Source organism: Aquarana catesbeiana, linkage group LG04, assembly GCF_042186555.1.
Source record: "Aquarana catesbeiana isolate 2022-GZ linkage group LG04, ASM4218655v1, whole genome shotgun sequence".
NCBI lineage: Eukaryota > Metazoa > Chordata > Amphibia > Anura > Ranidae > Aquarana > Aquarana catesbeiana.
The window spans coordinates 471,831,292-471,903,380 of record NC_133327.1 but is presented as its reverse complement, the minus strand read 5'-3'; positions in this window follow the sequence as shown (position 1 = coordinate 471,903,380).

The following is a 72,089-nucleotide window of genomic DNA, read 5'->3' as shown; positions in this document are numbered from 1 at the left end:
ATAGGATCAGGAAAACACCACCAACCTTCCACAGATAGCTTTAGCTGAACACTGTGCAGAGGTCGCACTACACTAACGTGTAAAAACACTTTAGCTGCCTGCGGTAGTGATAGGATCAGGAAAACACCGCCAACCTTCTACAGTTAGCTTTAGCTGAACACTGCAGAGGTTGCACTACGCTAACTTGTAGCTTTAGCTGAACACTGTTCAGAGGACGCACTACACTAACTTGTAGCTTTAGCTGAACAGTGTGCAGAGATGGCACTAAGCTAACTTGTAGCTTTAGCTTAACACTGTACAGAGGTTGCACTACACTAACTTGTAGTTTTAGCTGAACACTGTGAGGAGGATGCACTACAATAACTTGTAGCTTTAGCTGAACACTATGCAGAGGTCACAATAAACTAACCTGTAGCTTTAGCTGAACACTGCGAGGAGGACGCACTACACTACCTTGTAGCTTTAGCTGAACACTGTGAGGAGGAAGCACTACACTAACTGGTAGCTTTAGCTGAACACTGTTCAGAGCACGCACTACACTAACATGTAGCTTTAGCTGAACACTGTGCAGAGGTCGCACTAAACTAACTTGTAGCTTTAGCTGAACACTGTGCAGAGATCGCACTACACTAACTTGTAGTTTTAGCTGAACACTGTGAGGAGGACGCACTACACTAACTAGTAGCTTTAGCTGAACACTGTGCAGAGGTCACACTAAACTAACCTGCAGCTTTAGCTGAACACTTTGCAGAGGTCGCACTACACTAACATGTAAACAATTTAGCTGCCTGCGGTAGTGATAGCATCAGGAAAACACCACCAACCTTCTACAGGTAGCTTTAGCCGAACAGTGCAGAGGTCGCACTACACTAACGTGTAAATAATTTAGCTGCCTGCGGTAGTCATAGGATCAGGAAAACACCACCAACCTTCTACAGGTAGCTTTAGCTGAACACTGTGCAGAGGTCGCACTACACTAACGTGTAAATACTTTATCTGCCTGCGGTAGTGATAGGATCAGGAAAACACCACCAACCTTCTACAGGTAGCTTTAGCTGAACACTGTGCAGAGGTCACACTACACTAACTTGTAGCTTTAGCTGATCACTGTTCAGAGGACGCACTAAACTAACTTGTAGCTTTAGCTGAACACTGTGCAGAGGTCGCACTACACTAACTTGCAGCTTTAGCTGAAGACTGTGAGGAGGACGCACTACACTAACTTGTAGCTTTAGCTGAACACTGTGCAGACGTCACACTAAACTAACCTGTAGCTTTAGCTGAACACTGTGCAGAGGTCGCATTACACTAACTTGTAGTTTTAGCTGAACACTGTGGGGAGGGCGCACTACACTAACTTTTAGCTTTAGCTGAACAGTGTTCAGAGCACGCACTACACTAAATTGTAGCTTTAGCTGAACACTGTGCAGAGGTCGCACTAAACTAATTTGTAGCTTTAGCTGAACACTGTGCAGAGGTCACACTAAACTAATTTGTAACTTTTGCTGAACACTGTGCAGAGGTCACACTAAACTAACCTGTAGCTTTAGCTGAACACTGTGCAGAGGTCGCACTACACTAACTTGTAGCTTTAGCTGAACACTGTGCAGAGGTCGCACTACACTAACGTGTAAATAATTTAGCTTCCTGCGGTAGTGATAGGATCAGGAAAACACCACCAACCTTCTACAGGTAGCTTTAGCTGAACACTGTGTAGAGGTTGCACTACACTAACGTGTAGCTTTAGCTGAACACTGTTCAAAGGACGCACTACATTAACTTGTAGCTTTCGCTGAACATTGTGCAGAAGTCACACTAAAGGACGCACTACATTAACTTGTAGTTTTAGCTGAACACTGTGAGGAGGACGCAGTACACTAACTTGTAGCTTTAGCTGGACATTGTGCAGAGATCGCACTAAGCTAACTTGTAGCTTTAGCTGAACACTGTGCAGAGGTCGCACTACACTAACTTGTAGTTTTAGCTGAACACTGTGAGGAGGAAGCACTACACTAACTTGAAGCTTTAGCTAAACACTGTTCAGAGCACGCACTACACTAACTTGTAGCTTTAGCTTAACACTGTGTAGAGGTCGCACTAAACTAACTTGTAGCTTTAGCTGAATACTGTGCAGAGGTCCCACTACACTAACTTGTAGTTTTAGCTGAGCATTGTGAGGAAGACGCACTACACTAACTTGTAGCTTTAGCTGAACACTGTGCAGAGGTCACACTAAACTAACCTGCAGCTTTAGCTGAACACTTTGCAGAGGTCGCACTACACTAACATGTAAATAATTTAGCTTCTGCGGTAGTGATAGGATCAGGAAAACACCACCAACCTTCTTCAGGTAGCTTTAGCTGAACAGTGCAGAGGTCGCACTACACTAACGTGTAAACAATTTAGCTACCTGCGGTAGTGATAGGATCAGGAAAACACCACCAACCTTCTACAGTTAGCTTTAGCTGAACAGTGCAGAGGTCACACTACACTAACGTGTAAATAATTTATCTGCCTGCGGTAGTGATAGGATCAGGAAAACACCACCAACCTTCTACAGGTAGCTTTAGCTGAACACTGTGCAGAGGTCGCACTACACTAACGTGTAAAAAATACTTTAGTTGCCTGTGGTAGTGATAGGATCAGGAAAACACCACCAACCTTCTACAGGTAGCTTTAGCTGAACACTGTGCGGAGGTTGCACTACACTAACTTGTAGCTTTAGCTGAACACTGTTCAGAAGACGCACTACATTAACTTGTAGCTTTAGCTGAACACTGTGCAGAGGTCACACTAAACTAACATGTAGTTTTAGGTGAACACTGTGAGGATGCACTACACTAACTTGTAGCTTTAGCTGAACACTGTGAGGAGGAAGCACTACACTAACTTGTAGCTTTAGCTGAACATTGTGCAGAGATCGCACTAAGCTAACTTGAAGCTTTATCTGAACACTGTGCAGAGGTCACACTAAACTAACCTGAAGCTTTAGCTGAACACTTTGCAGAGGTCGCACTACACTAACATGTAAATAATTTAGCTGCCTGCGGTAGTGATAGGATCAGGAAAACACCACCAACCTTCTACAGGTAGCTTTAGCTGAACAGTGCAGAGGTCGCACTACACTAACGTGTAAATAATTTAGCTGCCTGCGGTAGTGATAGGATCAGGAAAACACCACCAACCTTCTACAGGTAGCTTTAGCTGAACACTGTGCAGAGGTCGCACTACACTAACGTGTAAATACTTTAGCTGCCTGCGGTAGTGATAGGATCAGATAAACACCACCAACCTTCTACAGGTAGCTTTAGCTGAACACTGTGCAGAGGTCGCTCTACACTAACTTGTAGCTTTAGCTGAACACTGTTCAGAGGACGCACTACACAAACTTGTAGCTTTAGCTGAACATCGTGCAGAGGTCGCACTACACTAACATGTAGCTTTAGCTGAACACTGTGCAGAGGTCACACTAAACTAACCTGTAGTTTTAGCTGAACACTGTGAGGAGGACGCACTACACTAACTTGTAGCTTTAGCTGAACACTGTGAGGAGGAAGCACTACACTAACTTGTAGCTTTAGCTGAACACTGTTAAGATCACGCACTACACTAACTTGTAGCTTTAGCTGAACACTGTGCAGAGGTTGCACTAAACTAACTTGTAGCTTTAGCTGAACACTGTGCAGAGGTCGCACTACACTTACGTGTAAATAACTTCGCTACCTGCGATAGTTATAGGATAAGGAAAACACCACCAACCTTCTACAGGTAGCTTTAGCTGAACAGTGCAGAGGTCACACTGCACTAACATGTAAAAATACTTTAGCTACCTGCGGTAGTGATAGGATCAGATAAACACCACCAACCTTCTACAGGTAGCTTTAGCTGAACGCTGTGCAGAGGTCACACTACACTAACTTGTAGCTTTAGCTGAACACTGTTCAGAGCCCGCACTACACTAACTTGTAGCTTTAGCTGAACACTGTGCAGAGGTCGAACTAAACTAACTTTAGCTTTAGCTGAACACTGTGCAGAGGTCATACTAAACTAACCTGTAGCTTTAGCTGAACAATGTGCAGAGGTCGCACTACACTGACGTGTAAATAACTTAGCTACCTGCGGTAGGGATAGGATCAGGAAAACACCACCAAGCTTCTACAGGTAGCTTTAGCTGAACAGTGCAGAGGTCGCACTACACTAACGTGTAAAAATACTTTAGCTACCTGCGGTAGTGATAGGTCAGGAAAACACCACCAACCTTCTACAGGTAGCTTTAGCTGAACACTGTTCAGAGGTCGCACTACACTAAGGTGTAAATACTTTAGCGGCCTGCGGTAATGATACGATCAGATAAACACCACCAACCTTCTACAGGTAGCTTTAGCTGAACACTGTACAGAGGTCGCACTACAGTAAATTGTAGCTTTAGCTGAACACTGTTCAGAGGACGCACTACACAAACTTGTAGCTTTAGCTGAACATCGTGCAGAGCTCGCACTACACTAACTTGTAGCTTTAGCTGAACACTGTGAGGAAGACGCACTACACTAACATGTAGCTTTAGCTGAACACTGTGCAGAGGTCACACTAAACTAACCTGTAGCTTTAGCTGAACACTGTTCAGAGGACGCACTACACAAACTTGTAGCTTTAGCTGAACATCGTGCAGAGGTCGCACTACACTAACATGTAGCTTTAGCTGAACACTGTGCAGAGGTCACACTAAACTAACCTGTAGTTTTAGCTGAACACTGTGAGGAGGACGCACTACACTAACTTGTAGCTTTAGCTGAACACTGTGAGGAGGAAGCACTACACTAACTTGTAGCTTTAGCTGAACACTGTTAAGATCACGCACTACACTAACTTGTAGCTTTAGCTGAACACTGTGCAGAGGTTGCACTAAACTAACTTGTAGCTTTAGCTGAACACTGTGCAGAGGTCGCACTACACTTACGTGTAAATAACTTCGCTACCTGCGATAGTTATAGGATAAGGAAAACACCACCAACCTTCTACAGGTAACTTTAGCTGAACAGTGCAGAGGTCACACTGCACTAACATGTAAAAATACTTTAGCTACCTGCGGTAGTGATAGGATCAGATAAACACCACCAACCTTCTACAGGTAGCTTTAGCTGAACGCTGTGCAGAGGTCACACTACACTAACTTGTAGCTTTAGCTGAACACTGTTCAGAGCCCGCACTACACTAACTTGTAGCTTTAGCTGAACACTGTGCAGAGGTCGAACTAAACTAACTTTAGCTTTAGCTGAACACTGTGCAGAGGTCATACTAAACTAACCTGTAGCTTTAGCTGAACAATGTGCAGAGGTCGCACTACACTGACATGTAAATAACTTAGCTACCTGCGGTAGGGATAGGATCAGGAAAACACCACCAAGCTTCTACAGGTAGCTTTAGCTGAACAGTGCAGAGGTCGCACTACACTAACGTGTAAAAATACTTTAGCTACCTGCGGTAGTGATAGGTCAGGAAAACACCACCAACCTTCTACAGGTAGCTTTAGCTGAACACTGTTCAGAGGTCGCACTACACTAAGGTGTAAATACTTTAGCGGCCTGCGGTAGTGATACGATCAGATAAACACCACCAACCTTCTACAGGTAGCTTTAGCTGAACACTGTACAGAGGTCGCACTACAGTAAATTGTAGCTTTAGCTGAACACTGTTCAGAGGACGCACTACACAAACTTGTAGCTTTAGCTGAACATCGTGCAGAGGTCGCACTACACTAACTTGTAGCTTTAGCTGAACACTGTGAGGAAGACGCACTACACTAACATGTAGCTTTAGCTGAACACTGTGCAGAGGTCACACTAAACTAACCTGTAGTTTTAGCTGAACACTGTGAGGAGGACGCACTACACTAACTTGTAGCTTTAGCTGAACACTGTGAGGAGGAAGCACTACACTAACTTGTAGCTTTAGCTGAACACTGTTCAGAGCACGCACTACACTAACTTGTAGCTTTAGCTGAACATTGTGCAGAGGTTGCACTAAGCTAACTTGTAGCTTTAGCTGAACACTGTGCAGAGGTCGCACTACACTAACTTGTAGTTTTAGCTGAACACTGTAAGGAGGACGCACTACACTAACTTGTAGCTTTAGCTGAACAGTGTGCAGAGGTCACACTAAACTAACCTGTAGCTTTAGCTGAACACTGTGAGGAGGACGCACTACACTAACTTGTAGCTTTAGCTGAACACTGTGAGGAGGAAGCACTACACTAACTTGTAGCTTTAGCTGAACACTGTTCAGAGCACGCACTACACTAACTTGTAACTTTAGCTGAACACTGTGCAGAGGTCGCACTAAACTAACTTGTAGCTTTAGATGAACACTGTGCAGAGGTCACACTAAACTAACCTGTAGCTTTAGCTGAACACTGTGCAGAGGTTGCACTACACTAACGTGTAAATACTTTAGCTGCCTGCGGTAGTGATAGGATCAGATAAACACCACCAACCTTCTACAGGTAGCTTTAGCTGAACGCTGTGCGGCGGTCGCACTACACTAACGTGTAAATACTTTAGCTGCCTGCGGTAGTGATAGGATCAGATAAACACCACAAACCTTCTACAGGTAGCTTTAGCTGAACGCTGTGCGGAAGTCACACTACACTAACTTGTAGCTTTAGCTGAACACTGTTCAGAGGACGCACTACACTAACTTGTAGCTTTAGCTGAACACTGTAAGGAGGATGCACTACGCTAACTTGTAGCTTTAGCGGAACACTGTTCAGAGGACGCACTACACTAACTTGTAGCTTTAGCTGAACACTGTGCAGAGATCGCACTAAGCTAACTTGTAGCTTTAGCTTAACAATGTACAGAGGTCGCACTACACTAACTTGTAGTTTTAGCTGAACACTGTGAGGAGGATGCACTACAATAACTTGTAGCTTTAGCTGAACACTGTGCAGAGGTCACACTAAACTAACCTGTAGCTTTAGCTGAACACTGCGAGGAGGACGCACTACACTACCTTGTAGCTTTAGCTGAACACTGTGAGGAGGAAGCACTACACTAACTGGTAGTTTTAGATGAACACTGTTCAGATCACGCACTACACTAACCTGTAGCTTTAGCTGAACACTGTGCAGAGGTCGCACTAAATTAACTTGTAGCTTTAGCTGAACACTGTGCAGAGATCGCACTACACTAACTTGTAGTTTTAGCTGAACACTGTACAGAGGTCGCACTGCAGTAACTTGTAGCTTTAGCTGAACACTGTTCAGAGGACGCACTACACAAACTTGTAGCTTTAGCTGAACACTGTGAGGAAGACGCACTACACTAACATGTAGCTTTAGCTGAACACTGTGCAGAGGTCACACTAAACTAACCTGTAGTTTTAGCTGAACACTGTGAGGAGGACGCACTACACTAACTTGTAGCTTTAGCTGAACACTGTGAGGAGGAAGCACTACACTAACTTGTAGCTTTAGCTGAACACTGTTCAGAGCATGCACTACACTAACTTGTAGCTTTAGCTGAACATTGTGCAGAGGTTGCACTAAGCTAACTTGTAGCTTTAGCTGAACACTGTGCAGAGGTCGCACTACACTAACTTGTAGTTTTAGCTGAGCACTGTAAGGAGGACGCACTACACTAACTTGTAGCTTTAGCTGAACAGTGTGCAGAGGTCACACTAAACTAACCTGTAGCTTTAGCTGAACACTGTGAGGAAGACGCACTACACTAACTTGTAGCTTTAGCTGAACACTGTGAGGAGGAAGCACTACACTAACTTGTAGCTTTAGCTGAACACTGTTCAGAGCACGCACTACACTAACTTGTAGCTTTAGCTGAACACTGTGCAGAGGTCGCACTAAACTAACTTGTAGCTTTAGCTGAACACTGTGCAGAGGTCACACTAAACTAACCTGTAGCTTTAGCTGAACACTGTGCAAAGGTCGCACTACACTAACGTGTAAATACTTTAGCTGCCTGCGGTAGTGATAGGATCAGATAAACACCACCAACCTTCTACAGGTAGCTTTAGCTGAACGCTGTGCGGAGGTCGCACTACACTAACGTGTAAATACTGTAGCTGCCTGCGGTTGTGATAGGATCAGATAAACACCACCAACCTTCTACAGGTAGCTTTAGCTGAACGCTGTGCGGAGGTCGCACTACACTAACTTGTAGCTTTAGCTGAACACTGTTCAGAGGACGCACTACACTACCTTGTAGCTTTAGCTGAACACTGTGAGGAGGAAGCACTACACTAACTGGTAGCTTTAGATGAACACTGTTCAGAGCACGCACTACACTAACATGTAGCTTTAGCTGAACACTGTGCAGAGGTCGCACTAAACTAACTTGTAGCTTTAGCTGAACACTGTGCAGAGATCGCACTACACTAACTTGTAGTTTTAGCTGAACACTGTGAGGAGGACGCACTACACTAACTTGTAGCTTTAGCTGAACACTGTGCAGAGGTCACACTAAACTAACCTGCAGCTTTAGCTGAACACTTTGCAGAGGTCGCACTACACTAACATGTAAACAATTTAGCTGCCTGCAGTAGTGATAGCATCAGGAAAACACCACCAACCTTCTACAGGTAGCTTTAGCCGAACAGTGCAGAGGTCGCACTACACTAACGTGTAAATAATTTAGCTGCCTACGGTAGTCATAGGATCAGGAAAACACAACCAACCTTCTACAGGTAGCTTTAGCTGAACACTGTGCAGAGGTCGCACTACACTAACGTGTAAATACTTTAGCTGCCTGCGGTAGTGATAGGATCAGGAAAACACCACCAACCTTCTACAGGTAGCTTTAGCTGAACACTGTGCAGAGGTCGCACTACACTAACTTGTAGCTTTAGCTGAAGACTGTGAGGAGGACGCACTACATTAACTTGTAGCTTTAGCTGAACACTGTGCAGAGGTCACACTAAACTAACCTGTAGCTTTAGCTGAACACTGTGCAGAGGTCGCATTACACTAACTTGTAGTTTTAGCTGAACACTGTGGGGAGGGCGCACTACACTAACTTTTAGCTTTAGCTGAACAGTGTTCAGAGCACGCACTACACTAACTTGTAGCTTTAGCTGAACACTGTGCAGAGGTCGCACTAAACTAACTTGTAGCTTTAGCTGAACACTGTGCAGAGGTCACACTAAACTAACTTGTAACTTTAGCTGAACACTGTGCAGAGGTCACACTAAACTAACCTGCAGCTTTAGCTGAACACTTTGCAGAGGTCGCACTACACTAACATGTAAACAATTTAGCTGCCTGCAGTAGTGATAGCATCAGGAAAACACCACCAACCTTCTACAGGTAGCTTTAGCCGAACAGTGCAGAGGTCGCACTACACTAACGTGTAAATAATTTAGCTGCCTACGGTAGTCATAGGATCAGGAAAACACAACCAACCTTCTACAGGTAGCTTTAGCTGAACACTGTGCAGAGGTCGCACTACACTAACGTGTAAATACTTTAGCTGCCTGCGGTAGTGATAGGATCAGGAAAACACCACCAACCTTCTACAGGTAGCTTTAGCTGAACACTGTGCAGAGGTCGCACTACACTAACTTGTAGCTTTAGCTGAAGACTGTGAGGAGGACGCACTACATTAACTTGTAGCTTTAGCTGAACACTGTGCAGAGGTCACACTAAACTAACCTGTAGCTTTAGCTGAACACTGTGCAGAGGTCGCATTACACTAACTTGTAGTTTTAGCTGAACACTGTGGGGAGGGCGCACTACACTAACTTTTAGCTTTAGCTGAACAGTGTTCAGAGCACGCACTACACTAACTTGTAGCTTTAGCTGAACACTGTGCAGAGGTCGCACTAAACTAACTTGTAGCTTTAGCTGAACACTGTGCAGAGGTCACACTAAACTAACTTGCAACTTTAGCTGAACACTGTGCAGAGGTCACACTAAACTAACCTGTAGCTTTAGCTGAACACTGTGCAGAGGTCGCACTACACTAACTTGTAGCTTTAGCTGAACACTGTGCAGAGGTCGCACTACACTAACGTGTAAATAATTTAGCTTCCTGCGGTAGTTATAGGATCAGGAAAACACCACCAACCTTCTACAGGTAGCTTTAGCTGAACACTGTGCATAGGTCGCACTACACTAACGTGTAAAAATACTTTAGCTGCCTGCGGTAGTGATAGGATCAGGAAAACACCACCAACCTTCTACAGGTAGCTTTAGCTGAACACTGTGTAGAGGTTGCACTACACTAACGTGTAGCTTTATCTGAACACTGTTCAGAGGACGCACTACACTAACTTGTAGCTTTCGCTGAACATTGTGCAGAGGTCACACTAAACTAACATGTAGTTTTAGCTGAACACTGTGAGGAGGACGCACTACACTAACTTGTAGCTTTAGCTGAACATTGTGCAGAGATCGCGCTAAGCTAACTTGTAGCTTTAGCTGAACACTGTGCAGAGGTCGCACTACACTAACTTGTAGTTTTAGCTGAACACTGTGAGGAGGAAGCACTACACTAACTTGTAGCTTTAGCTGAACACTGTTCAGAGCACGCACTACACTAACTTGTAGCTTTAGCTTAACACTGTGCAGAGGTCGCACTAAACTAAATTGTAGCTTTAGCTGAACACTGTGCAGAGGTCCCACTACACTAGCTTGTAGTTTTAGCTGAGCACTGTGAGGAAGACGCACTACACTAACTTGTAGCTTTAGCTGAACACTGTGCAGAGGTCACACTAAACTAACCTGCAGCTTTAGCTGAACACTTTGCAGAGGTCGCACTACACTAACATGTAAATAATTTAGCTTCTGCGGTAGTGATAGGATCAGGAAAACACCACCAACCTTCTACAGGTAGCTTTAGCTGAACAGTGCAGAGGTCGCACTACACTAACGTGTAAATAATTTAGCTGCCTGCGGTAGTCATAGGATCTGGAAAACACCACCAACCTTCTACAGGTAGCTTTAGCTGAACACTGTGCAGAGGTGGCACTACACTAACGTGTAAATAATTTAGCTACCTGCGGTAGTGATAGGATCAGGAAAACACCACCAACCTTCTACAGTTAGCTTTAGCTGAACAGTGCAGAGGTCACACTACACTAACGTGTAAATAATTTAGCTGCCTGCGGTAGTGATAGGATCAGGAAAACATCACCAACCTTCTACAGGTAGCTTTAGCTGAACACTGTGCAGAGGTCGCACTACACTAACGTGTAAAAATACTTTAGCTGCCTGCGGTAGTGATAGGATCAGGAAAACACCACCAACCTTCTACAGGTAGCTTTAGCTGAACACTGTGCAGAGGTTGCACTACACTAACTTGTAGCTTTAGCTGAACACTGTTCAGAAGACGCACTACATTAACTTGTAGCTTTAGCTGAACACTGTGCAGAGTTCACACTAAACTAACATGTAGTTTTAGCTGAACACTGTGAGGATGCACTACACTAACTTGTAGCTTTAGCTGAACACTGTGAGGAGGAAGCATTACACTAACTTGTAGCTTTAGCTGAACATTGTGCAGAGATCGCACTAAGCTAACTTGTAGCTTTAGCTGAACACTGTGCAGAGGTCGCACTACACTAACTTGTAGTTTTAGCTGAACACTGTGAGGAGGATGCACTATAATAACTTGTAGCTTTAGCTGAACACTGTGCAGAGGTCACACTAAACTAACCTGTAGCATTAGCTGAACACTGTGAGGAGGACGCACTACACTACCTTGTAGCTTTAGCTGAACACTGTGAGAAGGAAGCACTACACTAACTTGTAGCTTTAGCTGAACACTGTGCAGAGGTCACACTAAACTAACCTGCAGCTTTAGCTGAACACTTTGCAGAGGTCGCACTACACTAACATGTAAATAATTTAGCTGCCTGCGGTAGTGATAGGATCAGGAAAACACCACCAACCTTCTACAGGTAGCTTTAGCTGAACAGTGCAGAGGTCGCACTACACTAACGTGTAAATAATATAGCTGCCTGCGGTAGTCCTAGGATCAGGAAAACACCACCAATCTTCTACAGGTAGCTTTAGCTAAACACTGTGCAGAGGTCGCACTACACTAACGTGTAAATACTTTAGCTGCCTGCGGTAGTGATAGGATCAGATAAACACCACCAACCTTCTACAGGTAGCTTTAGCTGAACACTGTGCAGAGGTCGCACTACACTAACTTGTAGCTTTAGCTGAACACTGTTCAGAGGACGCACTACACAAACTTGTAGCTTTAGCTGAACATCGTGCTGAGGTCACACTACACTAACATGTAGCTTTAGCTGAACACTGTGCAGAGGTCACACTAAACTAATCTGTAGTTTTAGCTGAACACTGTGAGGAGGACGCACTACACTAACTTGTAGCTTTAGCTGAACACTGTGCAGAGTTTGCACTAAACTAACTTGTAGCTTTAGCTGAACACTGTGCAGAGGTCGCACTACACTAACGTGTAAATAACTTAGCTACCTGCGATATTTATAGGATCAGGAAAACACCACCAACCTTCCACAGGTAGCTTTAGCTGAACAGTGCAGAGGTCGCACTGCACTAACATGTAAAAATACTTTAGCTACCTGCGGTAGTGATAGGATCAGGAAAACACCACCAACCTTCTACAGGTAGGTTTAGCTGAACACTGTGCAGAGGTCACACTACACTAATGTGTAAATACTTTAGCTGCCTGCGGTAGTGATAGGATCAGATAAACACCACCAACCTTCTACAGGTAGCTTTAGCTGAACGCTGTGCAGAGGTTGCACTACACTAACTTGTAGCTTTAGCTGAACACTGTTCAGAGGACGCACTTCAAAAATTTGTAGCTTTAGCTGAACACTGTGCAGAGGTCGCACTACACTAACTTGTAGCTTTAGCTGAACACTGTGAGGAGGACGCACTACACTAACTTGTAGCTTTAGCTGAACACTGTGCAGAGGTCACACTAAACTAACCTGTAGCTTTAGCTGAACACTGTGAGGAGGACGCACTACACTAACTTGTAGCTTTAGCTGAACACTGTGAGGAGGAAGCACTACACTAACTTGTAGATTTAGCTGAACACTCTTCAGGGCACGCACTACACTAACTTGTAGCTTTAGCTGAACACTGTGCAGAGGTCACACTAAACTAAATTGTAGCTTTAGCTGAACACTGTGCAGAGGTCGCATTACACTAACTTGTAGTTTTAGCTGAACTCTGTGAGGAGGACGCACTGCACTAACTTGTAGCTTTAGCTGAACACTGTTCAGAGCACTCACTACACTAACTTGTAGCTTTAGCTGTACACTGTGCAGAGGTCGCACTAAACTAACTTGTAACTTTAGCTGAACTCTGTGCAGAGGTCACACTAAACTAACCTGTAGCTTTAGCTGAATACTGTGCATAGCTCGCACTACACTAACGTGTAAATAATTTAGCTACCTGCGGTAGTGATAGGATCAGGAAAACACCACCAACCTTCTACAGGTATCTTTAGCTGAACACTGTGCAGAGGTCGCACTACACTAACGTGTAAAAATACTTTAGCTGCCTGCGGTAGTGATAGGATCAGGAAAACACCACCAACCTTCTACAGGTAGCTTTAGCTGAACACTGTGCAGAGGTTGCACTAAGCTAACTTGTAGCTTTAGCTGAACACTGTGCAGAGGTCGCACTACACTAACTTGTAGTTTTAGCTGAACACTGTAAGGAGGACGCACTACACTAACTTGTAGCTTTAGCTGAACAGTGTGCAGAGGTCACACTAAACTAACCTGTAGCTTTAGCTGAACACTGTGAGGAAGACGCACTACACTAACTTGTAGCTTTAGCTGAACACTGTGAGGAGGAAGCACTACACCAACTTGTAGCTTTAGCTGAACACTGTTCAGAGCACGCACTACACTAACTTGTAGCTTTAGCTGAACACTGTGCAGAGGTCGCACTAAACTAACTTGTAGCTTTAGCTGAACACTGTGCAGAGGTCACACTAAACTAACCTGTAGCTTTAGCTGAACACTGTGCAAAGGTCGCACTACACTAACGTGTAAATACTTTAGCTGCCTGCGGTAGTGATAGGATCAGATAAACACCACCAATCTTCTACAGGTAGCTTTAGCTGAACGCTGTGCGGAGGTCGCACTACACTAACGTGTAAATACTGTAGCTGCCTGCGGTTGTGATAGGATCAGATAAACACCACCAACCTTCTACAGGTAGCTTTAGCTGAACGCTGTGCGGAGGTCGCACTACACTAACTTGTAGCTTTAGCTGAACACTGTTCAGAGGACGCACTACACTACCTTGTAGCTTTAGCTGAACACTGTGAGGAGGAAGCACTACACTAACTGGTAGCTTTAGATGAACACTGTTCAGAGCACGCACTACACTAACATGTAGCTTTAGCTGAACACTGTGCAGAGGTCGCACTAAACTAACTTGTAGCTTTAGCTGAACACTGTGCAGAGATCGCACTACACTAACTTGTAGTTTTAGCTGAACACTGTGAGGAGGACGCACTACACTAACTTGTAGCTTTAGCTGAACACTGTGCAGAGGTCACACTAAACTAACCTGCAGCTTTAGCTGAACACTTTGCAGAGGTCGCACTACACTAACATGTAAACAATTTAGCTGCCTGCAGTAGTGATAGCATCAGGAAAACACCACCAACCTTCTACAGGTAGCTTTAGCCGAACAGTGCAGAGGTCGCACTACACTAACGTGTAAATAATTTAGCTGCCTACGGTAGTCATAGGATCAGGAAAACACAACCAACCTTCTACAGGTAGCTTTAGCTGAACACTGTGCAGAGGTCGCACTACACTAACGTGTAAATACTTTAGCTGCCTGCGGTAGTGATAGGATCAGGAAAACACCACCAACCTTCTACAGGTAGCTTTAGCTGAACACTGTGCAGAGGTCGCACTACACTAACTTGTAGCTTTAGCTGAAGACTGTGAGGAGGACGCACTACACTAACTTGTAGCTTTAGCTGAACACTGTGCAGAGGTCACACTAAACTAACCTGTAGCTTTAGCTGAACACTGTGCAGAGGTCGCATTACACTAACTTGTAGTTTTAGCTGAACACTGTGGGGAGGGCGCACTACACTAACTTTTAGCTTTAGCTGAACAGTGTTCAGAGCACGCACTACACTAACTTGTAGCTTTAGCTGAACACTGTGCAGAGGTCGCACTAAACTAACTTGTAGCTTTAGCTGAACACTGTGCAGAGGTCACACTAAACTAACTTGTAACTTTAGCTGAACACTGTGCAGAGGTCACACTAAACTAACCTGTAGCTTTAGCTGAACACTGTGCAGAGGTCGCACTACACTAACTTGTAGCTTTAGCTGAACACTGTGCAGAGGTCGCACTACACTAACGTGTAAATAATTTAGCTTCCTGCGGTAGTTATAGGATCAGGAAAACACCACCAACCTTCTACAGGTAGCTTTAGCTGAACACTGTGCATAGGTCGCACTACACTAACGTGTAAAAATACTTTAGCTGCCTGCGGTAGTGATAGGATCAGGAAAACACCACCAACCTTCTACAGGTAGCTTTAGCTGAACACTGTGTAGAGGTTGCACTACACTAACGTGTAGCTTTATCTGAACACTGTTCAGAGGACGCACTACACTAACTTGTAGCTTTCGCTGAACATTGTGCAGAGGTTACACTAAACTAACATGTAGTTTTAGCTGAACACTGTGAGGAGGACGCACTACACTAACTTGTAGCTTTAGCTGAACATTGTGCAGAGATCGTGCTAAGCTAACTTGTAGCTTTAGCTGAACACTGTGCAGAGGTCGCACTACACTAACTTGTAGTTTTAGCTGAACACTGTGAGGAGGAAGCACTACACTAACTTGTAGCTTTAGCTGAACACTGTTCAGAGCACGCACTACACTAACTTGTAGCTTTAGCTGAACACTGTGCAGAGGTCGCACTAAACTAAATTGTAGCTTTAGCTGAACACTGTGCAGAGGTCCCACTACACTAGCTTGTAGTTTTAGCTGAGCACTGTGAGGAAGACGCACTACACTAACTTGTAGCTTTAGCTGAACACTGTGCAGAGGTCACACTAAACTAACCTGCAGCTTTAGCTGAACACTTTGCAGAGGTCGCACTACACTAACATGTAAATAATTTAGCTTCTGCGGTAGTGATAGGATCAGGAAAACACCACCAACCTTCTACAGGTAGCTTTAGCTGAACAGTGCAGAAGTCGCACTACACTAACGTGTAAATAATTTAGCTGCCTGCGGTAGTCATAGGATCTGGAAAACACCACCAACCTTCTACAGGTAGCTTTAGCTGAACACTGTGCAGAGGTGGCACTACACTAACGTGTAAATAATTTAGCTACCTGCGGTAGTGATAGGATCAGGAAAACACCACCAACCTTCTACAGTTAGCTTTAGCTGAACAGTGCAGAGGTCACACTACACTAACGTGTAAATAATTTAGCTGCCTGCGGTAGTGATAGGATCAGGAAAACATCACCAACCTTCTACAGGTAGCTTTAGCTGAACACTGTGCAGAGGTCGCACTACACTAACGTGTAAAAATACTTTAGCTGCCTGCGGTAGTGATAGGATCAGGAAAACACCACCAACCTTCTACAGGTAGCTTTAGCTGAACACTGTGCAGAGGTTGCACTACACTAACTTGTAGCTTTAGCTGAACACTGTTCAGAAGACGCACTACATTAACTTGTAGCTTTAGCTGAACACTGTGCAGAGTTCACACTAAACTAACATGTAGTTTTAGCTGAACACTGTGAGGATGCACTACACTAACTTGTAGCTTTAGCTGAACACTGTGAGGAGGAAGCATTACACTAACTTGTAGCTTTAGCTGAACATTGTGCAGAGATCGCACTAAGCTAACTTGTAGCTTTAGCTGAACACTGTGCAGAGGTCGCACTACACTAACTTGTAGTTTTAGCTGAACACTGTGAGGAGGATGCACTATAATAACTTGTAGCTTTAGCTGAACACTGTGCAGAGGTCACACTAAACTAACCTGTAGCATTAGCTGAACACTGTGAGGAGGACGCACTACACTACCTTGTAGCTTTAGCTGAACACTGTGAGAAGGAAGCACTACACTAACTTGTAGCTTTAGCTGAACACTGTGCAGAGGTCACACTAAACTAACCTGCAGCTTTAGCTGAACACTTTGCAGAGGTCGCACTACACTAACATGTAAATAATTTAGCTGCCTGCGGTAGTGATAGGATCAGGAAAACACCACCAACCTTCTACAGGTAGCTTTAGCTGAACAGTGCAGAGGTCGCACTACACTAACGTGTAAATAATATAGCTGCCTGCGGTAGTCCTAGGATCAGGAAAACACCACCAATCTTCTACAGGTAGCTTTAGCTGAACACTGTGCAGAGGTCGCACTACACTAACGTGTAAATACTTTAGCTGCCTGCGGTAGTGATAGGATCAGATAAACACCACCAACCTTCTACAGGTAGCTTTAGCTGAACACTGTGCAGAGGTCGCACTACACTAACTTGTAGCTTTAGCTGAACACTGTTCAGAGGACGCACTACACAAACTTGTAGCTTTAGCTGAACATCGTGCTGAGGTCACACTACACTAACATGTAGCTTTAGCTGAACACTGTGCAGAGGTCACACTAAACTAATCTGTAGTTTTAGCTGAACACTGTGAGGAGGACGCACTACACTAACTTGTAGCTTTAGCTGAACACTGTGCAGAGTTTGCACTAAACTAACTTGTAGCTTTAGCTGAACACTGTGCAGAGGTCGCACTACACTAACGTGTAAATAACTTAGCTACCTGCGATAGTTATAGGATCAGGAAAACACCACCAACCTTCTACAGGTAGCTTTAGCTGAACAGTGCAGAGGTCGCACTGCACTAACATGTAAAAATACTTTAGCTACCTGCGGTAGTGATAGGATCAGGAAAACACCACCAACCTTCTACAGGTAGGTTTAGCTGAACACTGTGCAGAGGTCACACTACACTAATGTGTAAATACTTTAGCTGCCTGCGGTAGTGATAGGATCAGATAAACACCACCAACCTTCTACAGGTAGCTTTAGCTGAACGCTGTGCAGAGGTTGCACTACACTAACTTGTAGCTTTAGCTGAACACTGTTCAGAGGACGCACTTCAAAAATTTGTAGCTTTAGCTGAACACTGTGCAGAGGTCGCACTACACTAACTTGTAGCTTTAGCTGAACACTGTGAGGAGGACGCACTACACTAACTTGTAGCTTTAGCTGAACACTGTGCAGAGGTCACACTAAACTAACCTGTAGCTTTAGCTGAACACTGTGAGGAGGACGCACTACACTAACTTGTAGCTTTAGCTGAACACTGTGAGGAGGAAGCACTACACTAACTTGTAGATTTAGCTGAACACTCTTCAGAGCACGCACTACACTAACTTGTAGCTTTAGCTGAACACTGTGCAGAGGTCACACTAAACTAAATTGTAGCTTTAGCTGAACACTGTGCAGAGGTCGCATTACACTAACTTGTAGTTTTAGCTGAACTCTGTGAGGAGGACGCACTGCACTAACTTGTAGCTTTAGCTGAACACTGTTCAGAGCACGTACTACACTAACTTGTAGCTTTAGCTGTACACTGTGCAGAGGTCGCACTAAACTAACTTGTAACTTTAGCTGAACACTGTGCAGAGGTCACACTAAACTAACCTGTAGCTTTAGCTGAATACTGTGCATAGGTCGCACTACACTAACGTGTAAATAATTTAGCTACCTGCGGTAGTGATAGGATCAGGAAAACACCACCAACCTTCTACAGGTATCTTTAGCTGAACACTGTGCAGAGGTCGCACTACACTAACGTGTAAAAATACTTTAGCTGCCTGCGGTAGTGATAGGATCAGGAAAACACCACCAACCTTCTACAGGTAGCTTTAGCTGAACACTGTGCAGAGGTTGCACTACACTAACTTGTAGCTTTAGCTGAACACTGTTCAGAGGACGCACTACACTAACTTGTGGCTTTAGCTGAACACTGTGCAGAGGTCACACTAAACTAACATGTAGTTTTAGCTGAACACTGTGAGGAGGACACACTACACTAACTTGTAGCTTTAGCTGAACACTGTGAGGAGGAAGCACTACACTAACTTGTAGCTTTAGCTGAACATTGTGCAGAGATCGCACTAAGCTAACTTGAAGCTTCAGCTGAACACTGTGAAGAGGTCGCACTACACTAACTTGTAGTTTTAGCTGAACACTGTGAGGAGGATGCGCTACAATAACTTGTAGCTTTAGCTGAACACTGTGCAGAGGTCTCACTAAACTAACCTGTAGCTTTAGCTGAACACTGTGAGGAGGACGCACTACACTAACTTGTAGCTTTAGCTGAACACTGTGAGGAGGAAGCACTACACTAACTTGTAGATTTAGCTGAACACTCTTCAGAGCACGCACTACACTAACTTGTAGCTTTAGCTGAACACTGTGCAGAGGTCACACTAAACTAAATTGTAGCTTTAGCTGAACACTGTGCAGAGGTCGCATTACACTAACTTGTAGTTTTAGCTGAACTCTGTGAGGAGGACGCACTGCACTAACTTGTAGCTTTAGCTGAACACTGTTCAGAGCACGCACTACACTAACTTGTAGCTTTAGCTGTACACTGTGCAGAGGTCGCACTAAACTAACTTGTAACTTTAGCTGAACACTGTGCAGAGGTCACACTAAACTAACCTGTAGCTTTAGCTGAATACTGTGCATAGGTCGCACTACACTAACGTGTAAATAATTTAGCTACCTGCGGTAGTGATAGGATCAGGAAAACACCACCAACCTTCTACAGGTAGCTTTAGCTGAACACTGTGCAGAGGTCGCACTACACTAACGTGTAAAAATACTTTAACTGCCTGCGGTAGTGATAGGATCAGGAAAACACTACCAACCTTCTACAGGTAGCTTTAGCTGAACACTGTGCAGAGGTTGCACTACACTAACTTGTAGCTTTAGCTGAACACTGTTCAAAGGACGCACTACACTAACTTGTAGCTTTAGCTGAACACTGTGCAGAGGTCACACTAAACTAACATGTAGTTTTAGCTGAACACTGTGAGGAGGACACACTACACTAACTTGTAGCTTTAGCTGAACATTGTGAGGAGGAAGCACTACACTAACTTGTAGCTTTAGCTGAACATTGTGCAGAGATCGCACTAAGCTAACTTGTAGCTTTAGCTGAACACTGTGCAGAGGTCGCACTACACTAACTTGTAGTTTTAGCTGAACACTGTGAGGAGGATGCGCTACAATAACTTGTAGCTTTAGCTGAACACTGTGCAGAGGTCTCACTAAACTAACCTGTAGCTTTAGCTGAACACTGTGAGGAGGACGCACTACACTACCTTGTAGCTTTAGCTGAACACTGTGAGGAGGAAGCACTATACTAACATGTAGCTTTAGCTGAACACTGTTCAGAGCACACACTACACTAACTTGTAGCTTTAGCTGAACACTGTGCAGAGGTCGCACTAAACTAACTTGTAGCTTTAGCTGAACAATGTGCAGAGTTCGCACTACACCAACTTGTAGTTTTAGCAGAACACTGTGAGGAGGACGCACTACACTAACTTGTAGCTTTAGCTGAACACTGTGCAAAGGTCACACTAAACTAACCTGCAGCTTTAGCTGAACACTTTGCAGAGGTCGCACTACACTAGCATGTAAATAATTTAGCTGCCTGCGGTAGTGATAGTATCAGGAAAACACCACCAACCTTCTACAGGTAGCTTTAGCTGAACAGTGCAGAGGTCGCACTACACTAACGTGTAAATAATTTAGCTGCCTGCGGTAGTCATAGGATCAGGAAAACACCACCAACCTTCTACAGGTAGCTTTAGCTGAACGCTGTGCAGAGGTTGCACTACACTAACTTGTAGCTTTAGCTGAACACTGTTCAGAGGACGCACTACAAAAATTTGTAGCTTTAGCTGAACACTGTGCAGAGGTCGCACTACACTAACTTGTAGCTTTAGCTGAACACTGTGAGGAGGACGCACTACACTAACTTGTAGCTTTAGCTGAACACTGTGCAGAGGTCACACTAAACTAACCTGCAGCTTTAGCTGAATACTGTGAGGAGGACGCACTACACTAACTTGTAGCTTTAGCTGAACACTGTGAGGAGGAAGCACTACACTAACTTGTAGATTTAGCTGAACACTCTTCAGAGCACGCTCTACACTAACTTGTAGCTTTAGCTGAACACTGTGCAGAGGTCACACTAAACTAAATTGTAGCTTTAGCTGAACACTGTGCAGAGGTCGCATTACACTAACTTGTAGTTTTAGCTGAACTCTGTGAGGAGGACGCATTGCACTAACTTGTAGATTTAGCTGAACACTGTTCAGAGCACGCACTACACTAACTTGTAGCTTTAGCTGTACACTGTGCAGAGGTCGCACTAAACTAACTTGTAACTTTAGCTGAACACTGTGCAGAGGTCACACTAAACTAACCTGTAGCTTTAGCTGAATACTGTGCATAGGTCGCACTACACTAACGTGTAAATAATTTAGCTACCTGGAGTAGTGATAGGATCAGGAAAACACCACCAACCTTCTACAGGTAGCTTTAGCTGAACACTGTGCAGAGGTCGCACTACACTAACGTGTAAAAATACTTTAACTGCCTGCGGTAGTGATAGGATCAGGAAAACACCACCAACCTTCTACAGGTAGCTTTAGCTGAACACTGTGCAGAGGTTGCACTACACTAACTTGTAGCTTTAGCTGAACACTGTTCAGAGGACGCACTACACTAACTTGTGGCTTTAGCTGAACACTGTGCAGAGGTCACACTAAACTAACATGTAGTTTTAGCTGAACACTGTGAGGAGGACACACTACACTAACTTGTAGCTTTAGCTGAACACTGTGAGGAGGAAGCACTACACTAACTTGTAGCTTTAGCTGAACATTGTGCAGAGATCGCACTAAGCTAACTTGTAGCTTCAGCTGAACACTGTGAAGAGGTCGCACTACACTAACTTGTAGTTTTAGCTGAACACTGTGAGGAGGATGCGCTACAATAACTTGTAGCTTTAGCTGAACACTGTGCAGAGGTCTCACTAAACTAACCTGTAGCTTTAGCTGAACACTGTGAGGAGGACGCACTACACTAACTTGTAGCTTTAGCTGAACACTGTGAGGAGGAAGCACTACACTAACTTGTAGATTTAGCTGAACACTCTTCAGAGCACGCACTACACTAACTTGTAGCTTTAGCTGAACACTGTGCAGAGGTCACACTAAACTAAATTGTAGCTTTAGCTGAACACTGTGCAGAGGTCGCATTACACTAACTTGTAGTTTTAGCTGAACTCTGTGAGGAGGATGCACTGCACTAACTTGTAGCTTTAGCTGAACATTGTTCAGAGCACGCACTACACTAACTTGTAGCTTTAGCTGTACACTGTGCAGAGGTCGCACTAAACTAACTTGTAACTTTAGCTGAACACTGTGCAGAGGTCACACTAAACTAACCTGTAGCTTTAGCTGAATACTGTGCATAGGTCGCACTACACTAACGTGTAAATAATTTAGCTACCTGCGGTAGTGATAGGATCAGGAAAACACCACCAACCTTCTACAGGTAGCTTTAGCTGAACACTGTGCAGAGGTCGCACTACACTAACGTGTAAAAATACTTTAACTGCCTGCGGTAGTGATAGGATCAGGAAAACACTACCAACCTTCTACAGGTAGCTTTAGCTGAACACTGTGCAGAGGTTGCACTACACTAACTTGTAGCTTTAGCTGAACACTGTTCAAAGGACGCACTACACTAACTTGTAGCTTTAGCTGAACACTGTGCAGAGGTCACACTAAACTAACATGTAGTTTTAGCTGAACACTGTGAGGAGGACACACTACACTAACTTGTAGCTTTAGCTGAACATTGTGAGGAGGAAGCACTACACTAACTTGTAGCTTTAGCTGAACATTGTGCAGAGATCGCATTAAGCTAACTTGTAGCTTTAGCTGAACACTGTGCAGAGGTCGCACTACACTAACTTGTAGTTTTAGCTGAACACTGTGAGGAGGATGCGCTACAATAACTTGTAGCTTTAGCTGAACACTGTGCAGAGGTCTCACTAAACTAACCTGTAGCTTTAGCTGAACACTGTGAGGAGGACGCACTACACTACCTTGTAGCTTTAGCTGAACACTGTGAGGAGGAAGCACTACACTAACATGTAGCTTTAGCTGAACACTGTTCAGAGCACACACTACACTAACTTGTAGCTTTAGCTGAACACTGTGCAGAGGTCGCACTAAACTAACTTGTAGCTTTAGCTGAACACTGTGCAGAGTTCGCACTACACCAACTTGTAGTTTTAGCAGAACACTGTGAGGAGGACGCACTACACTAACTTGTAGCTTTAGCTGAACACTGTGCAAAGGTCACACTAAACTAACCTGCAGCTTTAGCTGAACACTTTGCAGAGATCGCACTACACTAACATGTAAATAATTTAGCTGCCTGCGGTAGTGATAGGATCAGGAAAACACCACCAACCTTCTACAGGTAGCTTTAGCTGAACAGTGCAGAGGTCGCACTACACTAACTTGTAAATAATTTAGCTGCCTGCGGTAGTCATAGGATCAGGAAAACACCACCAACCTTCTACAGGTAGCTTTAGCTGAACACTGTGCAGAGGTCGCACTGCACTAACGTTTAAATACTTTAGCTGTCTTCGGTAGTGATAGGATCAGGAAAACACCACCAACCTTCTACAGGTAGCTTTAGCTGAACACTGTGCAGAGGTCGCACTACACTAACTTGTGAATACTTTAGCTGCCTGCGGTAGTGATAGGATCAGATAAACACCTCCAACCTTCTACAGGTAGCTTTAGCTGAACACTGTGCAGAGGTCGCACTACACTAACTTGTAGCTTTAGCTGAACACTGTTCAGAGGACGCACTACACTAACTTGTAGCTTTAGCTGAACACTGTGCAGAGGTCGCACTACACTAACTTGTAGCTTTAGCTGAACACTGTGAGGAGGATGCACTACACTAACTTGTAGCTTTAGCTGAACACTGTGCAGAGGTCACACTAAACTAACCTGTAGCTTTAGCTGAACATTGTGCAGAGGTCGTATTACACTAACTTGTAGTTTTAGCTGAACACTGTGAGGAGGGCGCACTACACTAACTTGTAGCTTTAGCTGAACACTGTTGAGAGCACGCACTACACTAACTTGTAGCTTTAGCTGAACACTGTGCAGAGGTCGCACTAAACTAACTTGTAGCTTTAGCTGAACACTGTGCAGAGGTCGCACTAAACTAACTTGTAGATTTAGCTGAACACTGTGCAGAGGTCACACTAAACTAACCTGTAGCTTTAGCTGAACACTGTGCAGAGGTCGCACTACACTAACTTGTAGCTTTAGCTGAACACTGTGCAGAGGTCGCACTACACTAACGTGTAAATAATTTAGCTACCTGCGGTAGTGATAGGATCAGGAAAACACCACCAACCTTCTACAGGGAGCTTTAGCTGAACAGTGCAGAGGTTCACTACACTAACGTGTAAATAAATTAGCTGCCTACTGTAGTGATAGGATCAGGAAAACACAACAACCTTCTACAGGTAGCTTTAGCTGAACACTGTGAAGAGGTCGCACTACACTAATGTGTAAAAATACTTTAGCTGCCTGCGGTAGTGATAGGATCAGGAAAAACCTCCAACCTTCTACAGGTAGCTTTAGCTGAACACTGTGCAGAGGTCGCACTACTCTAACTTGTAGCTTTAGCTGAACACTGTTCAGAGGACGCACTACACTAACTTGTAGCTTTAGCTGAACACTGTGGAGAGGTCGCACAACACTAACTTGTAGCTTTAGCTGAACACTGTTCAGAGGACGCACTACACTAACTTGTAGCTTTAGCTGAACACTGTGCAGAGGTCACACTAAACTAACCTGTAGTTTTAGCTGAACACTGTGAGGAGGACGCACTACACTAACTTGTAGCTTTAGCTGAACACTGTGAGGAGGAAGCACTACACTAACTTGTAGCTTTAGCTGAACATTGTGCAGAGGTCGCACTAAGCTAACTTGTAGCTTTAGCTCAGGGGTCCTCAAACTACGGCCCGCGGGCCGAATCCGGCCCTCCAGCATTTTTTATCCGGCCCGCGGACTGCCCCTTTAACATCGCAGCACTCCCCCTGCCCTCTGCTACTTTTATCACACAGGACGGGAAACATGACAGGTCTGGACAAAGGACCTTTTGTGTTAAGTAGCAAGTGATTGGTTACTAGGCATCGGGGCGGTCCCAGGAATCAATCACCTGCCTTTCACTTGCAAAGTCCCGCCCTTTGTCCGGACCTACCATGCTTCGTGTCTTGTGTGTTACAGGTAACAGAGGGGAGTGGGAGTGCTGTGTTATTATAGAAGGGGCAGCAGTGTAATATCGATGAGGTGAGTCTGTGATATGGGGGGAGTCTGTGATGGGGGATCTGTGATATGGGGGATCTGTGATATGGGGGATCTGTGATGGGGTATCTGTGATATGGGGGATCTGTGATGGGGGATCTGTGATGGGGGATCTGTGATATGGGGGAGTCTGTGATATGGGGGGATCTGTGATGGGGGATCAGTGATATGGGGGAGTCTATGATATGGGGGGAGTCTGTGATATGGGGGGATCTGTGATATGGGTGGGATCAGTGATGGGGATCTGTGATATGGGGGAGTCTGTGATATGGGGGGAGTCTGTGATATGGGGGGATCTGTTATATGGGGGGATCTGTCATGGGGGATCTGTGATATGGAGGGAGTCTGTGATATGGGGGGATCTGTGATGGGGGATCTGTGATATGGGGGAGGCTGTGATATGGGGGGATCTGTGATATGGGGATCTGTGATATGGGGAATCTGTGATATGGGGTATCTGTGATATGGGGTATCTGTGATATGGGGGAGTCTGTTATGGGGGAGTTTGCGATGGGGGAGCCTGTGATGGGGGAGTCTGTGATATGGGGGATCTGTGATGGGGAGATCTGTGATATAGGGGGATCTGTGATAGGGAGTCTGTTATGGGGGGATCTGTGATGGCGGAGTCTGTTATGGGGGATCTGTGATATGAGGGGATCTGTGATGGAGGAGTCTGTTATGGGGGGATCTGTGATGGCAGAGTCTGTTATGGGGGGATCTGTGATATGGGGGGATCTGTGATGGGAGAGTCTGTTATGGGGGATCTGTGATATGGGGGGATCTGTGATGGGGGAGTCTGTTATGGGGGGATCTGTGATGGCGGAGTCTGTTATGGGGGGATCTGTGATGGGGGAGTCTGTTATAGGGGGGTCTGTGCTATGGGGGGGACTGATATGGGGGGATCTGTGATGGGGGAGTCTGTTATGGGTGAGTCTGTTGTGGGGGGATCTGTGATATGGGGGGACTGTGATATGGGGAGATCTGTGATGGCGGAGTTTGTTATGGGGAAAGTCTGTGATGGGGCGTCTGTTATGGGGGTATCTGTGATGGGGGAAGTATGTGATATGGGGGAGTCTGTTATGGGGGGAATCTGTTATGTGGGGCTTTGTGATGGAGAGGAGTTTGTGTTGGGGGGCTTTGTGATGGGGGGATCTGTCATGGGGGGGCTTTGTTATGGGGTGAGTCTGTGATGGGGAGGGGGGGTCTGTGATTGGGAGTGGTTCTGTAATGAGGGGAGTCTGTGAAATACTGATAAGTTCATATTGATTACAATTGTTCTTTATTTTAAATATTGTACTGTTTTTTCCTGTTTTTTTTTTTGCACTACAAATAAGATGTGTGCATAGGAATTAGTTTATATTTTTTTAAACTATAGTGCGCCCCCCCCCCCAGTCTGAGGGACCGTGAACTGGCCCCCTGTCTAAAAAGTTTGAGGACCCCTGCTTTAGCTGAACACCGTGCAGAGGTCACAATACACTAACTTGTAGTTTTAGCTGAACACTGTGAGGAGGACGCACTACACTAATTTGTAGCTTTAGCTGAACGCTGTGCAGAGGTCACACTAAACTAACCTGTAGCTTTAGCTGAACACTGTGCAGAGGTCACACTACACTAACGTGTAAATAATTTAGCTGCCTGCGGTAGTAAGGATCAGGAAAACACCACCAACCTTCTACAGGTAGCTTTAGCTGAACAGTGCAGAGGTCGCACTACACTAACGTGTAAATAATTTAGCTGCCTGCGGTAGTCATAGGATCAGGAAAACACCACCAACCTTCTACAGGTAGCTTTAGCTGAACACTGTGCAGAGGTCGCACTACACTAACTTGTAGCTTTAGCTGAACACTGTTCAGAGGACGCACTACACTAACTTGTAGCTTTAGCTGAACACCGTGCAGAGGTCGCACAACACTAACTTGTAGCTTCAGCAGAACACTGTGCAGAGGTCGCACTACACTAACTTGTAGTTTTGGCTGAACACTGTGAGGAGGTCACACTAAACTAACTTGTAGCTTTAGCTGAACACTGTGAGGAGGACGCACTACACTAACTGTAAATAGTCTAGCTGCCTGACTGTGGTACTAATAGGATCAAAAGAACACCAGCAATTTTCTTCAGGTAGCTGTAAATACTGTAACAAGACAAGCCTGCCTGTCAGTAGGAAGATAACAGGAACAGATCTAGCTAAACTGAATACAGTATATACATACACACAACACCTGGGATGCATATATATATATACACAATACACTGTAAGTGCAGCTAACTGACTGACTGTCCTGCCTAATCTATCTAACTCAAATGAAATGACACTGTCTCTCTCTCTCTATCTCTCAGCACGCCGGAACTTACTACATAGGGCCGCCATGCAGGCGGCCTCATATAGTGTGGGGCGTGTTCTAAACCCCCTGAGCCATAATTGGCCAAAGCCACCCTGTCCGCTAGTGATACACTGACATCACCGCTACACGTCCAGTCCCGGAAGTTACAGGCTGTTTAGAAGCCGGCCGGCTCGTTTTGTATGCCTAAATTGTCTACCTTTTTGTAAGTGTTCATTTGTCTTTTTTAACATACAATAAATTTAAGGATTTTATGCTATGTGAAGCCCTCTTGTTGTTTTATGGGGAACATACCACTCACCTGAACCGATCCATCTGCGGACCGTTTTCTTTGAGACTGAGGTGACCAGTTTATGCCAGAGAGATCCCGGGCTGGGGTTACAGCCATCTGCCTTGTGTGGTCCCCTATAATCAAGGGACCTCCGAATTCTGGTAAGCGGCAGTGTTTGTATGTGGTGGAGGTATCTTCTCACTTGTCACTCTCTCTGGGAAATTCTGCAGTGTATCATCACACAAGAACCATCTATTTTTAATGGACTAATTATTATCTTGATATGGTCTTTTCACTATCACATATGGACTCTTTTTATTTAGTCGTGTTTTGGTATATAATATATTACTTGATTTTTTATTTTTCATTACTAGTTTCATCCGGTATTTCTTTCACCTGTTCATTACAATTGTAATGTTTATTTTTATATTACAGTATACTTGTTGTATCACGCAGGTTTTTGAATATCACTATTCAGTGTAGTCATACATATATTTTGTTCTTTGCACTGTTTGGATCTGTCTATTTTTAGACCTACTTAGTGTGGTTTGTCGTTACACTATTTTGAGAGCATCTATCACATTCTCTCATAATTTACTATTTCTAGCGCGACTTCCTATTTTCTATTATAGCTGCCCCACTGACAGAGCTTACGAAAGGGAAAGACTCTGTAATGGTGAAATGGTCTCCAGTAGCAGAGGAATTTTTCCAAGTCCTGAAAAAGGCTCTTTGTGCACAGCTAGTACTGTACTCCCCTGATTTCTCCAAATACTTTTGGTTCAGACAGATGCTTCTGATGTAGGTATCGGAGCAGTACTGTCACAGGTACACACAGGGCCGATCCTAGGGTCACAGACGCCTGGGTGCAGAAATATTTCTGGTGTCCCCACGTGGGCGTGGCCATCTTACAGACTCCTCCCCTTTACACATGTTTCTATGGCAACGAGTCAAACACAGAGATGCTCCCCTAAGAAGTCTTCATTACCCTGGGATCCTCCCATGATCTTTTAACAATAAAAAAAAAAATACAGGAAGAGTATACACTAATGAGGCCTGGAGGGGAGTCTCTCTGATGCACACAGAGGGGGCTACTATAAGAGAGTCTGTTAGAAAGAGCCCCCAGACATAGTAGAGGAGATGGTCAGAGACTGCAGACATGATACAAGAGATGGTCAGAGACTGCAGACATAGTACAGAAGATGGTCAGAGACTGCAGATATAATACAGGAGATGGTCAGAGACTGCAGATATAATACAGGGGATGGTCAGAGACTGCAGACATACCACAGGAGACGGTCAGAGAGTGCAGACATATTAGAGGAGACGGTCAGAGAGTGCAGACATGTTACAGGAAATGGTCAGAGACTGTAGACATAGCTCAGGAGATGGCCAGAGACTGCAGACATAGCACAGGAGATGGTCAGAGACTGCAGAAATAATACAGGAGATGGTCAGAGACTGCAGACATAGCACAGGAGATGGTCAGAGACTGCAGACATACTACAGGAGATAATGGCCGATCGGCCCTCTCACCTGACCCAGCAACAACGGTTCCTCTGATCAGGAGTGAGCTCACTCTGAATTGCCCGTGGCGATTCCGCTGGGTAGAGCCCAGATCTGTATTCTGGCATTGACTCCATTCCTTTCTCCACCAGGGATGGTGCTAGGCTGTGTGGCTTTCCCTCTGGTGGTGCAGGGCAGCGGAGTTCTCTCTCTGATGGTGTTCCCTCAGCACTGTACTCTCCCTCTGGAGTCCTGGGTGTACTTCCCTGAAAGCTTTCCCGGGCTCATGGCTCTCTCTCTCACCCAATCAGCTGGGCATGCTGTGTGGGCTGCAGTTTCTGTGTAACAGTGGGGCTGCCAGTCCTCAGGACTACATGTCCCACAATCCTCTTCTCTGCTAATTTTTTTATTCTATTTCTTCCCTGGCTGATATGAAGGCGGGGGAAGAAACATAGTGGGCGGCTGTGCCGGCAAGCGCTGCTCACTAGTACAGCAGCGCGAGGAGAAGGGAAAGAAGAGCCCGTGGCTGCAGTGACATCACTAGGGTTGGTGTCATCCCCCGCCACCAACTATAGTCACCCCTCAGTACAGACCCCCTCCACTAAAGTATAGACCCCCCTCCGCCAGTGCAGATCCCCCCACTAAGTATAAACCCCTCCCTCAGTACAGACCCCCCTCCACTAAGTATAGACCCCCTCTGTCAGTGCAGACTCCCCACTAAGTATAAACTCCTCTCTCAGTACAGACCCTCTCCATTAGTACAAACCCCCAGGACAAACACCCCCCTCCATTAGTACAGACCCCCCTCAGGACAAACCTCCTCCCTCTATTAGTACAGACCCCTCAGGACAAACCAGCCCCACTCCATTAGTGGAGACCCCTGACAAACCACCCCCTCCATTAGTACAGACCCCCCCATAAACCACCCCCTCTATTAGTACAGACCCCCTCAGGACAAACCACCCCTCCTCCATTAGTAGAGACCCCCTTCCATTAGTACAGTCCCCCCCAGACAAACCACCCTCCTCCATTAGTACAGACCCCCCGACAAACCACCCCCCCTCCATTAGTACAGTCCCCTGACAAACCACCCCCCTCCATTAGACCCCCTGACAAACCACCCCCCTCCATTAGTACAGACCCCCCATAAACCACCCCCCTCCATTAGTACAGACCCCCCACAAACCACCCACCTCCATTAATACAGACCCCCCCATAAACCACCCCCTCTATTAGTACAGACCCCCCTCAGGACAAATCCCCCTCAGGACAAATCACCCCCTCCATTAGTAGAGACCCCTTTCATTAGTACAGACCCCCGGACAAACCACCCCCCCTCCAATAGTACAGTCCCCCCGACAAACCACCCCCCTCCATTAGTACAGACCCCCATAAACCACCCCCTCTATTAATACAGACCCCCCCGGACAAACCACCCACCCTCCATTAGTACAGACCCCTCACAAACCACCCCCCTCCATTAGTAGAGACCCCCTTCCATTAGTACAGACCCCCCAGACAAACCACCCCCCTGCATTAGTACAGACCCCCCACAAACCACCCCCCATTAGTACAGACCCCCCTCCATTAGTACAGACACCTCTACAAACCACCCCTCATTAGTACAGACACCCCCTCCATTAGTACAGACCCCCCACAAACCACCCCCCTCCATTTGTACAGACCCCCCACAAACCAACCCCCATTAGTACAGGGCAGCAGCGGGAGAGGAGAGGACAGTGTGCAACTGCACCGACAGGGTGGAGAAGATCGTGACAGAGAGAAGGAGAAGAACAAATGACAGGCACTGCACAGCACAGACCGCTCCCCAACTATGTCACCGCGTGGGTCTCTCTCCGAACAGAGACAGCCGCTCCGATCTGACAGGAGGATGGAGGGGGGACGGACTTTGGCAGGAAACACAGTGGCCTCTGGACACCAACAAGGAGAGGAGGAGGGAGGGGAGCAGTCTGGCGCTTGAGCGCCCCCACCTCTGTGGCGCCCGGGTGTTGTGGAAAATTTTATATTAATGTTGTCATAAGTCTCCCAGTGTGTGTTCAATCACAGCCCGCTCTAAAGAGCTGACTGGGGCAGACCAACGCTGGCTGGGACCTGTTAGGTAGTGGAAAACTTCCTGGTGTTTGGAGAGAGGTGTTTGCGGAGAGAGGGCATGTCTGCCAGCAAAAGGGCCCCTGTGCAATGCACAGAATGATCGTCTGGTGGGGATGCGTTCACTCTTCAAAGACATTATCGGTTTAGCGGTGATTTGCTCTTGTCACCCCTGGTATGCCTGATCAACATGTTTGGGGTGCCATGACGTACACCTGCAGATAATATCCCATGCACGAGGAACTTTAGTCATCGTCATTTAGTATGTTGTATCATGTCCTGTAGTAATTGGTTGTTTTGTGTTCTGTTGTTAAATCCTTATATGGTCATTTACATCCTGTGAGGTCACAAGCTTTGTAAGAGGTGTGTTTGGCTGTTGGAGGCCGAACCCTCAAGCTTCAGGACTTCCTATTGATATGCTAATAAAGTGGCTCACTCAGACAGCTGAGACAGGCTGGCTGCAGTGTGTTTTTGGAACTGGAAGCATGAGGTTGTGATTCTATTTGTAAGCATGAGGCACACACCAGAGGATGAGCTGGACCAGAGGAGAGACATATATATGATCAAAAGGTGAGATGGTATTATATCATTAGACGAAATTGTTATTATGATTAGAAACAGGAGATTTGGCTGTGTGCTCTCTGTGCAGCCAAATTTCGCTAACAGAATGGCGAGCCAGGTACTTTATGGAGCAGACAGAACCCCGTCCACATCCGTGAGAAAAGGGGGGAGAATGGATCCCAGTCTTGGACATTTCTTTCCGATGTGTTGGGGAGCCTTTGCTCTGCAAAAGAACACATTTTTCGTCTTTTGAAATAATGCTGGAAGTTTGATCGTATGTCTGGTGTGTGCCTGTGTGTACCTGCGTGTGTGTGTGATTTGTATCTCGAATCTTTGTGTAGGGAGACTGTGTGTGTGTGCATGTGACTGATGCTGTGTAACAAGTTTGTAATGCATATGAGAAATAGAAATGTATGAATTGATATTATTTGCAGCCTACAATGTGTGTGTGGCTGAGTAGTTTTGTAAGTAGCTGAACCTGTTTGTAAAGATGCCATGAGTTTAGTGAAGGGGCAGGCATTGTTGTGTTTGTATTGAAAGGGGCTACATCCTGGGGGAAGGGAACTATAATGTTCTGAACAGACATTGCAAGCATTCACTGTCTGTATCTTTCAATATTTTGTTCCTGTGAAAGCTGATGTGAACTGAGTTTGAGGGTATGTTACAGCCGTGTAATTGTGGGTTATATGGCTTGGTTGTTTCATTGGATAGCATGTGTTCCTAGGTTGTGCTTTTTGTAACTTTAACACTTTTAAATGTTTGTCTAAGCGTTCATTTAGTATCTCAAATGTGTAAGTTTTTGGGGAGACATTTTTGGTTGTGGCAGGAAAATGTTTTTTGTCTGCTACTTCCTTTTGTTCTCTTGTTGTCTACCATGTGACTACAGTCAGCCATTTTCTTTTCCTTTGTGTGTGAACTTTGAAATGTTTATCCATCTTGGTCAGTTTTGGCGGGAAAATGCGCCATTTTGTTGGGGTCTGGCTTTTGTTGTAAAACAAGGAAGAGGAGGCGCCTCTGGGTGCAGACGTTTAAAACTATTTATTTAAAATAACAGCAACAGCTGGTAATACACTCACATTTGTGTGGTGGGTTTCAAGCATAACAATGTCCCAAGGCAATCCAGGGGGTCCGTGGAGTCATCTCTCTCGACTGGTAGATGTTGAGGCTTCTGGGCAGTCTCGGAACGCTGGATGTATTCGGCCGAGCAGCGGAGACAGGCACCAAAGCGGCTTGGATAGTAGCCGATCCAGTCGAGGGATGATGACGTCACACGATGTGCGACACGTTTCCTAAGCTGGCACGCCGTGAATGGTGTGACGGCGGCGCTCCTTTGTCAAGCTGATTGGCTGGGAGCTGGACAGGATGTTTATATGTGGAGCAGTGATGGGGAGGAGAGCGGAATGGGAGATAGTAAGGGGGGGGAGTGGCCAGAGATCCTGTGTATGGAAGTGTCAGCAGTGGAGGGAATCAAAGAAAAAACAACATAAAAAAAGGAATAGAACAGGGAACGATGTGGGATAGGGGGAGGGGGAAGGGGGAAAGAGCGGAGGGGGAAGTGGGGACAAATGATGATGTGGATATAAAAGAGAGGAGGCAGAGCAAAAACGGCTGAAGAATAAAAATAAAATTAAAAATAAAAATAAAAATAAAAACTGAAAGGACATGTGTGGAAAAAACAAAAACGGCTGAAAAGTAAAAATAAAACTGAAAAAACATGTGTGAAAAAAAACATGAAAAATTATATGAAAAATTATATGAAAAAAATATATGAAAAAATCTATATATGAGGAAGATGCACCATGATCATATGTGTCTTATAATAGACACAAGGGGAAACGAGGGTGGACATATGTATGCAGATATATGTATATGGAGGCTAGGGAAACAATATGTATATAAACAGTATGGAGTGTACTGCATATCCTAATGGTATATGTTAGCCCATCAATGGGTGAATCCAAATGAATGTATAAGTTACAAAAATGATATTGTTGGGAGGAAAAATGATAATCGTATAAACTAAATGGCAGTATGGATATGGGTGAGTGGTATATGGCGTGTATGGATATGGGTAGGTAGTATATGCATACACTGATGCGCATCCACACAGATAATACGAGAGATGGGGGGAGGGGGGAAAGGAAGGACGGTATATGTACATATATATACACACACTAGGGATGAGCTTCGTGTTCGAGTCGTCTGTTCGCCCGTTCGCCGAATTGCGAACGATATGGGCCGTTCGCGCCAAATTCGTGTGGCGCGTCACGTCCCATAATTCACTGCGGCATCGCAGTGCATTGCTGGCTGATGATTGGCCAAGCATGCACTATGACCCGCATGCTTGGCCAATCACAGCGCCGTCTGAACAGAGAGCCGTAATTGGCCAAAGCCAAGGAGGCTTTGGCCAATTATGGCTCAGGGGATTTAGCACACGCCCCACACTATATAAGGCCACATGCACGGCGGCCCTGTGTAGTGTGTGTTCCGGCGTTCATAGATAGAGAGAGAGAGAGACAGACAGTGTCATTTGATTTGAGTTAGATAGATTAGGCAGAACAGTCAGTCAGTTAGCTGCACTTACAGTGTATTGTGTATATATATGCATCCCAGGTGTTGCATATATATATACATATACACTGTATTCAGTTTAGCTAGATCCGTTCCTGTTATCTTCTTACTGAAAGGCAGGCTTGTCTTGTTACAGTATTTACAGCTACCTGAAGAAAATTGCTGGTGTTCTTTTGATCCTATTAGTACCACAGTCAGGCAGCTAGACTATTTACAGTTAGTGCAGTGCGTCCTGCTCACAGTGTTCAGCTAAAACTACAAGTTAGTGGGGTACGTCCACCTCACAGTGTTCAGCTAAACCTAGAAGGTAGTGCGGTGCGTCCTGCTCACAGTGTTCAGCTAAAACTACAAGTTAGTGCTGTGCGTCCTGCTCACAGTGTTCAGCTAAACCTACAAGTTAGTGTAGTGAGACCTCTGCACAGTGTTCATCTAAAGCTACAAGTTAGTGCAGTGCGTCCTGCTCACAGTGTTCAGCTAGATCCGTTCCTGTTATCTTCTTACTGACAGGCAGGCTTGTCTTGTTACAGTATTTACAGCTACCTGAAGAAAATTGCTGGTGTTCTTTTGATCCTATTAGTACCACAGTCAGGCAGCTAGACTATTTACAGTTAGGGCAGTGCGTCCTGCTCACAGTGTTCAGCTAAAACTACAAGTTAGTGGGGTGCGTTCTGCTCACAGTGTTCAGCTAAACCTACAAGTTAGTGGGGTGCGTCCACCTCACAGTGTTCAGCTAAACCTACAAGTTAGTGCGGTGCGTCCTGCTCACAGTGTACAGCTAAAACTACAAGTTAGTGCTGTGCGTCCTGCTCACAGTGTTCAGCTAAAACTACAAGTTAGTGCGGTGCGTCTACCTCACAGTGTTCAGCTAAACCTACAAGTTAGTGCGGTGCGTCCTGCTCACAGTGTACAGCTAAAACTACAAGTTAGTGCTGTACGTCCTGCTCACAGTGTTCAGCTAAAACTACAAATTAGTGTGGTGCGTCCTCCTCACAGTGTCCAGCTAAACCTACAAGTTATTTTTTTGCGAGCTCTGCACAGTGTTCAGCTAAAGCTACCTGTAGAAGGTTGGTGGTGTTTTCCTGATCCTATCACTACCGCAGGCATCTAAAAAAGCTACAAGTTAGTTTTTTGCTAGCTCTGCACAGTGTTCAGCTAAAGCTACCTGTAGAAGGTTGGTGGTGTTCTCATACTACAGGCAGGCAGTTGATTTTGCTAGCTGCAGTATCAGTACATATATATATATATATATATATATCCCAGCTTAGTGCAGCTACAGGCCATTAGTACGTCTGGAAGGCCAAGAAGGAGAGGCAGACAGTCACAAGCCAATAAGAGAGGGCAAGTAGGCTCTGTGTCTAGTGCTGGTCGTGGAGACGGTGCATCCTCATCAGCACATGGCCGTGGGACACGCTTGGCCTTTTTTTCGGCAGCTGGCCTTGTTGATCCGCAACATGCGGAAGACTTGGTCGAGTGGATGACCAAGCCGTCCTCATCCTCCTCATTCTCTCTCACCCATGCCCAGGGTACTTTGTCTGGCAAAGCAGCGGCCTCTTCCCTTGGCTCAATGTCATCAGTGACTCCTTCCCTAGCCCCACCATGTCCTCCTGAGGAGTCCCTCGAACTGTTTGACCAAAGTGTTGGGTACATGCTCCAGGAGGATGCCCAGCGTTTGGAAGGCTCTGATGATGATACTGAGCTTGATGAAGGCAGTAACGTGAGCACGGACAGAGGGGGTGCCCAAGAAGGACAGCAATCTGGCAGTCATGCTCCCCCTGCTGCAGCGTACTGTCAGGTTTGCTCCAGTGATGAGGAGGGAGGGGATGAGGAGGTCACTGACTCAACGTGGGTGCCTGATAGGAGAGAGGAGGAGGCGGCACATCACCAACGAGGCAGGATGCCCTCCAGGGGCCAGCCTAAGGGGAGCACCTTGACTGCATCACACCCCAAAGCTCCACATGTGCAGGGCGCTGCAGTCTCTGCATGTTATTCAAAAAGTTCTTTGGTGTGGGCCTTTTTTGAGACGAGTGCATCAGATCGTACCGCTGCTATTTGCAACATATGTCTCAAGCGTATCTTGCGTGGCCAAAACATCTCCCACTTGGGTACCACATGCTTGACCAGACATATGTTGACCTGCCATGCAGTTCGTTGGCAAGCGTATCTAAAAGACCCACACCAAAGAACAAAGAGGACCTCTCCTTGCTCCTCATCAGCTGAGATCTCCAACCCCACTATACCTTCAGTCCTCTCTGAGACCTGCACTGAGAGGAATGAAGGTGTAGAATTAGGTGTGTCACAGCCAAGTACTTGTGGGCAATCTGCTTTTGGTACATCGACGTCAGATTGTACCAGGCAAATTTCCCTGCCCCAGCTGCTGCTCCGCCAAAAAGAAGTTTGCTCCCAGCCATCCACATGCCCAGCGGTTGAATGCTAGCTTGGCAAAATTGCTAGCACTTCAACTGCTGCCTTTTCAGTTGGTAGACTCTGCCCCCTTCCATGAGTTTGTGGAATGTGCGGTTCCTCAGTGGCAGGTACCCAAACGCCACTTTTTCTCAGGGAAGGCGATTTCGGCTCTCTCTCATGTGGAAGGCAATGTCCATGCCTCGCTGGACAGGGCAGTCAGCGGTAAGGTGCATATTACCGCTGACTCATGGTCCAGCAGGCATGGACAGGGACGTTACCTAAGTTTCACTGCGCATTGGGTGACTCTGCTGGCAGCTGGGAAGGATGCAGGACAAGGTGCAGTAGTGTTGGAGGTTGTTCCGCCACCACGCCTTAAAAATGCTAATGATTGTGACACACCTCTCTCCTCCACCCCCTCCTCTTCTTCTTCCTCCATGGCCTCTTCCTGTGCTTTGTCCTCAGAACCAGCGGTGCTCCATTTTAATGATGATATACTTGAAGTATTGTTTTAATTTTGTGCACATTTTTTTTTATATTTTTTTACTTTTTTTTCTTACACCTGAGCCAAAAATACCATTGTTCCTGAAATTAATATCTATAACACTGCCTCAAGTCCTTTCCCTCAGACCTCTTAGCTACTTCCCATTAATATGTCGAATGGGACTGTTCAAGGGGCTACGCAAGTATGCAGGCCAAAAGATGCCATGCAGTGCTTGAGCTGGTGTGCTTGGGGGACAGGAGCCACACTGGGGCAGAGGTTCTGTCAGCTCTGCAGGGGCAGGTTCAGAGGTGGTTGACGGCACTCCAACTTAAGGGAGGAATGGTGGTGTGTGACAATGGCACCAACCTCCTCTCTGCCCTCCGACAGGGACAAATGACCCATGTGCCCTGTTTGGCTCACGTCCTTAACTTGGTGGTGCAGCGGTTCTTGGGCAGGTACCCGGGCTTACAGGATGTCCTGAGGCAGTCCAGGAAAGTCTGTGTGCATTTCCGCTGGTCATATAATGCCAGTGCTCGGCTGACGGACCTCCAAAAGGAGTTTAACCTGCCCAAGACCCGCCTAATCTGTGACATGCCCACCAGGTGGAACTCAACGTTGGCCATGCTACAGCGGCTGCACATGCAGCAGAGGACCATCAATGAGTACCTGTGCGACTATGGCACCAGGACAGGGTCAGGGAAGCTTTTTTTTTTTCCCCACGCCAGTGGGCCATGATCAGGGATGCATGCACTGTCCTGTCACCATTTGAGGAGGCCACGAGGATGGTGAGCAGTGACAGTGCATCCATCAGTGACACTGTCCCCCTTGTCCACCTGTTGGAGCACACGCTGCGTGGAATAATGGACAGGGCACTTGAGGCAGAACAGAGGCAGGAAGAGGAGGATTTCCTTAGCTCTCAAGGCCCCCTTTATCCAGACAGTGTTCCTGTGTGCCCGCCGATCACACAGGAAGAGGAGGAGGAGGAGGAGGAAGAGGAGGAGGAAGATTGTGTCAGTATGGAGGTGGAGCCTGGCACTCAGCATCAGCAGCAGTCTTTAAGGGATCAGTCCCAAGAAACACATGGACTTGTACGTGGATGGGAGGAGGTGGCTGCGGACCATGTGGTCCTTAGTGACCCAGGGGACTCCGGACCGAATGCCTCAGCAAACCTACGCTGCATGACCTCCCTGATCCTGCAAAGCCTGCGTAAGGATCCTCGTATTCGTGGTATCAAGGAGAAGGACCAATACTGGCTGGCAACCCTCCTTGATCCACGTTAAAAGGGTAAGGTTGCGGACCTTATCTTGCCATCGCAGAGAGAGCAGAGGATGAAACATCTTCGGGAGGCCTTGCAGAAAGGTCTGTGCAACGCGTTCCCAGAGACTGGGAGGTTACAAACTCCTGTTTCTGGACAACGTGTTGATGAGGCTTCTGTCAGTCAAAGAAGGAGCGGTGGAGAAGGTGGCCGTCTGACCGATGCGTTCAGACAATTTTTTGGTCCGCAGCCCCAAGGTATGATCGGTTCCAGCAACCATCGCCAGCGTCTGTTTTACATGGTGCAGGAATACCTAGGGGCAAGATCTGACTTGGACACCTTTCCCACCGAAAATCCTCTGGGTTACTGGGTCTTGAGGATGGATCACTGGCCAGAGCTTGCACAGTATGCAATTGAGCTACTGGCCTGTCCTGCATCCAGCGTTCTTTCGGGAACGCACATTCAGTGCTGCTGGAGGCTTTGTAACCGATCACAGGGTGCGTCTGTCCACCGACTCGGTCGATCGACTGACCTTCATAAAAATGAATCAGTCTTGGATCACCACCAGCTACCAAGCACCTGATGCTGATGTAACCGAATAATTTTTTTTGAAATCTCAGATCCCTTCAAAGACTGGCTATGCTGATGCTGAGTGACTATCCCTGAGTAATTATCCTCTTCCTCCTCAATCATCACGCTGATAGCTTGTAAGAACATTTTTGGTTCTGGGCACCACCACCAGTGACTAAGGCCCAATTTTTCAGCCCCTGTTTAACAGGGACATGTAATTAAAATTTTTGATGCAATACTTTGCAGCAGGGCTCGTTTCTGCGTTACAACTAGAGTATCTGTGAGGGGTTGCAGTGTTGTGGCACCAGCACCAGTGCCTAAGGCCCAATTTTTCAGCCCCTGTTTAACAGGGGCCTGTAATTACAATTTTTGATGCAATATTTTGCAGCTGGGCTCATTTCTGCGTTCCAACTAGAGTATCTGTGAGGGGTTGCAGTGTTGTGGCACCAGCACCAGTGCCTAAGGCCTAATTTTTCAGCCCCTGTTCAACAGGGGCATGTAATTACAATTCTTGATCTAATGTTTCAAAAAGTGAGGTGAAATCTTCTGAAGAGGAGGAAAGACAGCAAAACAAATGTCACAGGGGTGATAACCCTTCCCTATGTTTTCCAAAAAGCTTAAAAAAGATTTTTTGGCTGGAGCTAAACACGTTAAAAATGTACCCGTTAAAAATTACAAACAGATTCTACTTAACAACAAACCTACAGTCCCTGTCTTGTTTGCACCGCCTGTATACTGCTGTTCAGAGTATATAGGGCCTAGTGGCCCCACACCTTTCCTTATTTTAATTTGGGTGCGGGGTTCCCCTTAATATCCATACAAGACCCAAAGGGCCTGGTAATGGTCTGGGGGGTACCCATGCTGTTTGTCTCACTGATTTTCATCCATATTGCCAGGACTCGACATTACATTAAACCCGCAAGCAGTTTTAAATGAGATTTTTTCCTTTAAAAATGACATTTTGTGCAGGGACTGTTCTAAACACGGGAAACACGCGCCACTTTACAGGCATACTATAGACACACCCCAGGTACGATATTTAAAGGAATATTTCACTTTTTTTTTTTTTACTTTAACCACTTGAGCCCCGGACCATTATGCTGCCTAAGGACCAGAGGTCTTTTTCCAATTTGGCACTGCGTCGCTTTAACTGCTAATTGCGCGGTCATGCAATGCTGTACCCAAACGAAATTTGCGTCCTTTTCTTCCCACAAATAGAGCTTTCTTTTGATGGTATTTGATCACCTCTGCGGTTTTTATTTTTTGCGCTATAAACGGAAAAAGACCGAAAATTTTGAAAAAAAATGATATTTTCTACTTTTTGTTATAAAAAAAATCCAATAAACTAAATTTTAGTCATACATTTAGGCCAAAATGTATTCGGCCACATGTCTTTGGTAAAAAAAATGTCAATAAGCGTATATTTATTGGTTTGCGCAAAAGTTATAGCGTCTACAAACTAGGGTACATTTTCTGGCATTTACACAGCTTTTAGTTTATGACTGCCTATGTCATTTCTTGAGGTGCTAAAATGGCAGGGCAGTACAAAACCCCCCAAATGACCCCATTTTGGAAAGTAGACACCCCAAGGAAATTGCTGAGAGGCATGTTGAACCCATTGAATATTTATTTTTTTTGTCCCAAGTGATTGAAAAATGACAAAAAAAAAAAAAAAAAAAAATATTTACAAAAAGTCGTCACTAAATGATATATTGCTCACACAGGCCATGGGCCTATGTGGAATTGCACCCCAAAATACATTTAGCTGCTTCTCCTGAGTATGGGGATACCACATGTGTGGGACTTTTTGGGAGCCTAGCCGCGTACGGGGCCCCGAAAACCAATCACCGCCTTCAGGATTTCTAAGGGTGTAAATTTTTGCTTTCACTCTTCACTGCCTATCACAGTTTCGGAGGCCATGGAATGCCCAGGTGGCACAAAACCCCCCAAAATGACCCCATTTTGGAAAGTAGACACCCCAAGCTATTTGCTGAGAGGCATATTGAGTCCATGGAATATTTTATATTTTGACACAAGTTGCGGGAAAGTGACACTTTTTTTTTTTTTTTTTTTTCATAAAGTTGTCACTAAATGATATATTGCTCACACAGGCCATGGGCATATGTGGAATTGCACCCCAAAATACATTTAGCTGCTTCTCCTGAGTATGGGGATACCACATGTGTGGGACTTTTTGGGAGCCTAGCCGCGTACTGGACCCCGAAAACCAATCACTGCCTTCAGGATTTCTAAGGGTGAAAATTTTTGATTTCACTCTTTACTGCCTATCACAGTTTCGGAGGCCATGGAATGCCCAGGTGGCACAAAACCCCCCCAAATGACCCCATTTTGGAAAGTAGACACCCCAAGCTATTTGCTGAAAGGCATGGTGAGTATTTTGCAGCTCTCATTTGTTTTTGAAAATGAAGAAAGACAAGAAAAAACATTTTTTTTTTTTCTTTTTTCAATTTTCAAAACTTTGTGACAAAAAGTGAGGTCTGCAAAATACTCACTATACCTCTCAGCAAATAGCTTAGGGTGTCTACTTTCCAAAATGGGGTCATTTGGGGGGGTTTTGTGCCACCTGGGCATTCCATGGCCTCCGAAACTGTGATAGGCAGTGAAGAGTGAAATCAAAAATTCACGCCCTTAGAAAGCCTGAAGGCGGTGCTTGGTTTTCGGGGTCCCGTACGCGGCTAGGCTCCCAAAAAGTCTCACACATGTGGTATCCCCGTACTCAGGAGAAGCAGCAGAATGTATTTTGGGGTGTAATTTCACATATTTCCATGGCATGTTTGAGCAATATATCATTTAGTGACAACTTTGTGCAAAAAAAAAAAAAAAAAAAAAAAAATTTGTCTCTTTCCCGCAACTTGTGTCGCAATATAAAATATTCCATGGACTCGACATGCCTCTCAGCAAATAGCTTGGGGTGTCTACTTTCCAAAATGGGGTCATTTGGGGGGGTTTTGAACTGTCCTGGCATTTTATGCACAACATTTAGAAGCTTATGTCACACATCACCCACTCTTCTAACCACTTGAAGACAAAGCCCTTTCTGACACTTATTGTTTACATGAAAAAGTTTTTTTTTTTTTGCAAAAAAATTACTTTGAACCCCCAAACATTATATATTTTTTTAAAGCAAATGCCCTACAGATTAAAATGGTGGGTGTTTCATTTTTTTTTTTCACACAGTAATTGCGCAGCGATTTTTCAAACGCATTTTTTGGGGAAAAAACACACTTTTTTTAATTTTAATGCACTAAAACACGCTATATTGCCCAAATGTTTGATGAAATAAAAAAGATGATCTTAGGCCGAGTACATGGATACCAAACATGACATGCTTTAAAATTGCGCACAAACGTGCAGTGGCAACAAAATAAATACATGTTTAAAAGCCTTCAAAAGCCTTTACAGGTTACCACTTTAGATTTACAGAGGAGGTCTACTGGAAAAATTACTGCACTCGATCTGGCCTTCGCGGTGATACCTCACATGCATGGTGCAATTGCTGTTTATGTTTGACGCCAGACCGACGCTTGCATTCGCCTTAGCGCGAGAGCAGGGGGCGACAGGGGTGTTTTTTTTTTTTTTTTTTTTTTTTCTTTATTATTTTTTTGCTTTTTTAATCTTACTTTTAAACTGTTCCTTTCATATTTTTTTTTTTAATCATTTTTATTGTTATCTCGGGGAATGTAAATATCCCCTATGATAGCAATAGGTAGTGACAGGTACTCTTTTTTGAAAAAATTGTGGTCTATTAGACCCTAGATCTCTCCTCTGCCCTCAAAGCATCTGACCACACCAAGATCGGTGTGATAAAATGCTTCCCCAATTTCCCAATGGCGCTATTTACATCCGGCGAAATCTAAGTCATGAAATACTCGTAGCTTCCGGTTTCTTAGGCCATAGAGATGTTTGGAGCCACTCTGGTCTCTGATCAGCTCTATGGTCAGCTGGCTGAATCACCGGCTGCATTCTCAGGTTCCCTGTTGAGACAGGAGAGCCAGAGAAAAACACGGAAGACGGTGGGGGGGGGGGGCATTCCCTCCCACGGCTTGTAAAAGCAGTCTAGAGGCTAATTAGCCGCTAGGATTGCTTTTACATGAAAGCCGACCGCTGGCTGAAAAGAATGATACCAAGATGATACCTAAACCTGCAGGCATCATTCTGGTATAACCACTCAAAGTCGTGAATGGCGTACCTGAAGACAAAAAAATGGTTAACAATGGTTAACAATAAAGCACAGTAAAGTGTAAATAATTACACACCTGAAAAACAAACATGATAAAACATAATAACAATAACAATAACAATAAAACATTGCAGAATAGAATACAGTAAAAAAGAGCAGAACAATAGAGAGAGAGAATAGAGAGAGAGAGAACAATAAAACAACAACTATTTTTTTTTATTTCATATTTTTTTTTTTTTTTACACTTTTTTTGTAACTAACTTTTATAACGGTAACCGGTTCCAGGTTCGGGTCTCTCAAAATGCGATGGCATCTTGGGAGACCCTGTGAAAGTGTGCCTAGTCTGTGCAATGCTGTACCCTATGCTAATACTCAACTAGTGCATGGTAGCGTTCAAAACATTCACCAATGCAAAGACCAGGATTGTCAGGACAGGAGGGACAATAATAGCGGGTGTCACGCCTATATCCGCGCTTGCTGCAGACACGACATCTTTTTTGGGGGGGTTCGTTGGGTAGGGGTACTCGGGAGGACATAAAAATGCCTCTCATGCAGCCGACTGCATTTGGTTGGGGATGTGAATGGGGGAAGTACGGGCGCTGCAGAAGCGGTGGGTTCCCAATTAGGATTGGCGAATGCAGCGGGAAGGGCACTATGGGCAGGACGGGCCTGTGTTTGTCTTTTTGGTGGCAGCGGGACACTACTTGTGCTTGCCACCTCACCAGCTTCAACTGCACTTATGGGACTCGCCACGTCACCAAGTGTTACTGCAGTGCTGGTTTGACTACGACCGGGGTGTACTAGGCCGCTGGCGCTTGCCAGTTCACCAAAACGCTACCAAAAAACGTTAGCGATCGCAGGGATCAGGCCTGACTCTGCGAACGCTGCAGTTATGCGTTTAGTGTTTTGTAAGTGTCAGTGATCGATCGATACTGCACTTGGGTGGGCTGGGCTGGGCCGGGCGGAGGGGCAAAACGCAGGTGCTAGCAGGTATCTGGGCTGATCCCGCTAACACTGCGTTTTTGGGAACCCTAAACTGCTGGTGACGCTAGTATAGATCTGATCGGATCAGATATTGATGCGATCAGATACTATACCACTAAGGGAGGTGTACGGTGCGTGCGTGGGTGTTAGCGCTACTGGCGCTAATCTGACGCTGCCTGGGGCTGGTGCTTGCCAGTTCACCAAAACGCTACAAAAAAAACTGTTAGCGATCGCAGGGATCAGGCCTGACTCTGCGAACGCTGCAGTTATGCGTTTAGTGTTTTGTAAGTGTCAGTGATCGATCGATACTGCACTTGGGTGGGCTGGGCTGGGCCGGGCGGAGGGGCAAAACGCAGGTGCTAGCAGGTATCTGGGCTGATTCCGCTAACACTGCGTTTTTGGGAACCCTAAACTGCTGGGGACGCTAGTATAGATCTGATCGGATCAGATATTGATCCGTTCAGATACTATACCACTAAGGGAGGCGTATGCTGCGTGCGTGGGTGTTAGCGGTACTGGCGCTAACCTGACGCCTGGGGCTGGTGCTTGCCAGTTCACCAAAATGCTACCAAAAAAAACTGTTAGCGATCGCAGGGATCAGGCCTGACTCTGCGAACGCTGCAGTTATGCGTTTAGTGTTTTGTAAGTGACAGTGATCGATCGATACTGCACTTAGGTGGGCTGGGCGGAGGGGCAAAACGCAGGTGCTAGCAGGTATCTGGGCTGATCCCGCTAACACTGCGTTTTTGGGAACCCTAAACTGCTGGGGACGCTAGTATAGATCTGATCGGATCAGATATTGATCCGTTCAGATACTATACCACTAAGGGAGGCGTATGCTGCGTGCGTGGGTGTTAGCGGTACTGGCGCTAATCTGACGCTGCCTGGGGCGACGCATATCACCGCCGGGCGATCGGGGGGCTAAACCTTTATTTGGTAATAAACGGCGGGTGCCCTGACACTATAAAAAATAAACAAACTAACCAGCGTCATCCGTAACGGTTATACGGTGATCAGTGGTGAAAGGGTTAACTAGGGGGCAATCAAGGGGTTAAAACATTTATTAGGTAGTATATGGGGGTCCCTGTCACTATAAAACGCTGACGGCGAACCTAAATATTTACCTCACTAACTAGCGTCACCAGCGACACTAATACAGCGATCAGAAAAATGATCGCTTAGTGACACTGGTGACAGGGGGTGATCAAGGGGTTAAAACTTTATTAGGGGGGGTTAGGGGGGTACCCTAGACCTAAAGGGGGGTAATACTAACTGTCCCAACACTGTAACTGTCACAAACTGACACTATGCAGTAATCAGAAAAAAAAAAAAAAAAAACTGCTGGTGTCAGTTTGTGACGGGGGGGGGGGGGTGATTGGGGGGGGATCGGGGGGGGGATCGGGGTGTTTTGTGTGCCTGGCATGTTCTACTGTGTGTGTGTGTGTTGGTGCACTCACATAGATGTCTTCTCTCCTCGGGCCGGAACGGAAAATACCGACCCGAGGGGAGATGACATCACTTCCTTTGCTGCTGTTTAGCATACAGCAGCAAAGGAGTGTTTTCATTGGCCGGCGGCGATCGCGAGGGGGGGGCCACGAACGGATGGTCTCCCCCTCATCACCGATCGCCGCTGGACAAAAGACGACCGCCTCGGGCACCGGGGGGGGTCCGATCGGACCCCCCACCCGCGGAAGGCAAATCACGTACCCTGTACGTGATTTTGCCTGTCCGTGCCACTTTGCCGACGTACATCGGCGTGAGGCGGTCGTCAAGTGGTTAAGCATCATTAAAATCACTGCTCCCGAAAAATGGCCGTTTTTAAAAGTTTTTTTTGCATTGATACAAGTCCCCTGGGGTAGGACCCGGGTCCCCAAACCCTTTTTAGGACAATACCATGCAAATTAGCCTTTAAAATGAGCACTTTTGATTTCGAACGTTCGAGTCCCATAGATGTCAATGGGGTTCTAACGTTCGTGCGAATTTTCGGTCCGTTCGCAGGTTCTGGTGCGAACCGAACCGGGGGGGTGTTCGGCTCATCCCTAATACACATATACATACACACCGGGGGGGAGAGGGGAAAGGAAGAAAAAAGGGGAGGGGGGGAATGAAATAATCTATAGTGATGAATAAGGGGATAATGGTAATAAGAAGGAGGGGGGGGGGGGAGAAAATGGCACCTGTACATGTTTTTACATACAGAGTCCAGGTTAGAATAAAGTGGGGGTTGCATATCTACATATTATCAACATATACGTTATACAATAAAAAGTGTTTTTATTGTATAACGTATATGTTGATAATGTGTAGATATGCAACCCCCACTTTATTCTAACCTGGACTCTGTATGTAGAAACATGTACAGGGGCCATTCCCCCCCCCCCTCCTTCTTATTACCATTATCCCCTTATTCATCACTATAGATTATTTCATTCTTTCCCCCCCACCCTTTTTTCTTCCTTTCCCCTCTCCCCCCCTTCCCATGTATATGTGTATGTATATGTGTGTATACATGTGTATATATATGTACATATACCGTCCTTCTTTTCCCCCCTCCCCCCCATCTCTCGTATTATCTGTGTGGATGCGCATCAGTGTATGCATATACCACCTACCCATATCCATACACGCCATATACCACTCACCCATATCCATACTGCCATTTAGTTTATACGATTATCATTTCTCCTCCCAACAATATCATTTTTGTAACTTATACATTCATTTGGATTCACCCATTGATGGGCTAACATATACCATTAGGATATGCAGGTCACTCCATACTGTTTATATACATATTGTTTCCCTAGCCTCCATATACATATATCTGCATACATATGTCCACCCTCGTTTCCCCTTGTGTCTATTATAAGACACATATGGTCATGGTGCATCTTCCTCATATATAGATTTTTTCATATATTTTTTTCATATAATTTTTCATATAATTTTTCATGTTTTTTTCCACACATGTTTTTTCAGTTTTATTTTTACTTTTCAGCTGTTTTTGTTTTTTTCCACACATGTCCTTTCAGTTTTTATTTTTATTTTTAATTATATTTTTATTCTTCAGCCGTTTTTGCTCTGCCTCCTCTCTTTTATATCCACATCATCATATGACCCCACTTCCCCCTCCGCTCTTTCCCCCTTCCCCCTCCCCCTATCCCGCATCGTTCCCTGTTCTATTCCATTTTTTATGTTGTTTTTTCTTTGATTCCCTCCACTGCTGACACTTCCATACACAGGATCTCTGACCACTCCCCCCCCTTACTATCTCCCATTCCGCTCTCCTCCCCATCACTGCTCCACATATAAACATCCTGTCCAGCTCCCAGCCAATCAGCTTGACAAAGGATCGCCGCCGTCACACCATTCACGGCGTGCCAGCTTAGGAAACGCGTCGCACATCGTGTGACGTCATCATCCCTCGACTGGATCGGCTGCTATCCAAGCCTCGCTTTGGTGCCTGTCTCCGCTGCTCGGCCGAATACATCCAGCGTTCCGAGACTGCCCAGGAGCCTCAACATCTACCAGCCGAGAGAGATGACTCCACTGACCCCCTGGATTGCCTTGGGATATTGTTATGCTTGAAACCCACCACACAAATGTGAGTGTATTACCAGCTGTTGCTGTTATTTTAAATAAATAGTTTTAAACGTCTGCACCCAGAGGCGCCTCCTCTTCCTTGTTTTGCAGTACTCTTGGGATAATGGCTTTCACCCCTATCAGAAGGCTGCCTTGAATGTAGACTTTACACATCATTTCTGCCCCCTTAACTTGTAGTGTCACATTACGGACTTATTTTTCATCATTGCCAATGATATCTTTTTTTACTCATCTTTGTACATTACTGTTTATTGGATATAGCTGTCATTATTTGCGCCGACTACTTATTACATTCTGGCTTTTGTTGTGGTCACCATGTGCATCGGCGGCCATTTTGAGGACCTGTGAGCCTTCCTACAGAGGAAGCTGCTCCATTGTGTATTCCTTTGTGTGTGCAAAGCCATGTGCTTTAAGCTACAATCTGGCTTCTAGGCACCATTTTGTGAATTCTATTTTTGTACTGTTTACATACTTTTCAAGGAAACTATTGCGTTTTCTGTATTGAATATTGGTTTTGAGTGAAATCTCTACTTTGAACTGAATTTCAATGGATAACAAGACTAGCTTTAACTGAGTTTTTGTACACAGCGGTGTGTGTTATTTTAATTTTTTAATGTTTTGGCAGTTTCTCAGAGGGCAATTCATTGTTTTGAGGCTTGTATTGCTTTAAGCTAAGGTTTGCTAGCCTGCAGTAGGGATGAGCCGAACACCCCCCGGTTCGGTTCGCACCAGAACCCGCGAACGGACCGAAAGTTCGCACGAACGTTAGAACCCCATTGACGTCTATGGGACTCGAACGTTCGAAATCAAAAGTGCTCATTTTAAAGGCTAATTTGCATGGTATTGTCCTAAAAAGGGTTTGGGGACCCGGGTCCTACCCCAGGGGACATGTATCAATGCAAAAAAAACTTTTAAAAACGGCCGTTTTTTCGGGAGCAGTGATTTTAATGATGCTTAAAGTAAAAAAAAAAAAGTGAAATATTCCTTTAAATATCGTACCTGGGGGGTGTCTATAGTATGCCTGTAAAGTGACGCGTGTTTCCCATGTTTAGAACAGTCCCTGCACCAAATGTCATTTTTAAAGGAAAAAATCTCATTTAAAACTGCTTGCGGGTTTAATGTCATGTCGGGTCATGGCAATATGGATGAAAATCAGTGAGACAAACGGCATGGGTACCCCCCAGTCCATTACCAGTCCCTTTGGGTCTTGTATGGATATTAAGGGGAACCCCGCACCCAAATTAAAATAAGGAAAGGTGTGGGGCCACCAGGCCCTATATACTCTGAACAGCAGTATACAGGCGGTGCAAACAAGACAGGGACTGTAGGTTTGTTGTTAAGTAGAATCTGTTTGTAATTTTGAACATTTTTAACGTGTTTAGCTCCAGCCAAAAAATCTTTTCTAAGCTTTTTGGAAAACATAGGGAAGGGTTATCACCCCTGTGACATTTGTTTTGCTGTCTTTCCTCCTCTTCAGAAGATTTCACCTCACTTTTTTGTCCCAATGAAAAATGTTTTTTGAAAATTTGGGTTTTTTTGTGGAACAAGGATTGGAAAGCATCAGTGGAAAGGAGAACTTGTTTTCCCATATTAACTCTTACAGGAGAGAATTTCCCTTCCTAGGGGTAGATTTCATCTCACTTCCTGTTGTCTCCTTCCGTTTGCAAGTAGGAGTCGTTTGTAAGTTAGATGTTTGAAAGTAGGGTCCTGCCCTATATACTCAGCAGAAATTTGGGCCTTAGGTGTTGCTGTGGCCACAACACTGTAAGCCCTCACAGGGCCCTGCTGTGAAATATTAGATCAAGAATTGTAATTACATGCCCCTGTTGAACAGGAGCTGAAAAATTAGACCTTAGGCACTGGTGCTGGTGCCACAACACTGCAACCCCTCACAGACACTCTAGTTGGAACGCAGGAACGAGCCCTGCTGCAAATTATTGCTTCAAAAATTGTAATTACACGCCCCTGTTAGACAGGGGCAGAAAAATTGGGCCTTAGGCACTGGTGCTGGTGCCACAACACTGCAACCCCTCACAGACACTCTAGTTGGAACGCAGGAACGAGCCCTGCTGCAAAGTATTGCATCAAAAATTGTAATTACACGCCCCTGTTAGACAGGGGCAGAAAAATTGGGCCTTAGGCACTGGTGCTGGTGCCACAACACTGCAACCCCTCACAGACACTCTAGTTGGAACGCAGGAACGAGCCCTGCTGCAAAGTATTGCATCAAAAATTGTAATTACACGCCCCTGTTAGACAGGGGCAGAAAAATTGGGCCCTAGGCACTGGTGCTGGTGCCACAACACTGCAACCCCTCACAGACACTCTAGTTGGAATGCAGGAACGAGCCCTGCTGCAAAGTATTACATCAAAAATTGTAATTACACGCCCCTGTTAAACAGGGGCTGAAAAATTGTGCCTTAGGCACTGGTGGTGGCGCCCAGAACCAAAAATGTTCTTACAAGCTATCAGCGTGATGATTGAGGAGGAAGAGGATAATTACTCAGGGATAGTCACTCAGCATCAGCATAGGCAGTCTTTGAAGGGATCTGAGATTTCAAAAAAAATTATTCGGTTACATCAGCATCAGGTGCTTGGTAGCTGGTGGTGATCCAAGACTCATTCATTTTTATGAAGGTCAGCCGATCGACCGAGTCGGTGGACAGACGCACCCTGTGATCGGTTACCACGCCTCCAGCAGCACTGAATGTGCGTTCCGAAAGAACGCTGGATGCAGGACAGGCCAGTAGCTCAATTGCATACTGTGCAAGCTCTGGCCAGTGATCCATCCTCAAGACTCAGTAACCCAGAGGATTTTCGGTGGGAAAGGTGTCCAAGTCTGATCTTGCCCCTAGGTATTCCTGCACCATGTAAAACAGACGCTGGCGATGGTTGCTGGAACCGATCATACCTTGGGGCTGCGGACCAAAAAATTGTCTGAACGCATCGGTCAGACGGCCACCTTCTCCACCGCTCCTTCTTTGACTGACCGAAGCCTCAGCAACACGTTGTCCAGAAACAGGAGTTTGTAACCTCCCAGTCTCTGGGAACGCGTTGCACAGACCTTTCTGCAAGGCCTCCCGAAGATGTTTCATCCTCTGCTCCCTCTGCGATGGCAAGATAAGGTCCGCAACCTTACCCTTGTAACGTGGATCAAGGAGGGTTGCCAGCCAGTATTGGTCCTTCTCCTTGATACCACGAATACGAGGATCCTTACGCAGGCTTTGCAGGATCAGGGAGGCCATGCAGCGTAGGTTTGCTGAGGCATTCGGTCCGGAGTCCTCTGGGTCACTAAGAACGACATGGTCCGCAGCCACCTCCTCCCAGCCACGTACAAGTCCATGTGTTTCTTGGGACTGATCCCTTAAAGACTGCTGCTGATGCTGAGTGCCAGGCTCCACCTCCATACTGACACAATCTTCCTCCTCCTCCTCTTCCTCCTCGTCCTCTTCCTGTGTGATCGGCGGGCACGCAGGAACACTGTCTGGATAAAGGGGGCCTTGAGAGCTAAGGAAGTCCTCCTCTTCCTGCCTTTGTTCTGCCTCAAGTGCCCTGTCCATTATTCCACGCAGCGTGTGCTCCAACAGGTGGACAAGGGGGACAGTGTCACTGATGCATGCACTGTCACTGCTCACCATCCTCGTGGCCTCCTCGAATGGTGACAGGACAGTGCATGCATCCCTGATCATGGCCCACTGGCGTGGGGAAAAAAAACCAAGCTCCCCTGACCCTGTCCTGGTGCCATAGTCGCACAGGTACTCATTGATGGCCCTCTGCTGCGTGTGCAGCCGCTGCAGCATGGCCAACGTTGAGTTCCACCTGGTGGGCATGTCACAGATTAGGCGGTTCTTGGGCAGGTTAAACTCCTTTTGGAGGTCCGTCAGCCGAGCACTGGCATTATATGACCGGCGGAAATGCACACAGACTTTCCTGGCCTGCCTCAGGACATCCTGTAAGCCCGGGTACCTGCCCAAGAACCGCTGCACCACCAAGTTAAGGACGTGAGCCAAACAGGGCACATGGGTCATTTGTCCCTGTCGGAGGGCAGAGAGGAGGTTGGTGCCATTGTCGCAAACCACCATTCCTGCCTTAAGTTGGCGTGGCGTCAACCACCTCTGAACCTGCCCCTGCAGAGCTGACAGAACCTCTGCCCCAGTGTGGCTCCTGTCCCCCAAGCACACCAGCTCAAGCACCGCATGGCATCTTTTGGCCTGCGTACTTGCGTAGCCCCTTGAACGCCTACGGAGCACCGCTGGTTCCGAGGAAGAGGCCATGGAGGAAGAAGAAGAGGAGGGGGTGGAGGAGAGAGGTGTGTCACAATCAGCATTTTGGAGGCGTGGTGGCGGAACAACCTCCAACACTACTGCACCTTGTCCTGCATCCTTCCCAGCTGCCAGCAGAGTCACCCAATGCGCCGTGAAACTTAGGTAACGTCCCTGTCCATGCCTGCTGGACCATGAGTCAGCGGTAATATGCACCTTACCGCTGACCGCCCTGTCCAGCGAGGCATGGACATTGCCTTCCACATGCCGGTAGAGAGCCGGAATCGCCTTCCGTGAGAAAAAGTGGCGTTTGGGTACCTGCCACTGAGGAACCGCACATTCCACAAACTCACGGAAGGGGGCAGAGTCTACCAACTGAAAAGGCAGCAGTTGAAGTGCTAGCAATTTTGCCAAGCTAGCATTCAACCGCTGGGCATGTGGATGGCTGGGAGCAAACTTCTTTCGGCGGTGCAGCAGCTGGGGCAGGGAAATTTGCCTGGTACAATCTGACGTCGGTGTACCAAAAGCAGATTGCCCACAAGTACTTGGCTGTGACACACCTAATTCTACACCTTCATTCCTCTCACTGCAGGTCTCAGAGAGGACTGAAGGTCTAGTGGGGTTGGAAATCTCAGCTGATGAGGAGCAAGGAGAGATCCTCTTTGTTCTTTGGTGTGGGTCTTTTAGATACGCTTGCCAACGAACTGCATGGCAGGTCAACATATGTCTGGTCAAGCATGTGGTACCCAAGCGGGAGATATTTTGGCCACGCGAGATACGCTTGAGACATATGTTGCAAATAGCAGCGGTGCGATCTGATGCACTCGTCTCAAAAAAGGCCCACACCAAAGAACTTTTTGAATAACGCGCAGAGACTGCAGCGCCCTGCACATGTGGAGCTTTGGGGTGTGATGCAGTCAATGTGCTGCCCTTAGGCTGGCCCCTGGAGGGCATCCTGCCTCGTTGGTGATGTGCTGCCGCCTCCTCCTCCTCCTCCTCCTCCTCCTCCTCCTCCTCCTCCTCTCTCCTATCAGGCACCCACGTTGAGTCAGTGACCTCATCATCCCCTCCCTCCTCATCACTGGAGCAAACCTGGCAGTATGCTGCAGCAGGGGGAGCATGACTGCCAGATTGCTGTCCTTCTTGGGCACCCCCTCTGTCCGCGCTCATGTTACTGCCTTCATCGAGCTCAGTATCGTCATCAGAGCCTTCCAAACGCTGGGCATCCTCCTGGAGCATGTACCCAACACTGTGGTCAAACAGTTCGAGGGAATCCTCATGAGGACATGGTGGAGCTAGGGAAGGAGTCACTGATGACATTGAGCTGAGGGAAGAGGCCACTGCTTTGCCAGACAAAGCACCCTGGGCATGGGTGAGAGAGGATGAGGAGGATGAGGACGGCTTGGTCATCCACTCGACCAAGTCTTCCGCATGTTGCGGCTCAACATGGCCAGCTGCCGAAAAAAAGGCCAAGCGTGTCCCATGGCCACGTGCTGATGAGGATGCACCGTCTCCACGACCAGCACTAGACACAGAGCCTGCTTGCCCTCTCTTATTGGCTTGTGACTGTCTGCCTCTCCTTCTTGGCCTTCCAGACATACTAATGGCCTGTAGCTGCACTAAGCTGGGATAGAACACCTGTAATTTTCTTCAAGTAGCTTTATATACTGTAACCAGACAAGCCTGCCTGTCAGTAGGAAGATAACAGGAACGGATCTAGCTGAACACTGTGAGCAGGACGCACTGTACTAAATGTAAATAGTCTAGCTGCCTGACCGTGGTACTAATAGGATCAAATAGAACACCTGTAATTTTCTTCAGGTAGCTTTATATACTGTAACCAGACAAGCCTGCCTGTCAGTAGGAAGATAACAGGAACGGATCTAGCTGTACACTGTGAGCAGGACGCACTGTACTAAATGTAAATAGTCTAGCTGCCTGACCGTGGTACTAATAGGATCAAATAGAACACCTGTAATTTTCTTCAGGTAGCTTTATATACTGTAACCAGACAAGCCTGCCTGTCAGTAGGAAGATAACAGGAACGGATCTAGCTGAACACTGTGAGCAGGACGCACTGTACTAAATGTAAATAGTCTAGCTGCCTGACCGTGGTACTAATAGGATCAAATAGAACACCTGTAATTTTCTTCAGGTAGCTTTATATACTGTAACCAGACAAGCCTGCCGGTCAGTAGGAATTTAACAGGAACGGATCTAGCTGAACACTGTGAGCAGGACGCACTGCACTAAATGTAAATAGCAGGAACGGATCTAGCTGAACACTGTGAGCAGGACGCACTGCACTAAATGTAAATAGTCTAGAAGATAACAGGAACGGATCTAGCTGAACACTGTGAGCAGGACGCACTGCACTAAATGTAAATAGTCTAGAAGATAACAGGAACGGATCTAGCTGAACACTGTGAGCAGGACGCACTGCACTAAATGTAAATAGCAGGAACGGATCTAGCTGAACACTGTGAGCAGGACGCACTGCACTAAATGTAAATAGTCTAGAAGATAACAGGAACGGATCTAGCTGAACACTGTGAGCAGGACGCACTGCACTAAATGTAAATAGCAGGAACGGCTCTAGCTGAACACTGTGCGCAGGACGCACTGCACTAAATGTAAATAGCAGGAACGGATCTAGCTGAACACTGTGAGCAGGACGCACTGCACTAAATGTAAATAGCAGGAACGGATCTAGCTGAACACTGTGAGCAGGACGCACTGCACTAAATGTAAATAGCAGGAACGGATCTAGCTGAACACTGTGAGCAGGACGCACTGCACTAAATGTAAATAGCAGGAACGGATCTAGCTGAACACTGTGAGCAGGACGCACTGCACTAAATGTAAATTGCAGGAACGGATCTAGCTGAACACTGTGAGCAGGACGCACTGCACTAAATGTAAATAGTCTAGAAGATAACAGGAACGGATCTAGCTGAACACTGTGAGCAGGACGCACTGCACTAAATGTAAATAGCAGGAACGGATCTAGCTGAACACTGTGAGCAGGACGCACTGCACTAAATGTAAATAGCAGGAACGGATCTAGCTGAACACTGTGAGCAGGACGCACTGCACTAAATGTAAATAGCAGGAACGGATCTAGCTGAACACTGTGAGCAGGACGCACTGCACTAAATGTAAATAGCAGGAACGGATCTAGCTGAACACTGTGAGCAGGACGCACTGCACTAAATGTAAATTGCAGGAACGGATCTAGCTGAACACTGTGAGCAGGACGCACTGCACTAAATGTAAATAGTCTAGAAGATAACAGGAACGGATCTAGCTGAACACTGTGAGCAGGACGCACTGCACTAAATGTAAATAGCAGGAACGGATCTAGCTGAACACTGTGAGCAGGACGCACTGCACTAAATGTAAATAGCAGGAACGGATCTAGCTGAACACTGTGAGCAGGACGCACTGCACTAAATGTAAATAGCAGGAACGGATCTAGCTGAACACTGTGAGCAGGACGCACTGCACTAAATGTAAATAGCAGGAACGGATCTAGCTGAACACTGTGAGCAGGACGCACTGCACTAAATGTAAATAGCAGGAACGGATCTAGCTGAACACTGTGAGCAGGACGCACTGCACTAAATGTAAATAGCAGGAACGGATCTAGCTGAACACTGTGAGCAGGACGCACTGCACTAAATGTAAATAGCAGGAACGGATCTAGCTGAACACTGTGAGCAGGACGCACTGCACTAAATGTAAATTGCAGGAACGGATCTAGCTGAACACTGTGAGCAGGACGCACTGCACTAAATGTAAATAGTCTAGAAGATAACAGGAACGGATCTAGCTGAACACTGTGAGCAGGACGCACTGCACTAAATGTAAATAGCAGGAACGGATCTAGCTGAACACTGTGAGCAGGACGCACTGCATTAAATGTAAATAGTCTAGATAGAAGATAACAGGAACGGATCTAGCTAAACTGAATACAGTGTATATATATATATGCAACACCTGGGATGCATATATATACACAATACACTGTAAGTGCAGCTAACTGACTGACTGTTCTGCCTAATCTATCTAACTCAAATCAAATGACACTGTCTCTCTCTCTCTCTATCTCTCAGCACACCGGAACACACACTACACAGGGCCGCCGTGCAGGCGGCCTTATATAGTGTGGGGTGTGTACTAAATCCCCTGAGCCATAATTGGCCAAAGCCACCCTGGCTTTGGCCAATTACAGCTCTCTCTACTGACAGCGCTGTGATTGGCCAAGCATGCGGGTCATAGTGCATGCTTGGCCAATCATCAGCCAGCAATGCACTGCGATGCCGCAGTGAATTATGGGCCGTGACGCGCCACACGAATTTAGCGCGAACGGCCCATAACGTTCGCAATTCGGCGAACGATCGAACAGCCGATGTTCGAGTCGAACATGGGTTCGACTCGAACACGAAGCTCATCCCTAGCCTGCAGTATCCCCCCTCTCTTTTCCTGTACATTGATATGTAAATAAACCAGTTTGAGGGGTTTTAGAGCTGGGCACACAGCATTTTATGTATCAACAGGAAGTTGGTGGGGGGGGAGCTTGGAGTATCACAAAAGCAAATGAGATTTGTGCTTGGAAGGACAATGGGAAAATACTGGCGTTTGAAAGTGTTTTAAATTTAATTCCAATTGTTTTAAAGATTTTTATGTTTCTAGTGAAGATTTCTAATGTTTTGATAGACAAAATATGAAGCTATTGAAGGTGTCCCCTCCCCCTCCCTCTTCCTACTCAGGTGTGCAACAGAAAGTTGGTGGGAGGGGCTTGGGGTCTTTTGACTTGTGTTTGGAAGGACACAATCATTTTTATTTTTAAATTATATTAAGGTTTATACTGTAATACAGTTTTGGGTAGAGAGCAAACAGGAGGCATCCATGTTAATGTTGTAATATTGAGGTACAGAGAGAAGCCGCAGTGTTTTGTAAAAAAAAAAAAAAAAAAAAAAAAAAAGCAGACAAAAGTGCTCTGTGTATATTCGTCTGGCGACACAGTGCACGGTCCTACAGTGCAATGCGCTTGTGTATGCATACACTGTGAGGGGTTGAGACATAATTCGTGGGTTGATCTATGGTTGTTGGCGAATCATTTGGCATAGTTAATAGTTTGGTTGTTAAAAGAGTGGTACTCTGTAGTTCCGTGCCAAACGTGTTCGGACAACAAGCCATAGAGTTGATGCCTCGTTTTAGTGTTTCTAGTTGAGTGACTAATTTGTAGTCTGTCAATCCACCGTGTAAGAAGGCAGCAGGTGGTGGTCTCCGAAATTGGTGCAAGGGTTTTCCCTGGACGCAGGGGTAAGATGATAAGCCGATTTGAATCGCCATGGGCAATGGCAGTCCGTGCAAGGGAAGGAATGCGAGGCTTCCCACAGTCAAACGGATGCACAAGAGCATATGGAGTCTAGTTCTGAGGAAAAAGGCCATTAAACCCCAGAAAGATTGACATAGGTGGTCCAAGGATACTATTTTGGGTATCCCTCTGGAGTTGATGTTGCGCGACTGCGGCTTCAGAAATCTGTAATGTTGAGTGAGTTGATGGATGCGTAGTACACGTTTGTGTGATTTAAAAATACACAGGCCTGTTTTTGAACTTTGTGTGGCTGGTCCATGCAAAGATTTCGAAATGCTCTTGTGCTTTTCAAATTGTATTCTTTTCTATCGCTAAAAGAGTGAAGGCAGCATTCCATCTGGTCGTTTCTATTTCTTTTCATTTTTGGGAACTATGAAATATCTCCCCCACATTTGTATCTGAATGTTTGTCTTTGTCTCATTGTTTGTATGTGGTAACAAGATGTTTGAACCTCCCGTGACAGCCCTCTTGTGTGTCGCGGCTGTTGTATTTTAGAAAAAAAAAAAAAAACGTACAGAGGGTTTAGTTATTATCGGTTTTGTGGAATGTCAGTGACAATTTACCAATGTACATGAATATTGTATTGTTTACCATTCTTTGAAGGATAGAGTAATAACTTTTGTTTATAAGTATCTTTTCAGGTCCAGTTTCTGGAAATGTGTGTACAGGTGTATAAGAAGGTAAAAGTATCATAGGCTATTTCACTGTTTTATTCTGCACCATTCTAAACCCTGCATGTCTTCCTCCAGTTTGTAATGAGGAGGGAAGAAAAGGGGGGATGAGAGTGGTGAGAATAACACATTTTCAAACCAACAATACTAACCGCTCTAATTCTAACTAAGTTTGTGCCAAGACTGTCTTTCTTTGATAGAATTTGAATCAGCAAGCAGCAGTCTGGTGAAGTAGGCTCCCATCCCAGATGCTAAGAACCTTTTTGTCAATGGTTCCAGGTATTACACCCCGGATGGTAAGCCACGCACAGGTTATGCAGTGACCACAGTCCCAATGTCTGGGTTATTGTCATATGAGGTTTGTTTGAAGGTCAACCAAAAACAGTTGTACTTTCCTCATTAGCTGTCACCTACATTCTCAACTGATGGGGTGGGTGCAATCACTGTAACATGAACTTCAAAAGGTCCACCACAGGGTTCATGAGTCCATCCTGGACCCTGACACAATAACCAGTTTACATTCTTTCCAACCCGGTGACTGGGTCATTATAAAGAAGCTTGAGGGATGAGACCACGCCAGCCATTGCAAGAAGCTGATCAACCACAAAGAGTAGAGAAGTATCTTCGTTAATTTATATTTTTTTGTTTAATAAATTTTGGCAAGGGTAACGATGAAAAGCATCCCAACTAGCTATGAAAGAGAACAGGACACATGGTCGGGTATTTAGTGTCCCAGCGATGACGGCGGTACATGCTATATGTGACGTTCATATTGGTGTGAGGAGTTTTGACAGACTAGTAAAATTTAAACAGACACCTGTCAAAGGAACTTAACAAAACATTTCTAGAGGGTGAAATTAATTATAATTTTAACAATAGCTCTGGTTCTTGCCAGCTTTGGTATCGGGATAACTAGGTAGCCCACAAGTGTACTTCAACTGTAGTTTGGTATTAATGCGGATCTACAGCTTATAAGGTCATTTCCCGTAAGGCAAGAGGTTCATGTGTGCTGGTGAAACTCGGCCCAGCATCTTATGTCGCAGCCGATCGCGAGGGTCTGATGGCGCGAGAGAAGGTAAGAATGGCAGGGACAGCTGGAAGGGAATTGCTTGTACACGGTGGGGGCTTGAGCTTATGAAACGCTTGAACAATTTCTCATCCATAGAGGATGAGATGTTTTCATGTAACTGTTGAAGCTACAAGGAAGTTCCCACAGTCCAAGGGGGTTTCTGGGAATTCATAAGTAAAGATTGTTATATCTGGATCGGGGATAGTAGTGACAAAGTTCAGGCCCATATGGATAAGGTTTAGATCCCTACAAGGCAAAGCCAGAGCTATAGATAGTGAAGGTTGGAATCCTTTTTAAGGGGTTGGGAATCGTTGGAGATTTAATTTTTATCTTGCAGCGGATCATAGTGAAGGAAGTAGGGGTATATATAGGGGTATATATACTCATGTTGTTTTTGTTTCTATTTCTTCTATATGCCATGATGAGGTGCTCCTGTTGCCTGATTGGATGCGTGACCAGAGCCTGAGCAGATGACCACATCTTCCCTGATGAGATGCCCCGAAGCCCGACCCACGTACAAGACACAGAGGATCCCAGACCGACCGGCGACTACTACAGCTCACCACGTCATCTCCAACAGAGTCTACATGTCAAGCCGTGTTTTACTTTTTATGGACTAAGAAGAAGATCAGGATTCATCGAGGGACACATGGGATCATATGACAAGAGGAGGGACTGTTGTGGAAAATTTTCTATTAATGTGTTGTCATAAGTCTCCCAGTGTGTGTTCAATCACAGCCCACTCTAAAGAGCTGACTGGGGCAAACTGACGCTGGCTGAGACCTGTTAGGTAGTGGAAAACTTCCTGGTGTTTGGAGAGAGGTGTTTGCGGAGAGAGGGCATGTCCGCCAGCAAAAGGGCCCCTGTGCAAAGCACAGAACGATCGTCTGGTGGGGATGCATTCACTCTGCAAAGACATTATCGGTATAGCGGTGATTTGCTCTTGTCACCCCTGGTATGCCTGATCAACATGTTTGGGGTGCCATGACGTACACCTGCAGATAATATCCCATGCACGAGGAACTTTAGTCATCGTCATTTAGTATGTTGTATCATGTCCTGTAGTAATTGGTTGTTTTGTGTTCTGTTGTTAAATCCTTATATGGTCACTTACATCCTGTGAGGTCACAAGCTTTGTAAAAGGTGTGTTTGACTGTTGGAGGCCGAACCCTCAAGCTTCAGGACTTCCTATTGATATGCTAATAAAGTGGCTCACTCAGACAGCTGAGACAGGCTGGCTGCAGTGTGTTTTTGGAACTGGAAGCATGAGGTTGTGATTCTATTTGTAAGCATGAGGCACACACCAGAGGATGAGCTGGACCAGAGGAGAGACATATGATCAAAAAGGTGAGATGGTATTATATCATTAGACAAAATTGTTATTATGATTAGAAACAGGAGATTTGGCTGTGTGCTCTGTGTACAGCCAAATTTCGCTAACACGGGTGAACTGCACCCCGCGCACCCGCCTAGGATCAGCCCTGGGTACACAATGGGGAAGAACACCTGTGGTGTACCTAAGCAGTTAGCTCAATGATCATTTGAAAAAGTATGCAGTCATTGAAAAGGAATGTTTAGCCATAACTTGGGCCGTAGACGCGCTAAGATACTATTTGTTAGGGCACCAGTTTGATTTAATAACTGACCATGCTCCCCTGAAATGGATGGCCCAAAAGAAAGAGACTAATAGACGGGTGAACCGGTGTTTTTTGGCGCTACAGGATTATTCCTTCACTGTAAAACAGGCCAGATGTTGAGATGGGAAATGTAAATGCCATGTCCAGTGTTCACTCCTGTTGGGCCACAGGTGTTCCAACCCTGGAGTTGAAACAAGGGGGGGGGATCTGTAGCAGAGCTCCTAGGCTCCTCTCATACATGTTCAGGGATCTCTGATCGATGGTCCAGTTCGGGTCTTGGTCCTCTTCCCCCAGGCTAATTTAAGCTCACCTGAGACAGACAGCCTTTGCTCTCGGCCTGCGAAACACAGACAACACTGGTCTGTGAGAGCAAAAGGTTTGTAAAAAGCTGTATCTGTGGAAGCTGACAAGCTGTAGGCTTGCTCAGCCTGGTAGTTGGGGCCTGTATATACTGTGTAGTTAGTGCCGAGACACGGCTATTTTTGTTTTTGTTTGTTTTTCTGAAACACTGTACAGCACCTGTGTATATATCACCAATAAACACTGCACTATTTGTTTGTCACTACCTCACTAGATTTGGTATTTGTGCTTTAAAGACTGCTTATCCAGGGAGCTTTGTACTGGCTACCTGTCCCCCAGGTTAATATATATATATATATATATATATATATATATATATATATATATATATATATATATATATATATATATATATATATATATATATACACAGTGGGGGCGGAAAGTATTCAGACTCCCTTAAATTTTTCACTCTTTGTTATATTGCAGCCATTTGCTAAAATCATTTAAGTTCATTTTGTTCTCATTAATGTACACACAACACCCCATATTGACAGAAAAACACAGAATTGTTGACATTTTTGCAGATTTATTAACCACTAGCCTACCGGCCACCGTCATATGACGGCGGCACGAGGCAGCTCTTGTTCTGGGCGGATGTCATATGACGTGATCGCCCTCCTGAGCCACTAGGGGGCGCGTGTGCCCACCCAGTCGACCCAGTGCGCGTGCCCGGCGGCCACGATGTCCGCCGGGCACCCACGATGTCCGCCGGGCACCCGCGATGTCCGCCGGGCACCCGCGATTGCCGGGTAACAGATCAGGACCGTGGATCTGTGTATGTGTATGGTGTGTCCTTTGTACATAGGGACACCATACATGTGTATGGTGTACATGTGTATGGTGTGTCCCTTGTACATAGGGACACCGATCTGTCACCTCCCCCAGTCAGTCCCCTCCCCCCCCCACAGTTAGAATCACCTCCCTAGGACACACATTAACCCCTTGATCACCCCCTAGTGTTAACCCCTTCCCTGCCAGTCACATTTACACAGTAATCAATGCATTTTTATAGCCCGGATCGCTGTATAAATGTGAATAGTCCCAAAAATGTGTCAAAAGTGTCCGATATGTCTGCCGCAATATTGCAGTCACAAGAAAAATCGCAGATCACCACCATTACTAGTAAAAAAAATAAATAAATAAAAATGCTATAAATCTATCCCCTATTTTGTAGACGCTATAACTTTTGCGCAAACCAATCAATATACGCTTATTGCGATTCTTTTTTACCAAAAATATGTAGAAGAATACATATCGGCCTAAACTGAGGAAAAAATTTGTTTAAAAAAAAAAAAATGGATATTTATTATAGCAAAAAGTAAAAAATATTGTGTTTTTTCAAACTTGTCCCTCTTCTTTTGTTTATAGTGCAATAAATAAAAACCACAGAGGTGATTAAATACCACCAAAAGAAAGCTCTATTTGTGGGGAAAAAAATGACAAAAATTTCATTAGGGTGCAGTGCTGCATGACCGCGCAATTGTCATTCAAATTGCAACAGTGCTGAAAACTGAAAAATGGCTTGGGCAGGAAGGGGTGAAAGTGCCCAGTATTGAGGTGGTTAAAAAAGAAAAACTGAAATCTCCTCTCCTCAGTGGGTCAGATGCATTTTGGGTTCGTTTCAGGTCTGAATTCAGCCCAAAATTTGGGCTGAAATGGTGAACCAGGACGCACAGGACCCCTGCTGTGAGCTGCATGCGACTCATATGTGAACCGAGCCTAAATGTCCATAGGTATCTCGTTGAATGAAGATTATGTAGGATGAGAGCTATAGATTGGAGATCTACCTCTAGTTTGCTTGTTCTGTTCTGGAGTCCAGATTAAGACAAGAAGGCGTCAAAATATTACTATCACACGGTGACTGAAACATGCGATGATAGAAGCCTACCAGACATCATCATTGTTTTCTCTGTTAAACATAAAAGCTCATTCAGACAGAGCAGGGGCCATTTCTTGCGCTGAAAAGATCAGCGCTTCTCCTCCCCAGATCTGAGGAATAGCATCCGGGTCCAGCTTCCAAACCTTCATGAAACGTTACCGACCAGGCATGTTCTCTAACCAGGAACAGGATGTCGGGAGGAAGGTGCTTAATGCTGTGGTCCTGCCCCTGATCAGGTAGTTTTATTTTGTCCTTTGTAAGCTGTCCTGGAAGATGACTGGGGAAAATAAGAGTTATTACCTGTTAACTCACTTTCCAGGAATCTTCCAGGATGGCGTCAGTTCCCTCCCTGGTTTTTATGAGACTAATGCCCCGTACACACGGTCGGATTTTCCGATGGAAAATGTCCGATCGGATCGTGTTGTCGGAAATTCCGACCATGTGTGGGCTCCATCGGACATTTTCCATCAGATTTTCCGACACACAAAGTTTGAGAGCAGGAGATAAAATTTTCCGACAACAAAATCCGATCGCGTCAATTCCGACCGTGTGTGGCCTGTTCTGACGCACAAAGTGCCACGCATGCTCAGAAGAAATTCCGACATGGAACAGCTAGTTCTGGTAAACTTAGCGTTCGTAATGGATACAGCACTTTCGTCACGCTGCAATGTCAAAAATGGTTTAATACAGCGCACTCTCTTCTTCTTTATAATGTGAGAAGAATTAAGTAGTTTTGCTGCTCATATTCACACACACTTCTCACAAACTTTTTTTTGGTTTTTTTTATTGGGATTCCCTGAATATATTGTTATTTGTCACATCTGACATAATGTTTTTTTTTTTTATTTTTATTTTTTTTGGTATTTTAAGCCATTTTTGTTTTAGATTTTATGTTTGTATTTTTTCCAAGGCTGATCTTTGTTCAATGTTATTTTTATTTTTACTCCAGACTATTTTTGTGTGTGTTTTGTGTGTCAAGTTACCACAACACCATTGATATCTTTTATTATTTAATCTCAAGGAGATTGTTTGGTGTTGGTGTACCTTGTTCATTTCACATTGTATATTTGAAATGTACCTGAATCCTCACAAACCAACTGTCCTTTTTGAAGTAAAACACACATAGGCAAGTATAATTCAAAACAAAATTCCTTTATTAAGGGCTCAGAACCAAACAAAGAGGGAGGCAACACTGGATCAACAGGAGAAATTAGCGAAGCCTGGGACCCCCACGGCAGACATCAATTCTTGAACATCAAAATTGGTGGCCTGAGGAGTCCATATGTAAGGGAGGGCAGTCTGGTCCAGAATTTGCAGAGATCCGGAAAGCAGCAGATGACATCTGTGTCCCCTGGCTGTGGTACCACAAGAGGCTGCATCTTTTGGCCGACCAGTCTGGATCCAGGGTCCTCACTTTCTGGTCTTCCTTCCACGCTTCCTTCCCGGCTGTGGCTGTGCTGTTGGAGATGTGGCAGGAGGAGGAGTAGGACCTGGAGAAGAAGGAGGAGGAGGACCTGCAGGAGGAGGAGGAGGACCATCTGTGAGTTCGCAAAGGTGTGTCTGAGCTGTAATTTGGCCCCTCATACCTTTGTTAAGAGCCTCCAATATGAGCGACTCACACATGAGTTGTTGTCCCCCCTCCATCCTCTGCATTTTTGAGGCAATGAGGGCAGCAATGTCCTCCTCCACGGTGTGTGGTGCTTCTAGGGCCTCTGTAGCCCTCCAAAAGAGTCTTCTGGTAGCCTCCTCTAGGGTACTCCTCCTCCTGCCACTTTCTCTTTCCAGGTGTTGTGGAGGGATCGGCATATCAGGCAGGCGGCTCGGCCCGGCCACCTCCTGGCTGAGACTTCCCTGTGTATGAAAAAAGGACATGGTTTTAGTTTTTGCTTCATCAATCACAATCCTAAATTAGTACTCCCAACTAACATCTAGTTAACATCATTGATTGGACAACCTGAAATATTTAGAGGAATGCTATACCTGGCTCAATCTGGGCTCCTCCACATGTTGTTGCCTGGAAGGCCCAGGTTGGGCGTCAGAAGCCTCAGCTGGGGGGGGAGGAAGCGTGGAAGGAAGACTGGAGAGGGATGGTCTGGGTTCAGTCTGGCCTGCCAGAAAATGCAGTCTGTCATAGTACCACATCCTGGGGACATAGATGTCATCTGCTGCTCCGGATCTCTGCGAATCCTGGACTTTCTGGCGCTCCCTTACATATGTACTCCTCAGGCTACCAATTAAGATCTTCAAATAGGTGATGTCTGCCGTGGGGATCACCTGCTTCACAATTTCACACAATTGCTCCAGTGCTGCCTTCCTCTTTGTTTGGTTCCTATAATGTGGGTGGTTGATCTCCCACAGACATGGCAGCTCCCTTAACATATCAATGAATAGTGACATGAAGTCATTGTCTTTCAATAGCATATCCATGTTCACTGCAAGACACAACACAAGACAAAGCCTAATGTCAGACACAACTCTCCTAATCTTGTTTCAATATAGGCCTCAATGTAGAAGCAGTATAGGCACAAGTTTGTCTCTTACCTTTGTTCTTACGATCGGCGTGTCCAATGCTCCTTCCTCCGCTCACAGATCGTACGTAATACGCACGTGTGTTACGCTTTAGATACACTGTGCATGCATGTAACTCCGCCCGCCCCTGACATTCTTTCTATTCTATTCCCCGCCCCTTTTCATTCGGCGCAGTGGGGGAAGAGCACATGGTGGAGTCACAGCAGGTGCGTGCTAATTACAGGAACGAGGAGGAAGAGGAGGAAAGCCCGGATCCGGACACGTCCCGATCCAGAAGGAGACGATTTAAGGCCACAAATATGTCCTTTGGGGAGATGTTGGAGATGGTCGACATCCTGAAGAAGGCCGACTATGACGGAAAGTATGGGCCTTACCCCAACCCCAATATCAGAAAGGCCAAGATCATGGCGAAAATGGTCAAAAGTCTTCACAGGAATTTCGGGGTACGACGATCGAAAGATCAGCTCAGGAAGCGGTGGTCAGACCTGAAATTAAGAGAGCCCGAGCAGTACAGAAAGATCCGGAGAGTGCTGCAAAAAAGTAAGTAGTTGTGCTGTGTTCCTATTCTTTTTGTCTTTCTTACGTTCGTGCTGCTCCATATGCTTTTCTTAATTGTTGTACAGTTTAAAATGTCAATTTTAATGTTCATGGGCCCATTATTCGTTCGTATCAAACATTTTTTGGACCCCTCTAAAACACCATTGTTTAGGCCATATGCATTTTCAGACATTTTTTAGGGCCTACTTGGATGCAAAATATTTGGTGGTGTAGATGGGTTTGTCACTAGAATGAAATGCAAACTAGATTCTGTGTAAGGAGAGGACACTGAGCAGTTGTTTTCACATCTGGACACTGGAGCACTAGTGTGGGACCCCAGAACACCATTTTTATTAGGGGGCCCACACAGGTGCTCCAGTGTATACTATAGGGGGGGTCTCCATCTGTGAAGCTTATACTAAACAGGTAAAGTATTGCAGGTTGACAAAGGCCAATAAAAAAGCGACATCTTGGAACTCTGCTAAAATAGACAATTGTACCCCACTTCCAAGCAATGTTTCCTATTTCTAGTTCTGCCATCAAATATCTGTGTGCTAATTATACCATTTTTGTTTTACATAGGGGAGCAAAGACTCGGAGGACACCCCTCATCCGAGGAGACCACAGACCCCCCACCTATGGAAGAAGGTGAAATACCCCCAACCCAAGCAGAGCAGGAGGAGGAAGAAGATGTGGTGGAGATTGGCACCACAACAGGTGAGTGTCTGCGACCACAGACTCAGGTAAGAGATGGATGGTGGCAGATTTTTGATACCTGTTTTTGTTTGGTTTCTCTCTTTTTAGGTGATCGTGATGTTAGGGATCGAGATCCTTTCACATCTGAAAGTGCCCAGATCCTGATCGGGGAGATAATGGGGTGTAATGTAGAATTGCAAAACATCCAGAAAAAAATAAATGATGTTATTCAAAAAAATAATAACATAATAGATGTTTTGGGGTGAATTTAAAACCCCACAAAATCACTTTTTTTAGTGTGGTCCAATGTTTTAAATATTTTAGCAATGTTTTGAAAAGCCGAATTTGGAGGATGCACACAGTGTGCCAACATGTGCTATCTGCCATCATGGGAGATCAATGGACGCGTTTTGGGGGTGCAACCCCTTCCTCAATTATAAAGTAGCGGTGAGGAAGGGCTTGCACCCCCAAAACACGTCCCTTGATCCCCCGTGATGGCAGCTAGCACATGTTGACATTTTTAAATTGGTGTGCATCTTCCAAATTTGGCTTTTCCTGGGGTGATTTGACCCCATCTGAACGCAATATCAAACACAGTTCCTAAATACTCATGTCTGATATTGCCTTCAGGTTTTACTATATGTGAACTTTGTAAGTTCAAGTTTTTTGTCTTTCTTGTTGGTTTTACACAGGCCTGTTTTATCTTAAATGGACATTTATATTTTTGATAATGCCACCCCAAAAATTGTTATACAACAAACATGTTGGTTTGTTTTAAAAACCTTTGGTAAATGCACATGTGATTGTGCAGGTATAAAAAAGTTTGTTAATCAAGAATGTGTGGATTATTGTCTCAACACTACAACACTTTTGGGGTGATGTAATTGCTGTTTTCAGCGAAAATGGGGGTTATTTCCTAAGGGCAAATCCTCTTTGCACTACAAGAGCATTTTCATTGCAGTTTCAAGAGCACTTGTAGTATAAAAAGTGTATACGCCTTTAGTAAATAACAGACTACAGTGCTTTGTATAAGGTTACACAATCACGCCATTTTCAGGACTCCCCACATTTCTGTCAGGGTCAGCTAAAACAAACACAAGTAGTAAATGTCCACAAAGATTTTAATTTTTTTGCTTTTTTATTTGAAAAAGGCTTCACAAATGTGCAGGCATATTGATAGCCCCCCTACCCGCAAAGAACTCCAGGTATCGTAACCGGACATCACGGGCACTCAGGGAGGGCAAGCCAGGACGGCCGCTTTCAAGCGCCGTCAGTGTTTCAAGTATCACTCCGGCCTCAGGCCCAACTGAGCCAGCATAGTTGGCCGAATGTTTCCTTAAAAAGTTATGGAGAATACAGCACGCCAGTATAATATGGTTCAGTTTATACTCCGCCATATGGATAGGTGTCAGAAATAGGCGGAACCGGCTGGCCAGGATTCCAAATGTGTTCTCCACCACTCTTCGGGCTCTGGCCAGCCGGTAATTAAAAACCCTCTGTTCCGGGGTGAGGGTCCTCATCGGGAATGGCCGCATCAGGTGGTCCCCCAGCGCAAACGCTTCATCAGCAACGAACACGAATGGGAGTCCTTCCACATTGTCCTCTGGAGCTGGCAAGTCCAAGCTGCCATTCTGGAGATGCCTGTAGAACTCCGTCTGGGCGATGACTCCACCATCGGACATCCGGCCATTCTTCCCCACGTCCACATACAAGAAGTCGTAATTAGCCGACACCACCGCCAACATCACAATACTATTGAACCCCTTATAGTTGAAATAGTATGACCCCGAGTTGGGTGGTGGGACGATGTGGACGTGTTTCCCATCAATTGCCCCTCCGCAGTTAGGAAAGTCCCACCGCTGGGCAAAGTGGGAGGCCACAGTCTGCCATTCCTGTGGCGTGGAAGGAAACTGTTGATGAAAAAATAAAAAAATTACTATTTTTGCTCAGAAACATGGCAAGCAGATTAGGCACAAACATTATGGGGCAACCTCCAGATAGCATTAATTAAGGGTAATTTAACAATGCCAAAGTATAAGGTACACCTATCATATTCCCCCTTCCCCCCTCTCATGGGCCATTTCTAGCATTATGGGGTGTGTGGAAATCTTGGACAGGTAACCCTCTTCACTTCATTGAGAGATGAATGCCTAAATACAGGGTATTACTTGGAACAGCCCCTCCTTAGTTACACTATTGGCAGCCCACTGGACAGGTAAGAAGTGTCAAAATACACATATATAAATACACATTGTACACATTTGAGGACAATAGGACATTCTGCTATTACCTATCAAGATAATAATAGTATACAAAAACTTTAAACAGTACCATTTGAAAGTATACAGGCAGGCCCTTGCACTACATGCTTTGGGTAATTCATCCATACATCTGACCACAAAAGAGGTGGGTATAGTGTGTATGGGTTTGGCAAAGTCAGCAGATAGATGATTAAGTATAGATAGAGAATTGTGATCAGCTGACTTAGCAGTTGGGGGGAGGAAGGGTTACTAAAAATGATTTGGGGACACCTCAAAAAAATAAGCCTCTGGCACTCTGCCAGAATTTAAAGCTAAAATCACATTTCTAAACATTTTAGGGGGTGTTTGGGGTAAAGCACTACTATGGAGCTGATAAAATACATTGTTAAGTGACTACATGAGGTGAATATAGGGCCAGGAGAGAACATGCTGGGGAGGTTATTGAAGGCCAATCTGTATGAAGGACCTTAAAAAATAATTACATAAAAATCCTGCATGCATGAGAACAAAGGGGACATTCACAGCATATTACAATCATGGTAATTAGGGAATGAGGAAAGAAATACAATATATTAGCAAACATTAAATACAAAAAAATGTGATATTAAAGGATAAAAATCTTACCTTCATATACTCCTTCTGCAGGACCTGGATGATGGCAGAACAGGTCTCTGGGATAATGATACCCAGAGCCTGGGGGGAGATGCCTGTCGAGAACTTCAAGTCCTGCAGACTTCTCCCTGTCGCCAAATACCGCAGGGTAGGGACGAGCCTCTGCTCCGGAGTGATGGCTTGCCTCATGCAGGTATCCTGCCTGCTAATATAAGGGGTCAGCGAAGTCAACAGACGGTGAAACACGGGGTCCGTCATCCTGAGAAAGTTCCTGAAATCATCAGGATTATTCTCACCGATCTCATGGAGCAAAGGCATATGAGAGAACTGGTCATGCTGAAGCAACCAATACTTGGTCCATGAACTCCTCCCCACCCTGTTCATGGACTGGACTTGTGTCAAGGTCAGGACCCCAACACCAAGCCCCCGCACAGCACGAACTCGACGAGAAGTACGCGTACGCAACATGGCTAGAAAACAGTCGGCTGCTCAGAATGAAGTAACAGAACGCACTGAAGAACAGCAAGGCCTGTGAAGAGCGACCGAAAAACAGTAACGTACGAACAAGAATACAATGACTAATTAAAGTCTCGCAGAACTTGCTTGCACGCACTGAAGAGCAGATACAAACCCACAAGCACAAACTGAATGGCAGAAAACGATCTGAAAGCCACGAGTCTGAAAAAGCGCGAATCGTCTCTCACCAAACTTTTACTAACACGAGATTAGCAAAAGGAGCCCAAAGGGTGCCACGCTTGGTTCTGAACTGGCCTTTTCTAGTCTCGTCGTACGTGGTTTACGTCACCGCGTTCTTGGCGATCGGAAATTCCGACAACTTTGTGCGACCGTGTGTACGCAAAACAAGTTTGAGCCAACATCCGTCAGAAAAAATCCTAGGATTTTGTTGTCGGAATGTCCGAACAAAGTCCGACCGTGTGTACGGGGCATGATGATGTAATCCTAAACTGGTTGCATTAATGAGATTTTTTTTTTGTTTTATCTGTGCCTTCGGTTATTTATTAATACTGAGGGGTTACTGCCTGTGGTCTGTCTTTTATGATGTGGATCATGTGTTTCTGGTGCTAGGTGGGAGGAGCCTATCTCTCTCTGTAAGCCGTCCTGGAAGATTCCTGGAAAGTGAGTTAACAGGTAATAACTTATTTTTGACTTACCTGTAAATTCCATATATTGGTACAGTACAGGACACAGGCAAATAATTCATAGACCTTGGGATATAAGCTCATACCTTTAGGTGATTGGACACTGCTAAAGCTTTTGAGGACATATACCCTTGGGCACCTCCCCTAGAACAACTCTGTTAGTCCTCCTTGTACTGTAAGGGATACTGGGTTGAGCCAAAATTCATGACCACCAAGTGAACCATCACCACTATTAAGAGAAAACTCTTATCAGAGTGAACAGACCCTATTACAGGGTCAAATTAGCCCATAGATGACAATCTCATTGCAAAAGCTTCAGCAAAAACTACTCCATTGGCATCCTATAGTGTCTCCAGGTATACAGTATCTCCAGTCAGTATAATCCATACAGTGTGAGAGATCCACCGTAAAATTAGAATAGGGAAAGCCACATAGTGTAAAATCATATGCCCATACTATACCTGTGCTCCCGATGCCGTGAGTTATGATGAAACACATAAGGCGGAGCTAACGCACATGATGTCGCCATACTTATTTGGTAATGTATGGATTGCCTGCCTCATCTCCCAGTAATGTTTTAGTTATGAGCACTCTTTGGTTTTAAACGTGTATTTTTACATATTGTTTGGATTGAAATAAAAGTTGCATATGGTTTTACAAGTGGTCCTTTGCTATGGCCAGGAATTCAATAAATGTCATGGGATCTTCACGCAGATTGGAG